The sequence below is a fragment of the Euphorbia lathyris genome, chromosome 8 (genome assembly GCF_963576675.1).
Source record: "Euphorbia lathyris chromosome 8, ddEupLath1.1, whole genome shotgun sequence".
NCBI lineage: Eukaryota > Viridiplantae > Streptophyta > Magnoliopsida > Malpighiales > Euphorbiaceae > Euphorbia > Euphorbia lathyris.
In genome coordinates, this window is record NC_088917.1 from 48,541,419 (window position 1) to 48,613,507 (window position 72,089).

At 38.2% G+C, this 72,089-nt stretch overlaps 1 protein-coding gene and 1 pseudogene across 1 annotated transcript; both read left to right on the plus strand.

Annotated features, from left to right (window-relative positions):
- The first annotated feature begins 27,049 nt into the window (after positions 1 to 27,049).
- LOC136201973 (uncharacterized) lies at positions 27,050 to 30,570 on the plus strand. Its single transcript, XM_065992373.1, has 4 exons — positions 27,050 to 28,255; positions 28,917 to 29,138; positions 29,384 to 29,475; positions 29,674 to 30,570. Exons 1-4 carry the CDS (start codon positions 27,143 to 27,145, stop codon positions 30,350 to 30,352), a joined length of 2,106 nt encoding a protein of 701 aa, XP_065848445.1. The 5' UTR covers positions 27,050 to 27,142; the 3' UTR covers positions 30,353 to 30,570.
- A 1,877-nt stretch (positions 30,571 to 32,447) lies between these two features.
- On the plus strand, positions 32,448 to 35,852 carry LOC136203939 (uncharacterized; annotated as a pseudogene).
- The last annotated feature ends 36,237 nt before the right edge of the window (positions 35,853 to 72,089 follow it).

Here is a 72,089-nt window from a genome sequence, read left to right on the forward strand (position 1 = left end):
CGGGACTAGCAAAAGATTAAGTGTGGAGATTTGATAAGCCCAAAATATACCTAAAATATCATTAATATTTACATCAGTTTTGCTATGAAATCGTGCTATTTATATCTATTTAGAGTACTCTTACATCCGAATATGTTTCTTTCATGCAAGGTACCTAAATATTTGGTAAAATCCAAATAGGAAAACGGATCAAAAACGAAGGAAAAACCCTAAGTTACGAGCCAAAAAGATGAAGAATTCAGCGCACCGATACGAGAAAGATAGGAACGGGGTCAGAACTGGGAGGAACATCCCGAATCTCGGCAGAGATTCTGGTGTCGCGACCGAGATTCCCAAATCTCGATCGCGACACGCCTTTTCAGGAACTTCGCCTGTTTGTTCCGAAGGATAAAAATTGCTCCCCTCATCTCGGCAGAGATTCTGAGATCTCGGTTGGATCAGTAGGAATGTCAGCACCATTTTCACATGTTTAAAATCAGAGAAACACGTCTGTTTGGGTGGATAGAAATGTCTCTTCACAACGGACACGACCCTTAAACACGACTCTTCAACATCTATAAATAAAGAGTTGATTTCAGAGTTCAGAGAGTTAGATTAATTAAGATTAGAGTGCAGAATTTATGTAGAAACTCTGACTCAGAAATGAGTTAGAGATTAGATTTCATTTTTGTAAAAGCAATCTGATGTACACAAATTGTTCTTAGATTTCTTACAAACACAGTAGCAATTAAGTTTAGATTAAGAACTGTTCGAAGACAAGTTTACATTTCGGTAGAAGACACATCATCTCTATTCTGAAGATTCAGCGAGAAGATCAAGCAGCGGATGCAACCTCGGAGCCTGACAAACTCTAATGAGGTTTGAGGAAAGGATTGACGACTCGGAACTCGAATGTCGTTTCGAATGCTTTCATGTTTCATGTTCTCTGTAAACTTGTATCAATTCACAAATCACATAATAAAAGTTTATGCATTTTGATATATCTTTATGTAGTTACTTTGGTAATTGCTCCGAAGTAAGATTCTGGTGTTTTTATGAAAACGTATTTAATTCACATAGTTATAAGGAAACTTTGTTGAACACTTGAGCAAGTTCTTATTTATGGATGATATGATCGTTGGGCCGGCTTATCGGAAATAAGTATCAATTTGATTAAGGTAGAAATCTACTCAACATCAGGGGGATTTCTACGGTTCAAAGCCTTTTAATTGAAGGAATTTACATTTTATTACACAATTATAATTTTTACAAAGTTTAAAGTTAACATCTTTGCTTAATGCAAATGAGTTCAACACTTTTCTTACTTTAAACGCTAAATGTTTCTGTCTTGTAATCTAATCTCAAGACGGAATTGATTTCTAAATTTCTAACATATAATTCTAATTTGATTTTTATTAACTTAATTCAATCACAATCCAATTCAATTAAACGATTTTCTATATTATAAACCTAAAACGTGAATCAAACTGAATTAAAATAAGTTTTTGTTAAAAAGCGTTCCTTGTGGGTTCGATATCTTTTTATTACTATAAGCGAAACCGTGCACTTGGAAATCGCTCAACACTAACTTAGCCTGCTGAGTTGCTATATTAAGTGCTGTGTTCAGGAATAGACTTTCAAGTGCTATCTTCTGAATCAATATCAGAAACAACTTTAGTTGCTGATCAACTGAAGCTGCCTCTAACCGCACACATTGTTTTTGTGCTATTGAACTTTGTGAGAAAGTGTTTTTTTTATAAGTTTAAATAAATATAAAATTTTAAATAGTTCCTTTAACACCCCCAGGAACTTATTCTCACAACACAAGAGACCAACACAAATGAAAAATGAAATTTTCACAAAAGAGAGATACTTTGAAAAATAATGAAGCCTCGTATTCATAAAAAAATAACGAAGCCTCGTCTTCATAAAAATAATGAAGCCCCGTGTTCATAAAAATAATGAAGCCTTGTCTTCATAAAAAAATATTAAACCCTCGTCTTCATAAAAAAATAATGAAGCCTCGTCTTCATAAAAAATAATGAAGCATCGTCTTAAAAAAACAATGAAGCCTCATCTTCATAAAAAATAATAAAGCCTCGTCTTCATAAAAATAATGAAGCCTCTGTTGGTCCATTGTGAGTTAGAGTTTAGGTCCAAAGGGGGGTGGGGTGAATGGAACTATTGGTTAAATTTAACCCTTAATAAATTTCTCATAAATTAATTCAATAGCACAAGACGGGCATGTTCTGAATCAGAGGCAATCTTTGTTTACTGCGTTAAACAGATAAACGAAGCTTGTTTCTTCTTCCGAACTTTCTTAAACAGATGGCTACTCAACTGGAATAGCTTCTATTTGACTTAATATTATGAGATCTATTGCATACAACAGTAGGAAGCACTACTTAGATATTTTAACACAAGCAAGCAATATACCCGAAATAAAGTAAATGATTAGAGTAAAGGATTAGATATTTTAACCTTTATCGTAGATATAAAAGTTATGTAAAGTACCATTCTTTACACTCCACACTCAGCTATCTATCTACCTCTCAACATATTCACTTATACTGAAGTGAATAGAAAAGCTTCTAATCTTTTTATCTATTGATAAAGCTGTTCTAACTTAGAACACAATTGTAAATCTATTAGCTATTACACGAATGAAAAACTATGAATCTGTATAAGCTTTTTGCTTTTGGTTTTGGAACTTTAAAGATGATTCCCTCTAGATTTCAGCATTGATGATCAAGTACAAATGAAGCATTTGATGGGGATTTTATAGTGACACTTGAGGAGGGATCTTTTTGAAATTCAAAAAGATCGTTGGAGGGAAACCGTTTATCAAAAATTGGCATTTGATCGTATGTTCTCCTTTACCAAAGCATATATGTGAACCTTATGTTTACTAAATATCCTTAGTATTAGAGCGTATATTTTGGGAACATGCCTTTATATTTGATTTGTTTTATTATCAATTACAATGAAATTATTAAAATTTGATTTGATATGATTTGTAGTTTCTGATACGCGATGTATCACAGTTATTACTTCTATTTTAGAAATCTGATAATTCGTTCAATCAGTTATGATTTTCTGATTTATATATGTATACTATATGTTTTCAAACTGGTACAAGTGCTCAGTATATCTGTATCTGTTACCTGGCCTCTCACCGATCTTCATAACATTAGGACTTTGCATCTGTCTTCGAGTCATGATATCAGTTGTCAGTTTTGTCGTCAGTTGTGTCAACATTAGAATCATACATAAGATCGGTGAATGCAATTATCTGTTATCCATATCTGTTATTGGTAGCACGCTTACCATTTATCTGGCCCTGGTGGTGTGCAGTATCACCACTCTGTTACACTGTACCATGTGTTTTAAAGCTTTTGCCTTGTTTTCTGATTATTCTAATATTTGATATTTTGAAAGGCTTTAGTATTATGTTTGACAATTGACTGTCAGCATTTTGAATTGATTATCTTATATTGACCTTTTAGTTTAACTGATTTTGAAATACTATATTTTGAACTATACTTGTCATGATTTAAGAGTATTAGCCTGCCAGCCTGTTCCTTTTCTGTTGTGTGCTATAGCTACTGCTCACTAAGATTTTCGCTCGTATGGAGGAAAATCTCATACCACGTTGAATATTTCTTTTTTAGATTAAGGTCCCCATTCATGAGGTAACCCTTGGATTGATGTTGAAGGAGCCTGCTTAATAATTTAGTTTTATTTTATCTGCAGAAGACTTTGGCTTATTGAAGTTTAGACTTACGCAGTTGATTCCTTTAAGAATTATTGATGTAATTAAGACGAGATTGATGTTCTGTTAGTTAATTTTGGAATTTCCATTAGTTCAGAATTAAGGCTAGCATAGATTAAAGTTAACTTAATTTATTCGCCGGTCACGGGTTGGGTCGTGATAAAGGTGAGAATCCAATACATGCAGACGCGTTTTAAAGCCGTGAGGCCCAATGTGTTGGATTTGGGACATAGTGGACAATATCTACATGGTATTGGACCAGGGTGTTACAATTGGTATCCGAGTCAACTCTCCACGTACGATGTGTGGTTCGGGGATGAACTAGGCGGAATCTGGTGGGCCTATAATGACCCGGTCCGGAGTGGGTGGCACCGGGGTAGAAGGCCTGAGCAAGGAGCGGCCCTAAAGGATGGTGATGGGGATAGGAATGAAGTGAATTCCATATCAGAAGTGGAGAGGGAGTGATTGGGGCTTATTAGTAAGATGAGAATCCAATACATGTAGACGCGTTTTAAAGCCGTGAGGCCCAATATGCTGGATTTGGGCCAGAGCGGACACTATCTACATGGTATTGGACCAAGATTCCCCTCATCCCTAGTAGGGAAGAATTAGTTCATGATCATTGGGGAAATAAGACTTGAAATAACGTGAAGCTCATTGAAAGTAGGAGATGAAGAAATGAAAGATGAACAAACTTTTGATTAACTATGAAATCAACTTACAAAACTAAAAGGAAAAGACTTTGAAACTAGAAATTGTACTTAAGAACTACAAAAATGAACTAAAACAAGAGTAATTGACAATTGCCCAAAGCTTGGCTACAATAAAAATGGAGATTGTGTAAAAAAGTGTACATTCTCTTCCAACATCTCATCTATTTATAGGCTAAATCTTGCTCCAAACAAGATGATGATATGAAATTGATGATTAGTAGCCTCCAAAATACTGAATTGGTCATTAAATGTCCTTGAGAAGTTCAATTGAAGAAAGGTATGGGCTTGCATAGACAAGAGGAGCCGTCCATTGCAACTTGTTGAAATTTGCAGGTCTTACCAATACCTGCCCCTAGACAAATCTTCTTGGGCGAAATTTGGGAGGTCTCGTGGAGACGTGCCCCTGGAACTCTTGTTCCAGCTCTGCTTCTAGCCTGTTGCAATGCTTTGTGCGAATCTGTTGCAATATGTTCAAATTGTCCAAGAACTGCAGTTTTGTCGTCTCTTAGCGGAATGCATCCCTGTTCTCGCCCTGTAACTCACTAGGATAAATTATCAATCTCGTGAGGGTATGTGAGGGTGTAAAAATTTCCTTAAGAAGTTAAATTGAAGAAGGGTATGGACTTGCATAGAAAAGAGGAGCCATCCATTACAACTTGCTGAAATTTGCAGGTGTCGCCGAGATGTGCCCCTAGACAAGTCTTCTTGGGCGAAATTTGGGAGGTCTCATTAAGACCTGCCCCTGTAACTCTTGTTCCAGCTCTGCTTCTAGCCAATTGCAACGCTTTGTGTGAATTTGTTGCAATTCATTCAAATTGTCCAAGACCTGCCGTTTTGTCGTCTCTTCTTGGAATGCATCCCTGTTCTCACCCTATACCCACTAGGATAAATTTTCAATCTCGTGAGGGTGTGTGAGGGTGTAAAAATAAACTAAAAACTCGTGAATTAAATTAAAACTACGTGATAGTGTGTGGAATTGAGAATTGAAGTGAATTTTAACAGAATTAATACTAAAGTAATAAAAGGACACACAAAATGGACGAAATTAAGACTCAATTTTACTCTGAAAATGGACGGCAACAGCATCCCCAAACTTTAAGCTTTTGCTTGTCCTCTAGCAAATTAAATCCGAAAACAAAGCTAGAAGACCAAGTATTCAAATAGATTAACAAAGGGACATGATTCATTTCAAGCAACAACATGGAAGATCCTAATTTCGAACCATCTGAATCATGATAAACACCTTAAATAACTAAACGATTTTTGAATTTATACTTTGGCCATTAGTGAGACATGTTTCCAACAGTCGATGCATAATGAACTCATTAAAACACCTCACAAGGGATTCGCTCTTTACGCTCAAGTGTTTGGGGTAAGGTGTTTTCTCTCAATTTTTTGACACAAGTAGTAACTACCGTGGACTTGCACAGTCATCCAACCTCTACCACTATACTTCCTTACTATGATTTTATTAAAAGGGCTTAATTGGGTTGTAATGAAGGGTTAAGGACGGGTGTGATTGTGGTGGAAGTGAGGTTTCAAGAATCTTATTAAGTTTCTAACATATTAAGGCGCAATTCGGTACTTAATTGTATTTGTTTTTTTTTTGTTTTTTTTTCTTCCCCTTTTTTCTCTTCTTCTTTTGTATAAGCGTGTTTTAGAAATGTAAGAATTGCATTAGGGGGTTGATATGTATGAGCCAAATGATGTAGATGTTTTTGCTTTGGTGTTTTTTTAATCTATTTAGACTCATAGTACCTATAAGGAAGTTGGTTAGAAAGTCGTAGATTCCGGGATTTTTGGGTAGAACGTGATGGTATTGGTTTGTGTTATGGTGGCGAAAGAAAGGCAAGGCTCAACGGGGTGAACAAGGGAAACTGATTTTGGGTAGGTTAATGGTTTATATGGTGGTGAAATGAAAGAAGGTCTTAATCATATCAATTTCCTAGTTCGGTGCGTATGGTTTTGGTTAGTATTTGATTCAAACCCTATAGTTAAAAACAAGTGTGGATCCCACATCAAAAAAAATAGTTGAGCTATTTAATGTGCCCGTGGCTCAAAGTATCTTTCCATGGATGTGTTTGTGTGCTACAAGTTCAAGCGTTTCAACTATGGGTAAATGTCTAAAAGTGAGTATTTATCCAAAAAGAGTTATTCAAGTTTTTATTCATGACTCGACAATTCAATTTTAGAATTTAGACTTGTCAAATGAAGGTTTATCCTATCACAAGTTAATGTTATTCGAGACTTGGTTCTAAAGTTTGTTTCAAGATTTAATTGATACTTTAAGACATTATTACTTAGGTTAGGGTTGTGTTGCCAAAACATTGAAAACTGAAAGTAAAAATCACAAACAAACTAGAAACAACTACACACATTTTATTGTTTTGTTGTTTCCTCCATTTCCTATCCTTTACCCCCCCTCCCTACGAAGTTTAAGCTAAAATTCCAAAAAACGCAAAATGGGAGTAAAAAGAGGAAAAGATAGGAAATACCATCTTAGTCGGGGAGGCCAGAAGAAAACCAAATTGAAAATAAAAGAAACTAAATAGGTCAAAATATAGATATATGTGAGAATATGGACGGATGTTGGTGAATGCGGTGTAAAAAATGGATTAAAAACGACCCGAAAGCAAAATGAAATACCAAGAATATCACTTTAGACCAGAGTGGGTGCCTCCCATGAGCGCTCACATTTTAACGTCTTGTAGCTACACGTATCACTTGCACTTACCAAGATGACTAAGATCCGGGTGTAGGCAGATCTATGAGTTTTACCGTGATTGTTTTGAGATTCAAGATGCCCTCCTCGAAGTTCTTGATTCATTGTCCATTCACCTTGAACGGATCACCTTCCTCCTTGATTTCAACGACGTCCGATGGGAAGACATCGGTAACAATGAACGAACCGTACCACTTACTCTTTAGCTTCCGTGGAAAAAGCCGCATTCGTGAATTTTACAAAAGAACTTTGTCTCCAATTTGAAATGTCCTTCGAAGGATATGTTTGTCATGCCATTTCTTAGTTCGTTCTTTGTAGATTTTGGTATTTTCATTGGCGGTTAGCCGAAACTCGTCAAGTTCATTCAATTGCATCAACCTATGATCACTTGTAGAAGCAACATCAAAATTCAAAAATTTTAAAGCCCAATATGTCTTATGTTCGAGTTCTACAGGAAGATGACAAGCTTTTCCAAAAACTAATCTATACAAGGACATACCAATAGGGGGTCTTAAAAGTCGTACGATATGCCAATAGGGCATCGTCGAGTTTGGTGGAGCAATCCTTTCATGAGGCATTAATGGTCTTTTCTAGAATGCTTTTAATTTCTCGATTAGAACTCTCAACTTGGCCGCTAGCTTGGGGATGCTACGGGGTGGTTATCTTGTGAGTCACCCTATATTTAGTCAACAAGTTTTCAAAATTTTTATTACAGAAATGGGTACCACCATCACTAATGTTAGCTTGGGGAGTGCCGAAACGGGTGGATATGTTTTTTTTTGAGGAACTGTGTAACTACCCGAGCATCATTAGTGGCTGATGCAATGGCTTCAACTCATTTAGAGACAAAATCGACGACAACCAAGATAAATTGATTTCCAAACGATCCGGGGAAAAAACCCTATGAATTCGATTCCCCATACATCGAAGATTTCACAAACTAAAATGTTATTCAATGGCATTTCGTTTCGTCGAGCAATGTTTCCCATCTTTTGACAAGCTTCACAAGTTTTAACAAGGGCATAAGCATCTTTGAAAATAGTAGGCCAATAAAATTCGCATTGAAGGACTTTAGCGGCCGTTCTATTTGGACCGTGATGGCCTCCAGGTTCACGTGTGTGGCATAAGTGTAAGATAGGAGTTACATCTTCTTCGGGAACACAACGACAGATTAAACTATCACCATAAATCTTAAACAAGTAAGGATTCTCCCACAGATAGTGTTTAGCGTCGGAAAAGAACTTAAGCTTTTATTGATATGTCAAACAGTGTGGAATGATATAACCTGCGAGGAAATTGGCAAAATCCGCATACCATGGTAGAGTGGTAACGGGAAAGAGGTACTCATCGGGAAACTTCTCCTTGATATCTTCCTTCTTAACATTTTCCTTGGACTCGAACTCTAACCATGAAAGATGGTCCGCCACAATATTGGCGACTCCCTTTGTATCTCTGATTTCTAGATCAAACTCTCGGAGGAGTAGGATCCATCAGATTAATCTCAGTTTAGCATCCTGTTTAGACAACAAATACCTCAAGGCAGAATGATCAGTGTACACAATTACTTTTGACAAAATTAGATATGAGTGAAACTTATCAAAAGCAAACGCTATCGCTAATAGTTCTTTTTCTGTGGTGGTATAATGTTGCTGAGTTGAGTTTAATGTCCGGCTAGCATAATAAATGGGATGAAAAAACTTATTGTTTCACTGCCCTAGACATGCTCCTACTGCTATATCACTTGCATCGCACATGAGTTCAAAAGGTAAAGTCCAATCCGGACTTACAATAATGGGTGCGTGCGATAATTTTTCTTTCAAGAGATTATAGACATCTAACCATTCTTTAGAAAAGTCAAAGGTGACATCTTTCATCAAAAGTTGCGTTAAAGGTTTAGCGATTTTTGAGAAGTCTTTGATAAAACGACGATAGAACATGACGTGACCTAAAAAGCTTCTTATGGCTTTCATCGAATTAGGTGGGGGCAATCGTGAGATTACATCCACCTTGGCTGGGTCGACTGCTGTACGATCATGCGATATTTTGTGTCCTAAAACAATAGGCTCGTTTACCATAAAATGACATTTTCCCCAATTAAGCACTAAATCTGTGTCCTTGCCCCGTTGCAAAACCTTTTCCAAGTTGTATAGGCAATTTTTGAACGACTAGCCGAAGATTGAGAAATCGTCCATGAAGATTTCCATATAGTTTTCGACTATATCATCAAAGATTGTCATCATACACCTCTAAAAAGTTACGGGTGCATTACATAATCCAAAAGGCATGCATCGATAAGCAAAAGTGTCGTAAGGGCAAGTAAATGTGGTTTTTTCTTGGTCGTTCGGGTCAACTGTTATTTGCATATATCCTGAAAAACCATCCAAATTATGAAGGAAAATAGGCAAACATTTGGCAGCGGAAATATAAATTTTTTACCTATTTCCTTTTCCCAAGATCCGTTAATCATTATTTCATATAAGGAGGGATTGAACATAAATACCTTTATGACGATCAATCTACCGTTGCAAACAAAGTGCCCACAACTTCAAAAGAGATGGAAACTGTCTACCAATCTTTCCCTACCCGAACAGACCTTCCAGACCTCCGAACGACAATCCCAATGGTGGAAACGTGGAAGAATATGTCTAGAAGCTCCTGTCCAAAAATCGTGACGATCCGACGGTTCAATCTCCGGGAATCCGCGAAATCGTGAACTGACTTGATGTAGGAGGAGCAAAACGAATTTCTCCTTTTGTATGTCTTTTCTACATTCATGAACATAACAAAACATATAAGTAAACGATTAGAACTCAACCAAGTAATAGCAATCAAGATAGATTGCCTCTAATTAATCAACATAAGGCCAAGGAGAAAAAGGAAAGAGATGAAATCAATTGATTCGGAAGCAAGCGGTGGAATTCTGTCCTCTACTGTAGGGCCGAAATTCTCAGTCTGCAGGGGAGACTAGGGTCGCCGAAATTTACAGCTAAAGGGGGTTTATATAGCATCTTCCATCTAAACCCTAGTCAGATAGAATTAGGTTACTGAATAAGAATTTAATTCGAAATAAAACTCTTATTGTTATTATATGTATTTATATCTAAATATAAAGATAATAATTGTTTATTAATAGGATAATAATAGAAGCAATTTAATCTCATTAAACCTCTTAACTTATTTATCCTATAATGAATTTAATTCATAATCATAATCCAATTATAATTGTTTAAAAATAAATTAATTCCTTTATGTGACATAGCACATAAAATCGCCCCCTTGTTACCGGGCCTTAGTGGACTTAGTTGGACTTCCGTCAATTAATTAACATCTGTTTCTCTTTTGGGTTCCAAGTCTTATGTGTGATCCATTAGGTTCTTATTGCTTCTAGCCATATACAACTATTAAATTAATTTCTCAAAATTATATTTAATCTTTGTATAACGGAATGAGTACGCGAACTGTGATTGGCAGATCCGAAACATTCCCACAGAGCTATAAGAAGACATGTTGATTCTGTCGTTGACCTTTTCGTATTAGTTACAGTATAATTCAATCCTTCATCAACTACATCCTTGAACAGAATCTTATGACTATGGGTAATGTCAAGTCATATATAGCGAGACGTTCGTTTTACTTATACAGGCCGAGTTAACTCCAATTAGATAGGTTAAGTGAAATCCACATTTCAAGTCTTAAGCTATCACCTTGCAAGGATTTAGAGTTAAGTCTTCCACAAGCGATCCTTGGACGTATCTCCCATTTATCAGGAGTGACAAATGCTCAATCTAATGTATAACTATCCTGCAATTACTTCCTGTGATACCCAACGTCTGCCGTACACACCCCAGAGTCATCCCTGTTATGGATCGTGTTACAACAGGATCAAAGCATCACATTCCATAATCCAGAATAACTAATTAACATTCCTTTGAGTCTTAGGATTACTTATACCTATTAATACCAATGAGATGAACATGTGACAAGGATAAATCTACCCATCCTATTATCTCAAGTCGGGTCCCCAATCCTAATGAACCCATTTCATTGGATCCATGTAACTGTCCAGATATCTGCATATCTGAAGCTTGTGAGATCAGCTCTCTGTCTTGACAGAAAACATTGTTACATGCAAGTCTCAACAGTGTTATGTCAATCCCTATTCAAAACATATCACTTGACTTGGGGTGGTTTTAAGTTTATTAGTTTATTATAATGTTTCGTCTCACTTCATGCTTGTATGAACACTTTATAATCACTTTAAATAAACTTAGGGATTTCCTTTTATTAGACTTATTTAGTTCTTTAAAACAGGTTGTCTTTATACGGTTATGAAACCATATCTTATTAAAACAAATGACATAAAGAACAATTCATTTACATTAGGTTTATATCCTATCACCTTGCAAGGATTTAGAGTTAAGTCTTCCACAAGCGATCCTTGGACGTATCTCCCATTTATCAGGAGTGACAAATTCTCAATCCAATGTATAACTATCCTGCAATTACTTCCTGTGATACCCAACATCTGCCGTACACACCCCAGAGTCATCCCTGTTATGGATCGTGTTACAACAGGATCAAAGCATCACATTCCATAATCCAAAATCACTAATTAACATTCCTTTGAGTCTTAGGATTACTTATACCTATTAATACCAATGAGATGAACATGTGACAAGGATAAATCTACCCATCCTGTTATTTCAAGTTGGGTCCCCAATCCTAATGAACTCCTTTCATTAGATCCATGTAACTGTCCAGATATCTTCATATCTGAAGCTTGTGAGATCAGCTCTCTGTCTCGACAGAAAACATTGTTACATGCAAGTCTCAACAGTGTTATGTCAATCCTTATTCAAAACATATCACTTGACTTGGGGTGGTTTTAAGTTTATTAGTTTATTATAGTGTTTCGTCTCACTTCATGCTTGTATGAACACTTTATAATCACTTTAAATAAACTTAGGGATTTCCTTTTATTAGACTTATTTAGTTCTTTAAAAGAGGTTGCCTTTATACAGTTATGAAACCATATCTTATTAAAACAAATGACATAAAGAACAATTCATTTACATTAGGTTTATATCCTGGAACAATTGTCTATAGGACACTAAACCCCAACAAATAGCCTCTTGTATCTAAACCCTAGTTAGATAGAATTAGGTTACTTCTTTAGAGTTTTATTTTAAATAAATACTCCATAAATACTATCTGCAGTTATTAGATAACTTCTTTAAAATTTTATTCTAAATAAATATTCCATAAATACTATCTATAGTTATATCTAAATATAAAGATAACATTAAGTTGTTTGATAGAATAATATTTAGAAGCAATTTAACCACTTTAAACCTTCTAACTTAATTATCCCATAATTAATTTAACCACAATTATAATCTAATCATAATTGTCTAAAATGAATTAATTCCCACATGTATATAATACATGTATTTCGCCCCCTTCATTATTTGGGCCTTAATGGACTATATTGGGCTTCCATCTATTAATTACTATCCATTCCTCTTTTTGGTTCTAAGTCTTATGTGTGACCCATTAGGTTCTTATTGCTACTAGCCGTATACAACCATTAAATTAATTTCCCAAAATTACATTTAATCTTTGAATAACGGAATGAGTGCGTGGACTGTGAATAGCAGAACCGTAAACATTCCCCTAGAGCTATAAGAAGACAGATTGATTCCGTCGTTGACCTTTCCGTATTAGTTACAGTATAATTCGATCCTTTGTCAACTACATCCTTGAACTGAATCTTATGACTATGTATTATGTCAAGTCACATATAGCGAGACGTTCGTTTTACTTGTACAGGCCGACGTTCGTTTTACTTGAAAACCATATCTTATTAAAACAAATAATATAAAAAAACAATTCATTTACAGCTGGTTTATATCCTAGAACAATTGACTATGGGACACTAAACCCCAACACCTACAGCCAGGTCGCTGGCATCACACATTAACTCAAAGGGAAGGGACCAATCCAGACTTACCATGACAGAAGCTTCAATTAATTTCTTTTTCAACAATTTAAAAGCATGCATACACTCGTCAATGAAATTAAAATCAGCATCCTTAAGTAATAATTGGGTGAGGGGTTTGGTGATTTTTGAAAAATATTTTATGAAACGTTTGTAAAACCCCGCATGTCCTAAAAAGATCCTATCCAATTTTACATTGGTGGGTGGAGGCAATTTTTCTATCACCTCAATTTTTGTCGGATCGACCTTAATCCCTTTTCCGAACACCTTGTGTCCTAACACTATACAATTTTGGACCATAAACTGACACTTTTCCCAATTAAGTGCCAAATTTGCGTCTTCGCAATGTTCTAAGACACGATCTAGGTTTTTAAGACATTGGTCGAAGGTGGGTCCTACAACATTAAAATCATCCATGAAGATTTCCATGAACTCTTCGACCATGTCAGAAAAAATAGCCATCATGCAACATTGGAATCTAGCAGGGGCATTGCAAAGTCCGAAGGGCATCCGTCTATATGCAAAAGTTCTGTAGGGACAAGTGAATGCGGTTTTCTCTTGGTCCAAAGGGTCCACAGGAATTTGCATATAACCGGACAGCCCATCTAGAGTGCAGAAAAATTCATGCCCTACTAAACGTTCCAACATTTGATCAATAAACGGTAAAGTGAAGTGGTCTTTACGAGTGGCATCGTTCAATTTCCTTTAATCTATGCATACACGCCAACCTGTAACCTTTCTAGCTGGAATTAATTCTCCTTTTTCGTTTTCCATTACCGTAGTTCCCCCCTTTTTGGGCATACATTGTACCGGACTCACCCATTGGCTATCAGAGATTGGAAAGATAATACATGAGTCGAGGAGTTTTATAACCTCGGCTTTTACTACCTCCTTCATGTTCGGGTTGAGTCGGCGTTGAGGTTGAGCAGATGGCTTGATCTCATCCTCAAGGAAGATCCTATGTGTGCATATCTTGGGGTCAATGCCTTTGATGTCGTGGATAGTCCATCCAAAGGCTCCTTTGTGTTTCTTCAGTACCTCTATCAGTCTTTCCTCCTGCTCAGTTGTCAGCAAAGAGGAAATAATAACGGGTAAATCTTTGGGAGGTTGAAGAAAAACATATTTCAGATTATTGGGCAAGGGTTTGAGCTCCAGTTTTGGAGGTTCCTCCAGCGAGGTTTTAGGCCTAGGGTTGATCTCACGATCAAGGTCCTCTTTTCTACCCTTTGCCCAGTAATAGATTTCAGATGGAGGATCCTCTATTGGTTTATCTAAGTCTACATCCTCCTCACTACCTGAATCTAATTCTACAAAGGTATCATTCATGCAACAGTTAGCTTCCTCAATACACTCTTCCACTAATATGTCTACAAAATTATAGCTCTTAGAGTGTTCTTAAGGAAATTTCATTGAATCATAAACATTAAATGTTACCTCTTTGTCTTGCACCCTTAGGACTAATTTACCTCCATGGACGTTTATCAGTGTCCTACCGATTGCAAGGAATGGTCTCCCAAGGAGAATAGGGACGGAGTCATCTTCTTCCATGTCGAGGACCACGAAGTCGACGGGGAAGATCAGTTTGTCCACCTTCACCAACACATCCTCGACTATACCTCTAGGTCGAGCAATCGACCTATCTGCCAACTGCAATGTCATGTTTGTTGGTTTAGGCTTTCCAAGTCCCAATTTCCTGAAAATAGATAGAGGCATTAAATTAATACTTGCTCCTAAATCGCATAATGCCATATCTATGTTCATGTTGCCTATCCTACAAGGGATGGTAAAGCTTCCCTGATCTTTTAGTTGGGGGTAACATGTGAGTGATTATGGCCGAGTATTGCTCTGTCAAGGCCACTATTTCGTTCTCCCCAAACTTCTTTTTCTTATGCAATAAGTCTTTAAGAAATTTTGCATAATTTGGCATTTCCTCTAATGCTTCCATTAACGGAATGTTAATTTCTAGCCTACTGAGGATTTCTAAAAGTCTAGCAAATTTCTTATCTAGGTTAGCCTTTTTCTGTTTCTGTGGGAAATGCAGTTTTGGAACATAAGGCCTAACCAATTTTTCTACAGCTACTTCAGGAGCTGAGTTTTCAGACACAAGACCGGGGTTGCTTACCACTTCCGGTTCCTTACTTACCTGAGGTGGTGGTTGTGCTTGTGATTGGGGTGGTATGGGTGTGTCCACTTCCTTACCACTTCTCAAGGTGATGGCTTGAACCGTTTCCTCTTGTGAGGTGATCGCCTCTTGGTACTCCCTTTCTTCCCGTCTAATTGTGGTGATTTGTTCGCTCAGGGCCCTACAGACCAACTCGTTGGCTGCAAGTCGGGTAGATACATCCTCTAAGAGAACCATTATTTCCTCTGAATGCCCTGTTTGCCTGCCATGAAAATCAGAGTTAGATGGAAAGTAAGGGAGATTATCCGTGGGTGCCGTGTATGTTCCTGACGGATACTGTGTGTTTTCCCAATTATAGTGGTTGTAAGTTGTGGGTTCAGAATTATACCTTTGACGATTGTCCACATAACTTACATTCTCACCTCTAGGCATATAGTGGTTGAAATGGCATATCTCACCGTGGTGATTCTGGCCACATCGTGTATAAAATTGTATCCTTGTTGGGTTGTTATGGCTAAGAGAAGCCACAAGGAAATCCATCTTTTTATTTAGGTCAGTCATGGACGGTTCTGGAACTCTGTTATCCATGATAGTGCTGAAAAGAATAAAATTTAATGTAAGAGGTACAAATTTCACAATACTATAGATTTTACAATTGTATAAAGAATTGTATATGAACAAGTATAAAAGAGTATAAAACAAAGGATATTAATAGAATGAATGCCTAAACTAACAAATTTGACCTTTGGTTCGATATTGCAGAGAAAATAAATCCCCTCCCCAGCAACGACGCCAAAAACTTGATGCGCCTCGTGGAGGCTCACTAAGGGATAAGTGTACCCCGTCGTTATCAAGTAATAAAATTTGGACAAGTCCAGATATCTAATCCACATGATTTATTCCTGCAAGTATGAAGCTACTCGGTCTTTAGTGTTATCTAGGCTTTGAGGGGTTTGAGATTGAGTTTTGATTAAGTTAACCTACTCCTAATTAAATTACTCTACTCCTAGATGATCTTTCACTAAAGTAATTACCCGAAGGGATATGGAATGGTATGATAATGATTGATATAGGATGTTCAGACAACCAATTAAAAACCTAATCTAAGTCACTTATGTCCGAGACGATTAACCTTACTTATCCTTCTGAGGTTCCTAGTTCGTGATTCCCTTATAAGGCCGAAACTAGCCTAGGATTCAATTAGCCTAGGATTCATAGACTGTATCAGGAGCTAAACAAGTTATGAAAAGAGTAAGAAAATCCCTTTTAAGGAACCTGTCTACCACTGCAGGCATCTTCCTAGGACTTAAGGAGGAACCTTGAACAATCCTCGGTGAGCGGAGCTTCGAAGGTTCTTCAATGGAGGTTGAAGGAGATGGAGGAGGTGGAGAGGATTCTTTAAGGGGGAAAGCTAGGGTTTTTGCAATAATGAAAGATATCTAATTTACATAATGAAAGTCCTATTTATAGTTGCGGTTCGGGCCGTAAATCAGACCTAATTCATTTCCTTTTGCAGGTGGGAAGAGCGGGGTCGAATCATGTCTTCATGGGGCCGGGAATCAGTCAAAAGACTAATTCCCGAGGGGCCAGCTCGCCAAGCTGGCCCCAGCTCGCCAAGCTGGCCCCAGCTCGGCGAGTTGGCCTAAAAAGGACAGTTTCAATGAGCAAAACATGCCCAAATGCCCCGTGTGACTGTCATGTGACCTCGAGACGCGATTTTTGCACGAATTTGTTCCAGTTTTGACTTGCACACGTACGTAAACTCCAAACAACATTAGTTTCGAGGCTAAATTGACCCACCAATCGCTTGTTTTGAGTGAACACTCCGTTTGGTGCGACTTTTGGTGGATCAATTAGCCATAATAGATAACTGAAAGTTAACATACATGCTAGTTTGGCGATATTTGCCCAAAAATGATCAGAAAACAAACTTAAACCACAAAAGTAAATAAAACATATACAAAATCTAACTAACACACACAAATGCATATAAATGCGAGAATTGCTCGTTTATTGGCGAAAAAGTAAATTAAAACCGTCCTAAAACTATACCTAAAGATAGGGGGTTTTGACCCCTATCGGGGGTGTGGGGGGTGGGGAGGGGGGTGAATGGAACTATTGGGTAAATTTAACCCTTAATAAATTTCTCACAAATTAATTAGATAGCATAAGACACAGGCAGATTCTGAATCAGAGGCAATCTTTATTTACTGTGTTAAACAGATAAACAAGGCTTGTTTCTGCTTCTGAACTTTCTTAAATAGATGGCTACTCAACTGGAAGAGCTTCTATTGACTTAATATTATACGATCTATTGCATACAACAGTAGGAAGTGCTACTTAGATATTTTAACACAAGCAAGCAATATATCAATTAACACTTAAGGTCAGCTTCCAACTCAGCACTCTGATTACTCAGTGTCAACTTTACAATTTATATCCTGAGTAATTTAAGCAAGCAACACATACATATATATATATATATATATATATTGAGAGAAGGAGTTAGAAATTACTCAACAGACTTATCCTGGTTCGGCCTCACCACCTACGTCCAGTCCCTAGAATCTTTCCAGGCTTTTTGAATTCAATACTGAGCTCTTTAAAGGTAGAGCACAAACCGTTTATAAGCAGTTGAGTATGCAAGAGTACCTTCCTCTATTCGTCTACTCAACCCTACTAAGTGCTATAACCAAACACTCAGATTTTCTCTACCGCTGAGTACTAAAACCTAGTACTCAGCACCACTCTCTCAATCTTTACAAATGATACAGATTTGTTCTTTCTAGATGAAGAACACTTTAGATGAATAGAAATTCAATCTAGACTTTTACACAGAAATAGGATTTGGGTGTAAGTATTTGTTTTTTCTTGTTTGTATGTGCTTGTATGTATGCTTTTCTCTTTTGTACTTCGGCAAAGGATCCAAGTGATGAACTTGTACTTTTATAGTGAACTCTGAGGCTTCAATCATTTGAATTCGGATGTATCCATTGAATTCAAACAGTCTTTTTGCATCATTCACTGGTCATCATACAGTTTTACAGGCCAATCCTGTCGTCTGAATTTAGCAGGCGTCAGGCTTATCTTCTTCCACCAGGTTCGTCTTCTAGCGCCAGTTTCATCTTTTAGCCAGAGTCCAGTTGACCCATGCGTCTCGAAACTGTCTTCTTGCGTAATTCCAAAGCTTCTGAATTTGTGCAAATCTCTGTCGGATCTTGTCTTTTATTTAACGGATCATTGGCACTGTCCTAATGAACACTCAGTTTGACTTAATAGACGTTGCCTTTGATCTTTATCTTTGGCGAGACTAAGTCATGTTCTACTCAGCTTCTTCGGTCAGCTTCGTCTTCAAGTGTTTGTTCTGAAGAAGACTTTTCTTCTATTATGCCGAGTCGTGTTCTACTCAGCTTCTGTAGCACATGCTGACTTCGTCCTGTCTTACTTTTTATTTATGTTCTTATTTATAATTATACTCAATATTGAACAACCACATTAGTACAATCAAATCAAAGCACTTAAATTTAATTGTCTTAATCATGGATTAACTTAAATAATTTTGTCAAATCAAAATCATGTGGAAAGGTGTTTCAACATTCACCGCTTAGATAACGTGTAGAACCGAGTAGTTTAATACTTGTAGATATAAATCCCGTGGATTCAATACCTGGTCTTAACCGGATTATTACTTGATACGACGGGGTACACTTGCCTCTACGTAGTAGCGTCTAGTAGAGTTAAAGCACTTAGAAAGATCATATCCATAACCAAAGCACACACACGTTACATCTTACTTCTTTTACCGCACTACTAGATATCTCATCACAGTTGTTAAATGTTTCATTTGAAGTAAGGTGCTGTTTGATAAAATTGAAAATTAAGTGCTGAAAAAATAAGTGCTGAATTTTAAGTGATGAATATTATAAGTGTTGAAAGTATTAATGATGTAATTGTTTGATAAATACTAAAAATAAGTGCTGAAAATAAAAAAATATTAGTTATAATGTTTAACTTAAAATGTTAAGTTAAATATTTTGATTTATCAAAATAAGTGATTTTTAACTTAATTGACTAATTTAAGTGGTGGAGAAATAATCATTGTCAAACACACTTAGGTGTGGCAACGGTGCGGGGCGGGGACGGTATTGCATTTCCCATACCCTCCCCAATTGTTACGGTGACGATTTCGGGAAATCCTCATTAAATGATTCAGAGATTTTTTCATCCCCGACCCCTTCCCATACGGATCCCCACGGGTAACGAGGATTCCCCATACCCAATAAAGTAATAATTATATTATACAAAAATCTAATTATATATTTTTTAAAAAAGAACTAAAAAAATAACCATATTTCTATAACCAGAATTATTCCATTATTCAAGAACAACAAAACTACTGTGAAAACTAAATAACTCAATTATTCAATTATTCATAGAACAACAACAAAACTAGAATTATTCAATTATTCACATTGATTGATCTATTATCACAAAAGAACTCATTCAACAGCAAAACTAAAGAAATTCGCAAACTTCACATTTTTCCTATTATGACTCAAAAAACTCAATTATTCATGGAACAACAAAACTAGAATTACTGGTAATCATAAATCATAAATCCATCATTTAGTTACCATTAGTTAGGTGTCTCATATGAGTTAGAAGAATATTTAACCATAACAATTACAAATCACAAACACAAATCTAACCATAAAATTTAACCATAACAATTTTGTAAAGTTCAATATTGCCCCTGCCTGTATATATTCTTTTTATTTAGGGCTTGTACTAATTTATTTTGATATATTGGTATAAAAATAATAGTTAGAAATTAAAATTAACAATTTTATTCGGGATCTCCACGAGAATTTTTCGGGGATCCCCACGGGAATTTATCTAGTAATGGGACGGGGATCCCCACGGGGCGGATATAGCAATCCCCATCCTCATCCCCATTTAGGTTTCGGACAAAAAAATTTCCCGTCTCTATCCTCATTCCCAATTTTTACAGTTATTCCTCATCCCCATCGGTTCGGTTACTCGCAGTTTTCAGATAATCTCCTCCCCATTGCCGCCTCTAAACACTTGAATTAAATAAATGCTTAATATTTAATTTAAGTGATAAATATTGTTATCAAACAAGACTTGAGTGTTGGTGACCAATATCGATTGAAACAAATGCTCAATTTCTGTGGTGGCCCAATTTGATTCTGGAACTTGAGAGAAGTGGAGCTAGGGCGATGGAGCGGCACTGTTCTTTGCGATGACGGCGATTTGTTTTTTTGCTGAAGGCTCATAGGATCTCTGTCTTCTCCACCATAGGAAAGCTGGTTGACTACTCTTCTATTTCATGTTTCCGAAGTTCCACCGTTCTATTTTCTAACTTGGAAAGTGTGATTGGGAGATGCGATGAGAGGGGTGATTGTTTGGGTTATTGGCGCCGACCTAATTTTTCGATTCAAGCAGGAGACTCGCATCGCTGTCATCTGATCACTGTTGCCATTTGCCTGTCGACGTGCTTTGCCTGTGGTTCCGTTTTCAGGAGGAGGCGATTTCCCTGGTGAGTTTTTTCTATACACTACTATTGCATGTTGTGTTGTTCTGTTCTGGTTATTGGAATTATTTTGTGAAATTTCTATCTCTGCTGTTCTTGCTGGTTTTCTCTTTACGTGTTGGTTATTGAAATTGTTATGTGAGATGCGCTGATTCCTTCGTGGGTTTCTGCTGCTATTTGGTTAATTGTTCTTAGTTGATTGATTTGTTTTCAATAGATGTGCAATCAGAAGATTATTTAGGGATTGGAGTTCTCTTCAATCCAAAGCTTAGGTATGCTTCTAGTCCTGTGCTTCCTACTCTTTCTAATGTTTCCAAACCATCGTTCTCTGCGGTTCTTACTTCGAATTTACCGATTGCTCCTTCCTCGTCTGCTAAAATCTCTGATATCGGGGGATTAAAGTCGATTCGGATTTCACAAGCTGCGCATGAAAGGCGTTTGGCGCTTTGTGCGCATTCTTTGATTGGTAGGCTCATCCTTTCAAAGGGGGATTCTCCATGGAAGGTTGCGGATCTAAAGACATGTCTCTCGAAGTTTTGGGGACTTGATGTGCAATGGAGACTTATTGCAATAGGTAGAGGTTATTTTCAGGTTGTTTTGCCTACAAGGGAAGCGCATGATTTGGTGGTTGATCGAGGGGTTATTAATGTTCAGCCGGGTACTTTCCATTTACAACCATGGGTTCCGGATTTTGATCCGTTTGCGATGAAATCAACCAATGCACAGGTTTGGGTTTGTCTTTACTCACTCCCGTGGGAATATTGGGATTCACAGATTCTTGCGGATATTGCTAAAGGAATTGGCGGGCTTATCAGATTTGATAGGGCTACCTTGGAAGGGGATTTTGGTCACTTTGCAAGAATGCTTTTGGATGTGGATATGGCCGGTGACTTGCCGACTCAATTGGGGATTGAAAGGGCGGGTAAGAATTTTTAGATTGATGTGGTGTATGAAAAATTGCCAAGTTTTTGTAAGGTTTGCTCCAATATCGAGCATATGGCATATGAATGTAAAAAGAACAAAAAACCGGTGGAGCATCGACCTGTTGTGCATTCTCGAAGGAACTCTCCTTCATCTGTGAAGGATAGGAATCAAGGAAATTGTGTGCTTGCTCCAGTTTCTAATGCAATTGCCACAGTTGTTACTACTTTGCGTTCCTCTGAAGTTGTTGAGGATGCAATTGCCTCTGTTGAAGCTGTTATTCCTGGTTTGGTGGATCAAGGAAATAGTTTATTTGCAGGAAGTCCTACGGGTGTTATTGACTCAACTGAGGTGATTGAGCGGGCTGATTCCCCGGGTAATGCGAATATCTTGCCATCTAAATCTTTGTTATGGGCAGACTTAGTAGAATTGGATGGGGAACCATGGCATACTGTTTGTGCGTCTCAGCCTGGTAAGGAGGTGTGTACGGTTTCAGAGACTTCTTCCACTCGGGCTAAACGGTTAGCAAGCCACCTGCTCGGTTTAAATGAAAGTGATTTATTGGAATTGTAGGGGCCTCCTCGACCCTAATACTCAGAGGTACGTTAGGGATTTATGTAATTGTCACAAGCCTGATTTTTTGTGTTTAGCTGAACCTATGGTGGATTTTGTTTCTATTAGTCCAAGGTTTTGGACCAGTATTGGTATGGTTTTGGTTTCTACTAACCTTCGGGATATGCCTTCTTTATGGATTTTCCGGAGTGTCAGCTTATCTTTTTCGGTTTCTGTTCTTCGCCAACATGAGCAATTTGTAGTTGTGAGTTTGGATTTTCAGGGTACTCAGCAATACATTTGCTTTGTTTATGGAAGTATTTGGGCTAATCGCCGTGCTGGGTTTTTTTCGACTGTCAATGCTTTAAAGTCTGAGGTTGGGGGACAATGGATTTCGATTGGGGATTTTAATACTGTGCTTGGGGATCATGAAAAGACTGGTAGGCCTCCGAATTTGAGGTCATGTCGTGAATTTAGAAGTTTTTTGGATGTGGGAGATTGGTTGGATGTCCCGACCTCTGGTTGTTTTTACACTTGGTGCAATGGGAGGCAAGGTGTTGCGCGGGTAAGTAGTCGCTTGGATAGGGCGATTATTTCTTCAGATTTTGCGGATGCATGGGATTATAGTTGTGTGGGTCTTATGAAACATCATTCTGATCATCATCCATTGTTGTTTTCTTACGCGATTGCACCCCGTGTTTTTGCTAGGTTTTGGTTCCAGAAGATGTGGATTGGTCATCCGGATCTTCGTTCAGTTATTAGTAATTATTGGGCTGGCTTATCTCCTCCATTGGCTCCTATGCCTCTGATTTGCTATAAGCTTCGGGGGCTCAGGTAGGTTTTACGTTGTTAGAATAGAGATGTATTTGGAAATTTTAACGTTAATATTGATTTTGCTCGCACGGATTTGGATAATATTCAGCATGAGATTGAGTTGTCTGGGTGGTCGTCTGATCTTCATTCTTGTGAGCTGGAAGCTCATTCGCGTTTGGATATGCACTTACTTCAGAAGGAGGTTTTCTTGAGGGAGAAGAGTCGTGTGAGGTGGCTTGTGGAAGGGGATCGCAACACTGGTTACTATCACAGGGTTGTTTCTATTCGCAAAGCTAATACTGGGATTTCGGCTTTGAATATTGATGGTGGGATTACCACATATCCTATGGTAATTTCTAATCATGTTATTGAATATTTTGCCTCTTTGTTTGCTGCTTCGTCTCAAGCTCCCGTGGACTTATCTTTTGTTTCTGAGGTGGTGCCAAGGGTGGTGTCTGATTTGGAGAATGATTCACTAACTGCTTGTCCGGAGGATTCCCTGATTAGACATACCGTGTTTAGTATGGATCCTTCTAGTTCTCCTGGTCCGGATGGTTTTACGGGTCAGTTTTTTCAGTCATTTTGGGATATTATGGGTAAGGATGTGTGCAACATGGTTCGGTGGTTTTTTCAAAATGGGGTAATTACAACTGGAATTAACTCTAGTCTGATGGCACTCATCCCAAAAGGGGCCGTGGCTTCTTCAATTGAGCAGTATAGGCCGATTGTTATGCGTAATTTTGTTTTCAAGATTATTTCCAAAATTTTAGCTGACAGGTTGGCTGTGATTGCTGGGAGAATTGTTTCGGATAATCAGTTTGGTTTTATTCAAGCTCGGCAAATTCACCAATGTATTGCTTTGGCTTCTGAGGGTGTTAATTCGCTTAATAAGAGGTGTTTGGGGGGGGGGGGGGGTGGGGGAATATGGGTTTGAAAGTGGATATTCGGAAAGCATTTGATACTTTGGATTGGAATTTCTTATTGGAGGTTCTTCAAGCTTTTGGGTTTTCTCTGACATTTCGAGACTGGATACTTAATATTCTCTCGTCCGCTCGTATTTCAATTCTGTCTGCTTCGGGCAGTAACATGTATTTTGCTTGTTCTAGGGGTGTGCGCCAGGGAGATCCGCTTTCACCTATTCTTTTTGGCTTGCTTCGGACAGACGTCGTTTACGGCTTGCTGGTTTGATCGGTGTTAAAATTGGTTATCTTCCTTTTAAATATCTTGGTGTTCCTATTTTTCGTGGTGCTCCGCGTGCTCGGTACTTGGCGGGAATGGCTGATAAGGTATTGAATTGTTTTTCTCGTTGGGCTGGTAAATCTCTTTCCATGGCGGGGAGGCTTGCTTTGGTTAATTCTGTTGTTACGAGTTCTATGGTGCATTCGCTGATTGTTTACAAGTGGCCAGTTAGTTTGTTGTTGAGGATTAGTAAGGGTATGCGGAATTTTATTTGGACTGGGTCTTCTTCTGAAAAGAAGTTAGTTTCGGTCCCTTGGCAATCTTGTTTCAAGCCTTTAAAGGAGGGGGGTCTTGGGCTTAAGCATTTGAAAACCTTGAATCTTGCACTTTTAGGTAAGATGGCTTGGGGTTTGATCTCTTCTAATACGCTTTTCTTTAAGACTCTTAGGTCACGTTTTTTGGGGGGTTCTGGCTTGCTTCGTTCTCGGGTTCTTCCGTCCACGGTTTGGGCTTCTATTAGGTCTGCATATAGGGTCCTTCGTGATCATTCTTTTTGGATTTCGGGTAATTCGTCTGATTTGTTCTTTTGGACTTCGGAATGGATTCTTCCTCCACTTGTGGATCGTTTAGGCATCTCACTGCCATCGAACCTTTCAGCTAAAGTTTCTGATTTCTTTTCTAATGAGGTTTGGCATGACCTTCCTGGCCTCCCAGATGCTCTTACTCACCAAATTAATAATATTCGGGGCAACGGTCAGTCTGATGATATTTGTTTTTGGCGGCCTGCTAGCAGTGGCGTGTTTTCTGCTAGGCTCTTTTACCTTTGGCTTCGTCCTCCTTCTACAGTGAATTCGATTTTTTCGGGGATTTGGCGGCCTTTTACACAGCCTTCTCATTCAATGGTGTGTTGGCGTGCATTTTTGGGTTATCTTCCGACGCAAGATGCTCTCCGAGCTAGGGGTTTGCAAATTGTTTCTCGTTGTCCGCTGTGCTGTTGTAATTGTGAGTCTTTGGATCATTTATTGTTCATTGTTCGTTTGCTAAGCAGGTTTGGGCCAACGTTTCTTTACTTTTTGGTCGTCGGCTGGATCTAACGCTTTCTTTGTCAGGTTTTATTCAGCATGCTTTTGCTCATCGCTTTAGCTCTCAAATAAGATGTTTGTGGTATTGTGCAATTGTAAATGCAGTTTGGGTGATTTGGAAAACCAGGAATGATTGTATTTTTGGTGAGCAGTTTCTTAATATTCATTTGTGTTTGCGCTCACTTTGGGCGGCTATTAGAGGTGCAGATTCTCTTGGTTTTGGCACCATTTGGAATTCAGTGGTGGAGAGGAATATTTTGTTGAGTTTAGGTCTGCAGCCTAGGTACAGTCGTGCTCCTCAGATTTTTGCGGTTCGTTGGCAACCGCCGCCGCTGTTGTGGGTTAAGGCAAACATTGATGCTTCCGTTATGGCTGGCTTGGCGGGTTGTGGTGGGGTATTTAGGGATCACACGGGTGGTTCGGGTGGTTCTTTGGGGTCTTATGCTTTTCCGCTGGATTGTACGTTAGTGCACATGGCTGAACTCCAGGCGGTTTTATTTGCAATTTCTTATGCTTTTTCGCGTGGGTGGCGCAAGCTTTGGGTTGAGAGTGATTCTTCTTATGTTGTGCATCTATTTCGTTCTCGATTGATGGTTCCGTGGACTATGAGAGTGGATTGGCAGAACTGTTTGGAGCATATGTTACAGATGGAAGTAGTTTTTTCTCATGTGTTTAGAGAAGGTAATCAAGTTGCAGATAAGCTGGCTGATTTTGGTAGAGTTAGTTCGGATTTTTGTTGGTGGGATGGAATTCCGGATTTTTGTTTTTTTCTCATTCTCGATAATGCTTTAGGTAGTGATTCTTTCCGTTTTGTTTAGTTGTTGTTTTCTGGATACTCTGTTGTTAATTTTTTTGTTTTGCTTTTAATAATCACCCAGCCTTTATTCAAAAAAAAAAAAAACAAGACTTGAGTGTTGGAGATTGTAGTTATTTGATTCATGGTTTGAACAAGTTGAACTTGAAAAAAAAAACAAGTTGAACTCTTATATTGATGTGATGAAGTTTGACAAAAATTAATAAAAATACCCTTCCGAATATTTTATTAAATTTGTCACCTCATCAATTTTCGACGATATTAATATTTTGATCTTTTTTTACTAAAGAACCAACCTCAAAATACATGTTTAAAAATCCATTAAAACACAAAGTTTGTTTTTATACTTTTCTCTTAAAACTTTTAAAACTTAAGAGCATCTCCAACAGCCTTTTAGTGGCTCCTCAAATCACTAAGAGCATCTCCATTCTCTCTATTAATAGAGAGTCTCTCTCCACCTCTTAGTGCCTCCTAACTTCATTTTTTATTAATAATTTATTATTGATGTGTCTCTCTCCTCACACTATTGGTAATGTAACAATAAAAAATAATCTTAATAATAAAATAATAAATAAGGAGTGAATATAAGAAGCATTGTTGGAGATCATATATCTTAGCCACTCTTAAATCACTAAGAGTCAATTATTTATATTATTTTTAGAAAGCTCACTAAAAGTCTCTTAAAAATGCTCTAAAGATAGCAACAAAATAGAGGACAACCAACGTACTAAGGAAAAAAAAAAAAAACCGTAAAACGTGGCTGTGGAGTCATCATCTACTAATTTCAATGTGTCCCCACTGTAATTCAAACAACACATTAGCGGCTATTTGAATTTGAATCAGTAACGGCCATTATCAGCATCTCTTTCTCCTCCATTTTCTTCCCCTTCTCCACTCTCTCTTCCCCAAACAAACTCATCCATGGCTTCTCCTACTCCAGGAATCCTCCTCAAGCTTCTCCAGTCCATGAACTCCACAGTTCGCGTCACCGGCGATCACCGCTCAGCTCTTCTTCAAGTCATCGGCATTGTGCCCGCCCTCGCTGGATCTGATCTCTGGACTAACCATGGGTTCTACGTTCAGCTCTCTGATTCTCTCAATTCCACCTATATTTCCCTTTCTGAACGTGATACTGACCTCATCCTTTCCAACCGTCTCCAGCTCGGCCAGTTCGTTTATGTCGATCGCTTCGAATTTGATTCTCCTGTTCCTAGGGTCTGCGGTATCCGTCCGATTGCTGGCCGTCATCCTTTTGTGGGAACTCCTGAACCGTTAATTGCTCGTATTTCCGCGTCAAAGAAAGAATTTGTCATTCAACCGGTGGCTGAGTCGGAGTACTCGGTGGATCCGATTGCGGTGTACTTAGCCAATAAAAAATGCGAGGACATGACGCGAATTGAAGTTAACGAACTGAAGAGTGGTAAGAAAGTTGAAAAGAGCAGTAGAATCGCAAGGCAACCTCTCGCTCCTCGAGATAACGTAACGGCTACAAATGTCGCAAATTCTGATGAAAATAAGGTTTTAGACAAGGTGCCTCAGAGGTTTTCTTCACCTGCTGGACCAAAGAGATGTGTGTCTACAGGAAAGAAACACGTGGCTGTGGTGGAGAGGGATCCCTCACCTGCTGCAAAAGGAAAGAGATCAGCATCTCCTGTTCCTTCCAAATGTGTTGTTCCAAGCTTGACAGCCGCCCGTGAGGAAAACAGAAAAGTGGCAAGAGAACCTGCAATTATAGTTCCATCGAGGTATAGGCAGCCATCACCGAGTAGGAAACAGGCTTCTCCAAATCCACGAAGGGCTTCACTCTCTCCTGGAAGGAGACTATCAGGAGTGAAGGTATCGCCTGTTGTAGCAGATTCTGCTGGCAAGAAAAAGATAGCAACTATTGTTGCTGGAATTTCGAAAGCTTCTGAAGCTCTTGCTGGGTCTGCAAAGAGTAGTAGGAAAAGTTGGGATGAGACACCATCTGTGGAACACAAAGAGAAGAGTGATATGAAGAAGAAACCAGATATGAAATCAATTCTGCGGACTCAGGTCTATTTCTGTTCAGTAATCTTATGTTTCTAAGTAAGCTTGCATAGAATAGAATTCCTTCTGAAAATATTCATTCTCAATTTTTTCTAACTTGTTTGTTTGATTACTTGTCCACCCTATAATATTGTTTTGAATTATGAATGTATGATTCTCACGTGTATTCCTATCTATTATTGTGCTTCATTTACTTTTCCTGAGCCTTGAAAGTATGAAACTTCAGACTTCATGTATTTGTGTCCTAGAATTGGAACCTTGGATTTAGCACCAATTAGCAGTTTAGAACTAATGTTTAACTTCATGTTTTTATTACTTGGATTTAGTACCAAATGACAATGTTGTTTAAGTTTGCTTTTTATGACTTTCGTATACTTGATCCTAAGCAAATTTTGAGTGTGAAGCTATTTCTTTAATTAACTTCCAGTTAATGTTGGTCTAGTTTAAAAAGAAAACGATTGAATTTGATTATACTCTTCTCTACTGACCCTTAACATTCAGGTCCTTTAAACTATATCTGAAAAAGTAGGATAAAAAAAATGAAAAATTAGTTCCATTTCGGATCTATTTTTTATTTTTCACTTATCTGATCTACTGTACGCTTGCTTTTTAGAGTTATTATATTTCTGCTAATATTTCATACTTCAAAATCTGATATTTGTTCTAGGCTGCCCTGTCTAGGCGTCTGAGTGATGCAAATAGTAGACAACCTAGTCAGGATGATGATTCTTCAAGCAACGCATCAACGAATTGCAGCACAGCAGAAAGTTGCCTGGACAAAGACAAGCCAACTTGTGCCGCTCTGGGTTTCACTCTACATGAGAAGAAATGGACTGATGGGAGTATTCCGCTGGATACAGTCTCTGCAGACCTTGCAAAGCTTGGAAAGGTGAAAAGGGAATTTTGTTATGGCTTACAAATTCTTCCAGTAATCAAATAGAAAGCATGTAAACAGAAAAATGAAAAGAGTAGAAATCAATTAACTTCAATTTATAGTTATTATGCATACTTATGCAATGGCCTCTGACCAAATACATTTGAGGCGAAAATTTTGCGTGACCTCTTTAAAAGAAGATATTTGTGTTAGAAAATGGGAGACAAATCACTAATGTCTCACTTGTTGACTAAATGCAGGAAGCAATCCAAAGAAGAGGTATCGCTTCTACAGCTGCAGCTGAAGCATTGGAGGAGGCCATTGCTACTGAGTCTGTTGTGAGAAGTTTAAGGTATTGTAATGTACATTTCTATCTTCCATTTTGTTTGCACGTGGCTGCACAAAGAAACTAATCCTTTGTTGCCGATTTTCATAGGCATAACATAATAAACATGTTGCATTTTACTTGCTAATTTAATCACTAAAATGAACTTTCCTAAGGTTGTCTGCCTTGTGTCTTATGAGTATTTGATGCCTCTGTCAATTACAGTGTCTTTTCAGAACTTGTTTCCTCATCAAAGACCGGGAATCCCTTGCCAAGCATAGAGCAGTTTTTCTCAATTTATGACGATGTTGTGAAATATACTGCGGTTGCTGAATCAGTTGCTGCTAGCCACTCTTCTGATCAAGCTGCATTCCCAACTGAGCAATCAAAATCAGCTTCATTGTGGGTTGAAGCCGCTTTAGCTACTGATCTTGAGATAGTGTCTCTGCTGAAGAGCAAGAACAGTGATCCCCCAGCCACATTGCCAAGAAGTTCATCCAAACGACAATCTATAAAAGCTAGTTCAACAGCACACCATGATCCTATGGTTGGAGTTTGGACAAGGGGCCATGGAATGAAGGAAACAGTAGAGCTTGCAACAAAAATGCAGTCTGAAATGCAAAAATGGTTTGTGAGATTTGTAGAAGAGTCTCTAGATGCGAGTTTTCAGGCACTGGGAGGGCGTAGTAGAGACGGAGGCAAGAAATTGCCCCTCAGCTCCAGCTCAATTGCAGCTATTCTATCAAAGTTGAAGAGAGTAAATGATTGGTTGGAGCAAGTGGTGTCAAAGGAGGATGACGTTCTTATGAAAAAGATAGAGAAGCTGAAGGGAAAGATCTATGGATTTGTGATTCAGCATGTTGGAACCACCTTTGACAACTCTTCACAGGTCGCTTCATCTTGATACACACACATATGCTCTCATCTTTTTTTCATTCACTTTATTTTGGGAAATTCTCGCATGTTTAACTTAGTTTAAACAAGGTGGTATACTTTGTGAAAACGATTTGTTTTCCCTTTGTATGGTCTCACACTCACTTATTGTTGCCAATTCATTATTTTGCTTTAGCATTCTTACAATTCATGAATCCCTACTCTATTTTTCTACCTCTTTGATTTTGACTTTTGAGAGAATATTATCATATGAGATATAGAAGAAAATCATAAATTATGTGAAAGCACATTCTTTTAAGCTACTTACCATTTTTACTATTTATTTTTATTATAATTGTGAACTTGCAAATGGTGGAGGTGATAGCAATTGAGAAATCAGAAAATGATCTTGTTATTGAGTATAGCTAGTTATTATTTTCAAACGAAAGAAATAGAACACAGAAGAAAACGAAAAAAGAAAATCCAAAAAGCAAAAGTAATAAAGAAATATCCTAGGAAAGGAAGCTCCATCATTAGCTTGGGAAGAGAGTAAGGCCAAAAGGAAAGGTATGTTATGTTTGTGTTTCTCCCGATAAACATGTTGAAGAGAAAACTTAACTCTTGGAACCGAAACGCTGTAAATCTCTAACGGGGCGTTTGGTATTCTATTGGGATAAGGATAAGGATAAAGGTTAGGATAGAGACAAGGATAAATGGTTGGGATAAGGATAAAAATATGATAGTCGAGAATTATTATTCAATGTTTTGTACGTGGGATAGGGATAGGGATAACATAATACATTTTACTATTTTAATCTTATTTTAACTACATAACATTAATTTGAAGGATAAGATGGACTTTTCCATCCTATTAAAACCGCAGGAGCTTATCCCACCTCCTTATACCGATTTGAGGGATAAGAGTCTTATCTTTCATCTATCTCACTCTTCTATTTCCCAAACAAATACGGGATAACTTATCTCGTATTTTTTATCCCTATCCCACCTCTTATATCCCTTCTAACAAACACCCGTAAGAGCATCTCCAACAGAGGGTGTCCAAAAAAGTGCCGCTGATGTGACATTGAGTTTGACAATTTTTAAAGAGTGTCTACTATTAGAGTGATGGTGGGTGTCAGAAAATGAAACTTAGCTACTCATAAAAACAATTCAACAATATAAATGAAAATATGTAAAACCTAGTTCTCCTCTCTAGGGAATGTCAAGCCTCTATTTACAGGGAAACCCTAAGATGAAAGACTAAAACATCCTTAAAAGATAAAGAAAGAAACTAAATCTCTAATTAATTAATGATTTAATTACAGATAATAGAAAATAGGGAAAAGTACAAAAATAAACCTTGTGGTTTGGGCCATTTTCAATCATATACTATGTGGTTTAAAAGTTTACAAACTGATACCTTGAGGTTGATTCCGTTAGCAAATAGGGGTAAAAAAACCTAACGGTGTTAAAAAAGCTGAGGTGGCAGTCAAAGTCAAAACATCTGAAGGGTAATTTTGTACATTCATTTATTTTATGTTATAATTTATTAATATTTTTAAAATTCACCCACTAACCAACTGACATCTCACTACTCCTCTCTCTCTCCTGTACATCTTCATCGTCTTCTCCGTTCCAATGGCTCCATTTCTACACTCCCTGTGGCGGTGACTCCATTTCCAAATCTCTCCACTTCAACACCACCACATCCTCCTCCGCCGCCACCCCCGACCACCACCACCACTTTTCCTAGATTCTCCATTTATTTACCTTTACTCTACCATTTCTTAAGAGCTTTTCCAGACCAAACTTTTAAGAAAAGGAATCTGGTAAGACGTCCACCGACGTCCGCCATGAAAGGCTTGCCGTCAATAAGGCTTTACGGTCTTTGAGAGTTCTAGAGGCTCTCTTCCAACGATTCATTCCCCCCTCTGCTCTGAATGTGTTTGTTTAATTTCCCCAACGAAATTTTGCAATGGAAGAACTCGAAAAGACCAACCTTCAAAAACTCCTGTAACTGTCTTTTTTTGCTGCACCTGTTACATTCTTCTTATACTCAATTGCATTCAATCTGTTATTTCCCTAATTTGCCTTTTCTTCTTCTTAATTCCAAGAAGTTGCAGCAAATGGAAACTTGTTTAAGTTTTTTCCACGCCACCACATCCTCCGGCGATAATTCCACAGTCGGTAATTCAAATTCATCAGAGTCAATCTACTATATTTCCGTTAAAAAAACGCTTTCCTCATCTAAACTCGCATAGAAGTAGATGGAAGCGGCGTGGTTACCATAGCTCATGCATTTCTTTCAATCTCAGGAACAAGAAGAAGATGGTTTTCAACCAGTTAAACCGAGAAGAACCAGAAATCAAAACGATTTCTCCTTTCTTTTCTACGCTACGATCTTTCTTCTCTTATGAAATATCTAGTTTGATCGAGAGAGCGGTCCGGCAGGCTAGCGATCAGAAAGAAGAAATCCATTCATCAATGGCGCAGCAGGTGGCATAGGTTAAGATCTTACCAAGTACAGCACAGCAGGGTCAGGGTCGCGAGAAGATGGCGAACGAAGACCAAAGAAGGGAAGGGAAATAGAAGGAATAGGAAAGAAAGGAAGGAAATAGACAAATTTACCCTTTGACTTTTTTGACCCAAATTGACAAATCACACTTTTTTTTAACGGTGTTACACTTTTTACCCCTATTTGCTAACGGAATCAACCTCAAGGTACTAGTTTGTAAACTTTTAAACCACATAGTATATGATTGAAAATGGTCCAAACCACAAGGTTTATTTTTGTACTTTTCCCTAGAAAATATTCAAATCCTAACTAAAATAAAATACAATCAAATAAGATAATGTCTCAAAATCAAATCTGAATATATCTTCTTTTCTCTTCCAAATTCGTCCAGCCATGTGCCCACGTCTTAATTGAAGTTGGTTGATGTTTCTCAATTACAGCTGAGACAGGACGTGCCCACGCCTTAACTGAAACCGGTCTCTGATTTGCAAATACTCCAAAAGGCCACTAATTTTCAGATTTTTCACCAAACATCTAAACTTTCTCTCAAAATAAAAGGGTTAATACACATATTTGCCCTTATATTATCACGGAAAAACAGATATGTACTTATATCAAATAAACCCACAAAAATATCTCTAAATTTTTCACAAACCTACCATTATACCCTAATGTAACAGTTCCGTGAAAACACTTTGACTCATCCATGATCCAGCACTTCCAATCCCATATCTAATGCAATGCTTGAACCCAACATCCAAGGTGGCAGCACCATCTTAGAAAGTAAAACATATGTGGAAAGACAAGAGTTTCCTCTTCACTGTGTGACTGATTTCGAAGCTTTATCGAACTCTTTAACGGTGAGATTAGAATTAGAAGCTTGAACGAAGACGGCTTCTTAGCCTCGGCAGACGATTTCTAAGGGACTAAGATTCGAGCCAATGCAGATTTGATTTTAGAGGCTAGGATATCTCAGCTCAACTCTTTCTCTCTCTATATATTCTTCACTTTCTCTCTCTAAAATTCTGCTTAAGCTTTACCCAAAATAATCAAAATCCTCTAGGTAAGCTGGCGGAATGTCCGCTGTATTGTGGATAAGATGACCCATAATCAAAATTCTCTGGGTAAACTGGCCTATAATCAATCTTTTTTCTTCCCAGGAGTTATAGCATCACTTTTCAATGTACATGACCACTGGTTTTAGGCTTTCCAATCATTAGAAATAAAATTTTCCTACAAACCAATTAAAGAATGGTATGACAAAATTGCTGCTTAACTTTTTCATCCTTAAGTGCCAAAGAAACATTAGATCTTGGAGATGCTTGAACTGTGAAACGGGAAAAGCTGCGAGTCGAGAGGTGATAGAGAGAGAAGCCGAGTTGGAGTTGACTGAGCTGGTTTTATAACTATGGCTTCCTTTATTAATTAGGGATATGTCCTTATATCAAATTAAAGAGCACGCCGTTTATGCCACATCAGAGATTTGTTAGATTAGGGTATAATTGCAGGTTTGTGAAAAATTCAGAGATAGTTTTATAGATTTATTTGATACAAGGGTATATTTGTTTTTCCGTGATAATACAAGGGTAAATATGTGTATTAACCCCAAAATAAAATATGAGATAAAAACATCAATTGAACACCAAATATTTTCAAATTACATAGAATAAGATAGAAAATAACAAGACTAAAATGGTCTTGTCAGGGTGCCAAAAAAGTTACTAAAGGGTTGTCAATTTTTGACAACCTTGGTTGTCAAACATTTTTTAATATAAAAAAATTGACTTACTTGAATACTATTGGTTCGCATTTTTGATGACTTTCTCTTTCATTTCACTATTGGTTTACAATATTTATAAGGGAAAAGTACAAAAATAAACCTTGTGGTTACACATGTTTTTGAACAACACTCGTGTGGTTTAAAAGTTTGCAAAATGGTATCTTGAGGTTCATTCCATTAGCAAACACATACCAAATTGACTAACGTTGTTAAAAGTTAAAGGGAAAAGAGTTAATTTAGTCCTTATATTTATTTATTTTATAAATTAACTCCCCTTATTATCTAATTATCACAAACAAATTTCAAAATAAAAAATAAAAATCAATTATATCATCTTCTCCATCTCTTTAATTTCTTATTTTTTTCTTTTTATCTCTCTTCTCTCTTAATTTTTCTCTCTCTAGAATCAATTGAACCACCGAATAAACATCCAATTATTCCACCCTTAGACATTAACTGATGTGTTTGTGTTGTTTCGTCCATGTAAATACGTACTTCATTCTTTCTTTTTTAATGAAATTTCCCAGTTATGTTCCAGAAATTTCTCACAAGTGTTGAATTCTTGGAAATTCAGCAGATGATCCCCTTACAAGTAAAACGCCTCAGAGCACCGTCACCTGCATTTATCAGGCTCATATTTCTGGATGTTGGTGTAATGTAACTGTCTTATGGTGCAAAATCTCATGAATCACTCTCTTAATCTAATCTTCAATAATCCCGAAGGCGGTAGCATTTTTTATAGTTGCAAGATAGACCTTAAGCCCTGGCTTTTCTAGAGCAAAAAAGGCAGCAAATCTTTCGATCTCAAAGGCTGTCAAGTCGATATCCATTGGGATATCAGATCTGCCAGATTTTCTGGTAGCCCTGAACCGTGCAGTGATTATTACGTTGCTTTAGTTTCTGAAGGAGAGGTTATGTTATTGTTGGGAGATCATAAGAAGAAGGCTTATAAAAGGACTAGAGCAAGACCTGCTCTTATTGATCCTATCTTGTTTCACAAAAAGGAAAACGTATTTGCAAAAAAAATCCTTTGCTAGGAGAGCTAGATTCGACGAGAGGAAAGAAGAGCACGATATTATCGTCAAAAGCTCGACGACAAGGCCTAAAGACCCCGAAATGTGGATTAGCATAGATGGACTTATAGTGATTCATGCTAAGAATTTGCAGTGGAAATTCAACACTTGTGAGAAATTTACCAAACACAACTGGGAAATTTTATTAAAAAAGAAAGAATGAAGTACGTATTTACATGGATGAAAATTAAAAAACAAAAGCAACAACAAAAACGCATCAGTTAATGTCTAAAGGTGGAATAACGGGGTGTTTTTTTGATGGTTCAATTGATTTTAGAGAGAAAAAAATTAAGAGAGAAGAGAGAGAAAAAGAAAAAAAAGATAAGAAAGTAAAGAAATGGAGAAGATGATATAATTGATTTTTATTTTTTATTTTTGGATTTGTTTGTGATAATTAGATAATAAGGGGAGTTCACTTATAAAATAAATAAATAGAAGAACCAAATTAACTCTTTTTCCTTTGACTTTTAACACCGTTAGTCAATTTGGTATGTGTTTGCTAACGGAATAAACCTCAAGATACTATTTTACAAACTTTTAAACCACATGGGTGTTGTTCGAAAATAGGTGTAAGCACAAGATTTATTTTTGTACTTTTCCCTATTTATAATTAAATAAAGGCTTAAAGCACTTTTTGGCCCCTGACCTATCCAAAATTTATGCATTTGGCCCCTGACCTATTATTTGGTCATATTTGGCCCCTGACATATCAAATTAGATAAAATTCAACCCATATTGAATGGAAAATTAACTTTGTTGGAAAATTAACAGCAGTCACCAATACAAAAACGACACATGACACATAAATAAACTTAATTTTCAACTGGAGATGGCAACAGTAACTATTTTACACAGTAAAAAAATCCTAAAAACTTTTTCTAGTGTTCCGATAGAGTGAAAATTAATTTTATTTATGTGTCATGTGTCATTTTTGTATTGGTTACTGTCGTTAATTTTCCAACAGAGTTAATTTTTCCTTCAATATGGGTTGGATTTTATCTAATTTGATAGGTTAGGGGCCAAATATGACCAAATAATAGGTCAGGGGCTAAATGCAGAAATTTTGGATAGATCAGGGGCCAAAAAGTGCTTTAAGCCTTAAATAAATTATATATTAAGTAATGATTTGTGGAGTCATTATGGCAACTTTTAAAGTTGTTTATTATTGGAGCATTTTTAAATATAAGTTGTCAAGAGTGACGTGGATTACTAAATTAATAAAATATTATATTTTAGTATGATGTGTTAATTTTTGACACTCTTTGAAGCAACCTCTTTTGGAGATGCTCTAAGGATGCACTCGACAAGCTTATTCGCATTGTCAAATCACGAGACAAAATCGGCCATCCAACAATGAGACCTCCAGGAGCGAAGGTTTGGAGCACCACACAAGCTTCTCTACCTTATAAATGTAATTGAGTTGCGTCAAAAACATCTCAACCATGTTTAAAGCTCTCGGCCTCAAATAAGACAACACGAAGGCCATTATATTATCATAAGTCATAAGGTTCTTCCACTTTCCATTGACATAAAAGTCAGCAGGTCGTAGTCTGGTCTGTAATCCAGGTCCCTTTTGAAAGCAGCCATTCAACACCATTGTCATTTGGTCTGGTCCAACCAAAACTCGATATTATTGGCCCAAGAATCAAGCAGAACAAAGATGATAATAATTCTTCACTCGTCAAGCTCTTTCCACGTTTGCCAAGCCAACTTTATAAGAGATGGACTTTCTTCTTATTCGCAGATCACCCATCTAACTCAATATTAACCCCTTTAGGGAGACCATCATGAGGCTCGCCCATTCTCCCTACAAAATACAAGGAATTCACAATTTGTTACTAATTGCATCTATGATGTCTTTCAATAAAGCTTTCTTTTAACTCGGTGCACCCCGATGTATTTACCAAAGGAAGACTCGAGAGGAATATTCCACAACCAAAGATAAGTGTAACCCTTAATATCCAAAGCATTCACCATAAATTTCAATATAACTTCCAACACAAAATAATAAAGTCTCCTTCTAATTTATTAAGCTCTATCAAAATTATTATAATCAAATAACTAAATACCAATTCAATTTAATCAATAAAATCATTATTCACTTAAACCTAAATAACACAATTTAATCCTAAAATATAATAATAATTCCTAATGAAGTCTTCATATAAAATGTTAATGGGAATGAGACGTTTGTGTTACTGAAGGATCCAATAAAACTAGCAAACAAGAAACTTACGATCCTAGACTAAAAAAGGTGACAAATGTGTGACCTGCCTACTCAATAAACACACACATACATATAATTTCATACATAATAGATTAAGCCAATCAATCAATAATACAAAAATATGTAATATCCAATACACAACTCACTTTAGTGCAGATAGTTCAGTAATCCTAAGATTCATTATTAAAGGCCCAACTAAATCTAAGTGAAATATGCCCAATGCTCTCATGGTTAAAAATTAATCAATATGGTATAATGATATCACCCTTGTTTCAGGGCACATAAACTTAAATCCATGTTTTAGGATATGTTTTAAGCTTAAATTAGAGAAAAAATGACACCCTATCATCTCTCATGCAAGACATGTGTTTGTGATCACAATATTAACAAACTTCTAGACCATTGTGTATACCTAGCCCAACTAGTTATTTATATTTTAGGCTTAAATACATCATTTGCCCCCTGAACTTGTCCAAAAAGCTTGATTGGTCCCCTGAACTTTCAAAGTGTCCCGATAGCCTCCTGAACTTGCATAAAATGTTCAGTTAGCCCCCTGAACTTGCATTAAATGTAATCAACTGATCACTCGGTTGCAAAAAAATAAGTTAAATACGGAAGATATATTGCACGAGTCTTAAAAAAAGAAAAACGACCCAAATCGGAGTATACGGTGCTTAGAATAGAGAAGACAAGTTGTATAGTTGAGCAAACAATAACTTCATTTTTAATCTATTTTTGAATTATGTAATAACATTCTAAGATGCGTAGAATATATCTTCCGTATTTAACTTACTTTTTTGCGACCGATTGATCAATTGATTACATTTTACGCAAGTTCAGGGGGCTAACTGAACATTTTATGTAAGTTCAGGGAGCTGTCAAGACATTTTGAAAGTTCAGGGGGCCAATCAAGCTTTTTGGACAAGTTCAGGGGACAAATGATATATTAAGCCTATATTTTATCATAACTCAAACATATTCTAACACAAATTCATAATTCACAATCATCTTATTCTCATCATAAGTCAAGTCTCACCAACATTATAATCATCTCATTCATATTATCCAGACCTTTCACAAGGCACACACACGTTAGAATCTTTTGAACATGATCATCATTCGGAACAAAATGAGAGGCCCATAGAAGGATGGAAAGACAATGATAAAAAAATAATGTAAGGACCCCGTGCTACAACATCTTCATAATCATCCTGATTCGTGAATTTCACAATATGATAATCATTCTCCATATCAATGACATCCATAGTACTTTTTGTGGCCCATAAGGTGGCGATTCTTTGAGTCAAATACTGATGATATATTCTCTTGCCAAGCATAATTATTAGAGCTCAAATCGTTTGTTTGTCGAGAGTAGATAGTCTAATAGTAGCGCATTTAGGATCATCATCTCCATCTGAATCAAAGAACATTGTAGACATGGTCAATGGACTCATCCCAGTTAATGTGTTGTTCCATGATACATTGCGCTTTGCTGGTTATGAGGGAGAAGAACAACCCTCTAGTAATCTGTCTCACCTTGTTGCTTCCATCCTTAGAAAGATGATAATGAAGAATGTAAAAAAAAATAAAGTAAACAATTTATTAGTATCTATGCTTTTACATAGAGGTGGTAAAATGGCAGACAATCCAATTATATGATACAAAATCGATACAAAAAAGTGGTAAATACGTGAGCTGCCTACAAGAAGATTATTAATGTTTCATTTTGATCTAATGATGCAAACCCACGAGGAACAATGCCTCGAAAACCCAATAACTAGATTTGAACTCAAGGAAAACTAACGAATCAGAGTCGGATAGAAAAGAATACTTACAATACTAGGTTGTAAAAACCCGATCCCAGTCTCTAACAGTTAAATATTTAATATCGAACAGTTCAATGTAGTGCCTCAAAGAACACAAGAGAAATCCTCACTTGAAAACTTAAGAAAAAAATACTACATTTGATTTAAAAATATTCATTGATTGATCCAAACTTATGAAAATTGGAAATATTTAAAGACTAAAACTAAATCATGTTGGACATACTTTGTCCTTACATAGCTAAAATAAACATAATAAATATAAAGGCAAAAAAAGTAACTAAGCCAAGTCAAAATTATTACATAGAAAGTCAAAGTAAACCATCCTCATAATTCTTCATGTAGTCTCATGCCAAAGAAAAATTGTGCAATTCTTTAAATTGTAAATAATTTCCAACCACCCAAAACTTATTGTCCAACTTAATTAGATCTCCTTAAAATCCAAATTCAATTCCTTCATAATCCAAATTCAAAATGAATTGGCTCTAATTGATCCGTTTTCAATTTGATCTTCGTGTAACTTGAAAGTGATTAAATTATTTCATTTTGAATTTCGCACGATTCGTATGATTATCGAATAAAGGACTAAAATTCGTAAATATAATCTCGTTCTTGGCATGGATCTGATTCTCATCATTCCTCTCTTCAAGACGATTCATCCTCGAATCGCAATGTTGTTCGTGGATAGACATGAACACCTGCAATTTAGAATCTAGAACACTAAACAAGCAAATGCCAAGTTTGTTAGTGCAAGTATGTATCTTTTCAACACCCATGAAATCAACAAAATTTGTCTTTTCAACTCCACACAGTTGTTCATCAATTTTCACCTCATCTTCTCTTGCAACAAGAATCTCAGAAACATAACATTGGTCAGATGCAGATACATATTGAATCTTAATCTTGTGTACATCATTCTCAACTTGAGATCTTGCTTCAACTTCTTTGTTCGGTGGCATTTCATCTTTCTTTGTTAGTTCTTCAATTTCAAGAGCACCATCCTCATCATTGCATGTAGTGCTCTCAGACTCTTCCTTCACTCTACTTGACTCATCAACAACTTTTCTAGTCTTTTCACCATTTATTTCTTCACTTACATATGTAAGTTTATCACTATTACCAATAATCTCACCTCTCTTTGGTTGTCACAAATTGATCCCACCAAATTAACGTATAACCTGAAAATCTTGTAATAGCTTTTCGTACCTTCTTCTTTTCTGAAAAATTGTTATAGTCGAAAATCATTTCCATTTTCTTCTCCCACGTCAAATAAGCTTTGGGATCGTCTCTTCCACCAAATGATGATATTTTGAATTTTACATTCCCAAGACCTATGTCTTCTCTACCATAGGCACCCTGATTTCTATTCGATCTTTCACTATCATCATAATGATACATTACATCGCATTGGTTTGTTTCTAGAGCAACTCGTTGATTTTCTTCCATGATGTCCATACGTTCCATCAATCGGTTTAGCATAGTTAACACTTGATTTATCACCATATTAACCACTATAAAAAAAAATTCAAATGAATCAAATAGAACAATAACAAAAAGTTAAGCAAATCTCACAATTTACTCAGTGTTTCATTCAAATTCCGACTATTCTTTATGAGTAGGTTCCTCACTTTGTGTCTTTTATCACTCAATTTCTCCTATAGGTGTTCTTCAAAGAACTAAGTAGAACAAATTTAATTTTAAAACCCCAATAATTAAAACCCGAGATTTAATCCTACAACCTAAAAAGTTAAAACTATAAACAACAATCTGAATGCAGATAATAAAGTGATGCCAAGGTTAATATAAATGATAAGAAATAATTTAATATGAGAGATATTAGAAAGAAACTTGAACCACAATTTTTTTTTGAAAAATGTACTTGCCAGACAGTAGATTATTTATGCGTTTAGATTTTTTTTTTTTAATTAAAACGATTCGTAGGACCTCTCCTTAATAGAGAAGAACAATCTATTACAAATTGATTTAATTTTGCCACAATTTCAATTTTTTTATCACAATGATAATGGAGGAAAAAAAAAAGATAATGGTATTATCTACGTATTTCAACGACAGAAATAATCTAATTCAATTTTTTTTAAGTTTCACAAATTAAAATTTGAAAAAAATAAAAGGATGCACATAAAAAAACCAACGGATTCACACTTTTTTTTAATCACCAACGTTTCACACTCAGGCCATGTTCTTTTTTACTTAATTTCAGTATAAGTAAGTTCAGTTTAGTTCAGTTCAGTTCAACGACATTAAGTTCAGTTTAGTTCAGTTAAGTTAAGTTAAGTTAAATTCAGTTAACTTAATTTCAGTTATTATCATTATTTATTATAATTATAATTATTTATATATAATTATTACTATTTATATATAATTTATAATTTAGTATTATTTATATATAGTTCATCATTATTTATAAATAATGTATTATTATTTATTGTAATTGATATATAATTTATAATTTAATATAATTTATATATAATTCATCATTATTTATTATAATTATAATTATTTATATATAATGTATTATTATTTATTATTATTTTTATATAATTCATCATTATTTATTATAATTATAATTACTTATATCTAATTTATAATTTATAATTTTTTATTATAATTATAATGTTTTATATATAGAAGTAAAATCATTAATTAGGTGAAAAAAACTCGTGTGGACATCGAAGGTTGAAGCTCTGCTAGGGTTTGGAAGCCGTCGCTCCTCTCCTTGCCGCCTCTGCCGTCGCTTCCTCTCTCTACCGTCGGTGCGATTCTTCCCATTGCCACTAGATCTTATTCTTTCTTGCAGGGATTTCGCGGTTCGGGTTTTGCTCAGCCGCCGCCGCTCTTCCGCTGCCGTCGTCTCACTGCCGCCGCCGTGCCTCGTCATATCCTTAATAGGTGAACATGTTTCGTAGATCTGGGCCGGTTCCGTCGCTGCGTTTAGGTTTCGTAGATCTGGGCCGGTTCCGTCACTGCGTTTTCGCCGCCTCCGCCGTCTGTGTCGATCGCGTCTGCTCGCGGCTTGTCTCCGCCGGCCACCTGACCTGATTTACAATATGGATTTTTAATTGATCTTTGCCATATTTCGATTTCAAGTTTCTTCACCTGAAACACTAACTACGGGACAAACATTTTGAATGCACCTTATTTTAATATCCAAATTGAAATAATAATAGTGTTGGATTATTTGGATTATTTGGGTTTATCTGCAACTTATTTTAATATCCAAAATGAAATAATAATTATTAGTGTTGGATTAATTTAATTGATTTTCTAAAGGGTTTGACGATAAGGAGGTTTTTCCGCTACTAGGGTTTTGGCTCTCCGCCGCCGCCCTTTTGCGCCGCTGCCGTTTTTGGTTGCTTGGTCGGCTCTCGCTGATCTGATGGAGATGGATTGTTCCATTGCTCATCTTTTTTCTAGATCCTCTTTCTTAAAGCATGCAGCGCCTGGATCTCGTGATGCTGGTTCTAGACCCGAGCCTTCTACTGGTCCTAGATCCTATGCGGCTACTCTTGTTGGTGCTGCTCCTTCTGCAGCTATTTCTCCTGATGTTCCTCCTCCCGTAGATCGATCTCTTATTTCTGAAGAAGGCGGCTTTAAAGCCGTCAAAATACAACAGGATATTTACAATGAAAGACTCAATCTTTGTAAGCATTCTATTATCGAGCGCATCACTCTTGGTAAATGGGAATCTCCTTGGAAGCAGCCGGACTTGAAGGCCAAACTTTCAACTATTTGGGGTTGACCTCCTAATTGGAGATTGATTTCTCTGGGTAGAGGTTTTTATCACATCATTCTTGCATCCGCAAAGGCTCTCCAATCTGTTTGGAGTCGTGGTGCCATTGCTCTCAAGCCTGGGATTATGCGTTTCATTCCTTGGAGTCCGGGATTCAATCCGGACTCTCACAAATCCACATCTGCTCAAGTCTGGGTCCGATTCTACAATCTTCCTTGGGAATTCTGGGATAAGCGGATCATGGCAAGCATTGCAAGGGCGATTGGGGTACCCCTCGTTTTGACAAGAATAATGTGGAGGGTGAAATGGGTCATTATGCTCGTATCTTGATTGATGTGGAGCTTTCTAAGGAAATTCAATACAAACTAAGGGTGGATACTGACACCTCAATGCATTGGATTTCCCTTGAATAAGAAAGACTTCCTAACTTATGCTCCATTTGCCATTCCATCGGTCATTCTGCTGGAGCTTGTAGAAGGAATCTTCATCGTGAAGAACATGTTGTCACAAAGTAAAGAAATGGAAAGCATAAGATGGGATCTCCCGAGCCCCGAGGTAGGTCAGTTACTCAGATTTGGCAATAGAAGCCGGGAGTTCACATTGGTGAATCCTCTAAAGGGGCTCCTGACATTGAAGAGTCTGACAAACCTAATATCTGTGACTTGCAGATGCTACTTCATAATTCTGTCAAGATTAGTGAATCGGTTCTTGATTCTGATTCTGGCACGACCCCCGCCTCTCCTTCTCTTGGCTTTCCATCTTATCAACTTGATAAAGAGCTGGGAGTCTTGAGTTGGCAAACCTCTCACCCCAATCCTCAGGCTTCTGAATTTCCTAATTTGTAAATCATTGAGCATTCAAAAAAACAGTGACTGTTTGCAAGTGGTTAATGATACTGAGGAAAAGACTTGGTCTAAAGGTCATAAAAGAAAGAAGCACAAAGATAACAGCATTCCCATTGAGGTCAGTGGTAAACGGCATAGCAAGCCGCCTGTGCGGTTTCAATGATTCTGTTATTTTGGAATTGTAGGGGCATCGGTAATGATCACACTCAACGAGCCCTGAAGTTTTTGTGCCAACAACATCGTCCTGATTTTTTATGTCTTGCAGAACCTCTTGTTTGTTTTAGTGACATTGATGATCAGTTTTGGAGATCTCTGGGTCTTTCTCTCTTTGCCTGGAATGATAAAGATTCGCCGACTCTTTGGCTTCTCTCTAGGGATGTTTCTTCTCTTTCTCTTCATTCTTCTCATGCCCAACATGTTACTGTTCAACACCAGATGGGTGATAAGTCTTTTCTGCTTTCTTTTGTTTATGGTAGTAACCTGGCTTCAGAAAAAAGGGAGTTGTGGTCTTCTCTTTATAGTTGTGCCTTTCCAAATAATAATTGGTTGGTGTTTGGGGATTTCAATGCTATTACGGGCTCTCATGAGAAGCTTGGTTCCCCTCCTGCTGCTGGATCCTGCAGGGAATTCAGGAATTTTATTGATGATTATGATCTTATTGATATTGATACTTTGGGTCAGAGGTTTACTTGGTCCAATGGTCGGTATGGGGCGGCTCATGTTGAATGTCGATTGGATAGAGCTTTAGTGTCCGAGGGCTTTCTGGATTTTTGGGACTCTGTCTCTTGCACGGCTTTGGCAAGATATAGTTCTGATCATTGCCCGATGCTCCTTTAGTGCAGGATTGGGGAACCAAAGATTGCTAGGTTCAGATTCCATACAATGTGGACCACTAATGATTCTTTAAAAGGGGTAATTGCTAATCACTAGACTACATCTCACATCTCTCTCCCTCCTACTCAACTATTATGCCATAAACTTCGCACCCTTAGGGATTGGAATAAAAACGTGTTTGGCAGAATTGATTCTAATATCCACCTGGCTAAAGTTCATCTTGCTGATATTCAAAAGCAAATTTCAGATCTTGGTGATTCTCCGGAATTGAGTAATGCTGCTTCTGCCACATGTTCCAACCTTGATTTACAGCTTCTTCAGCAGGAGATGATGTACAAAGAGCAAAGCCGTGTTAAGTGGCTTAAAGAGGGGGATCGGAACACTAGTTTTTTTCCAAAGGTCTGCTAAATTTAGAATGACATGGGCCGGCATTCATCATTTGAGGATCGGTGATAAGGGTCCCACTTCTGACACGGTTAGATTATCTGATCATGTAATTGAATATTTCTCTAATCTTTTTCGTAGTTCTAGAGAACATGTTGATCTTTCTTCAATTAATGAGGTAATTCCCAACTTGGTAACTTCTTTGGAAAATGAGGAATTAACTTCTAAACCTTCCATTGAAACTATTAAAGACACAGTCTTTTCCATGGATCCTGACAGTGCCCCTGGACCTGATGGTTTTGGGGGAATTTTTTTATCGATTCTTTTGGGATATTGTAGGGAAGGATGTTTTCAATATGGTTCAGACTTTCTTTGATCATGGTTGCATCCTGTCTGGTTTAAACTCTAGTATTATGGCTCTAATTCCTAAAATTGCTGAAGCTGACAGAATTGAGAATTTTCATCCAATTGTGATGAGTAACTTTGGTTTTAAAATCATCTCAAAAATTCTTGCTGATCGCCTTGCAGTTATTGCAGCAAGGATTGTCTCTCCCAACCAGTATGGCTTCTTTAAAGGTAGAAGCATTCATCAGTGCATTGCCCTAGCTTCTGAGGGAGTTAATATGCTTGACAGAAAACGTTTTGGTGGACACATGGCCTTAAAAATTGATATTCGTAAGACATTTGATACTTTAGATTGGAACTTCCTCTTGGCTGTGTTGGATTCCTTTGGTTTTTCACTCACCTTCAGGGATTGGATCCTAAACATTCTGGCATCTTCTCGTATTTCTGTGATGATTAATGGTTCTCCAAAAGGTTACTTTTCTTATTTTAGAGGGGTTAGACAAGGGGACCCCCTCTCTCCTATTCTGTTTGACATTGCTGATGATTTTTTCTCTCGAATTGGTTTGCTAAGATGGTGAGGGAGGGTACTTATTCCCCCATGTACTATTCTAGAGGAAATTCTTTTCCCTCTCATCTTCTTTTTGCTAATGACATGCTCATTTTTGGAGTGGCATCTTTGAGCAACTTGCATGCTCTCAAGGATTTCTTCCTGCTCTATGGACAAATCTCCGGCCAGCAGGTTAGTTGGGACAAATCTGCTATCTTTTTTGGTTCTCAGGTGAGTCCTCCAAGAAGGGTTCGTCTTGCTCACTGTCTTGGCATCCGTTTGGAGTCTCTCCCTTTCAGTTACTTAGGGGTCCCTCTATTCAAAGGAGCTCCAAGGGCTCGTCATCTCAGCAGTCTTACTGACAAATTTCTCTCTCAATTTAGCAAATGGAAAGGTAGCTCTCTCTCATTTGCAGGGCGTTTAGCTCTAATTAAGTCTGCTATTACTGGTTCTCTGGTTCACTCATTCTTGATCTATAAGTGGCCAGTGGGATTGTTGAATAAGCTTAATAGAAGTGTTAGGAATTTCCTTTGGACGGGTTGTATTGATCAAAGGAAGCTAATCACCGTTCCCTGGCAGACTTGTTGCAAAAGTTTGGAAGCGGGTGGTTTGGGCATTAAGGACTTTAGGATCTTTAACCAGGCTCTCTTGGGTAAGATGTGTTGGGAATCGATTCAAGGTACCAATCTAGCTCTTTCTCTGATGAAGTCTAGATTTATGGCTGTCTCTGGTTTGCCTAAAGCTACCATTGCTCCTTCCTCGATCTGGTCCTCTTGTAAGTTTGTTTATTCTTCAATTTAGGACCAGACCTTTTGGTGGATTGGTCAGTCTTCATCGCTTAATTTCTGGACATATAAGTGGATCGTACCATCGGTGGCGGACAGATTGGGTCTTGATCATCAGGATAAGCGTTCTCACTATAATTCTGTTGATGATTTTTTGGTAAATTCAGAGTGGCTTGACTTAGGCACTCTACCTTTGGTTGTTCAAAACAGTATTCGATCTATTCACCGGGGTAGAGATGATATTGACTTCTGCGCTTGGCAGCCCTCTACGAAGGGTATTTTCTCTGCCAAAGAGTACTATTCGGTTCTCAGTCCTAGTTCCTCCTCGGTGGACTGGTATAAATTTGTTTGGAATGCTCACACTCCCTCTTCTCGTTCCTTCACTTTTTGGAGAGTTTTGCATGGACGGGTTCCAACTCATGACCTCCTGCAACGTCTTGGATTCTCCATTGCCTCTCGTTGTGCTCTATGTGGTAGGGATGCTGAGTCCATTAACCACTTATTCATTAGCTGTTCTTTTGTAGGTTCTCTTTGGAGGGCCCTTGAGATTCATTTTGACTGCCCTTTGCCCCGTCAGTCTCAATTCATCCACTTTTTCAACACTCTTCGTAGCATTCATTTTAGCTCACAGGTGTTGATGATCTGGCGTGTTGCTGTTGTCACTTGCATCTGGTTAATCTGACATTGCAGGAATGAAGCAATCTTTAAGGAAGTTTCTCCTTCTATTCAGCACTCGAAGATCACCCTCTTTCGAATGATTCGAAAGTCCTTGACCACTTCTAAAGGTTTTTGCTCTTCTTAGAGAGATGCTGTTATCTTATCCTGCCTTCTGGCTTTTCCTAGGCCGCCTCCTACTCCCAACATTATTCCGGTCCATTGGCTTAAACCTCCTCCGGGCTGGGTTAAAGTCAATGTGGACGGCTCTGCTTTTGGCACTCCTGGCGAGGCTGGAGCGAGAGGCATTTTTCGCAACTATCGTGGATTTCCCAAAGGTTGTTTTGCTTTTTCTACCCCTCATTCTTTTGCTTATATGGCTGAATTGAGAGTCGCCATTTTCGCAATTGAACTTCCTTGGGAGAAAAAATGGCATCAGCTTTGGGTTGAGTCAGACTCCATGTACGTAGTTAATCTGCTTCGACATCGTTCCATGGATGTTCCTTGGAGTATTCGACAAGAGTGGCTGCATTGTCTCAGTATTTGCTCTAGGATGAACATTCTTTTTACACACATCTTTAGGGAAGGAAATAGAGTTGCTAATGCACTGGCAAAGTTTGGAGTCTCTTCCTCAGTGATCAATTGGTGGCCTTCAGCTCATGCTTTTTGCCACAGGTTTATCAATGATGACATTTGTAATATTTCTCACTTGCGTTTTTCTTGACCTTTCCTAAACTTTTCTCCTTCCCCATTCTTCTTGTTTGTCCCATTCTTCTTGTTTGTTCTCATTCCTCTTCTCTTGTTCAAACACTCACATTTTCTTTTATTAATATATTGCGGGTTTGACAGTTCTTGGGTTTTGGGTGCTCACCCCTCCCAAGTTTTGTCTCGTCCCAATTTCTATCAAAAAAATATAATGTTTTATATATAATATATAATATATCATTTATCATTATATATATAATTTATTATAATTATAATTATTTGGTGCAGTTAAGTTAAGTTAAGTTCAGTTCAAAACTCCAGATTATGATATAAATTCAAATTCTAATGTTTGACGGTACGATTGTTCGTGGTCAGTTAACCAGTCCATTAAGATTAATTTGATAAGTTAACCATTTGATCGGTTTTTTTAAAAATACTAACTATACACTAGTCCACTAAACTCGATTAACTAATTATTTCGGTCGGTTAACCTTTTAATTTCGGTTTCTAACCATTAGTAAATAAAAATAAAAATAAAAATAATATAAGAATTCTAAATTTTATTGTGAGTGGTGGGTCAATGACGAGTTAAAGAGATTAACAGCAGAGATGGAGATGTGTGTGCATTATGTGTATGTGGTTTTACATAATACACTAATTAGTCCCTGACTTTTTTAAAATAATTATATGATCTCTCAGTTTTGATTCCCTTAAATTGTTTAGTCTCTATATCAAATCTCTGTCTAGAAATATGTTAAAGAAACAATGAAACGGATAAAAATAAATTTCTAAAAGGTCAAATTGCCCCTAATAAAACTTCTAGCTACAAAGTTTTGGAAAAACAAGTAATAAGATCTTGTCCTTGTTTCTATATCCAGAAACCTAAAAGAAAGAAAAAAATCGCATAAACTGAAATTAGAAAGACAGTAACAAATAAACTGAGAGTTATTTATATATTTCCATTTCATTTAATGTTAATATTTGATAGAAGGACTAAACCATTAAAAGTGAAAAAATTTGGAGACCTTATAATTAAATACAGTGGACTGATTAATGGGTTATGTAAAACTATAGAGACTAAATAATTGTTACCCATATAAATAAATGAATTTTTATATTTTTAATATTTAATTAACATTCGGTCGATTTCGGTTAACCGCGGTTTTTTATTCCAAAAACCGCACACTAGTCGATCGGTTTCGGTTAACCTTATTTTCGATTAGTTTTCGGTTTGGTTTTTCGATTTTTTGGTTTTTCGGATTTTTGTGTGGATCCCTATTTGACGGAACAAAAAAAATAAAACAAAACAAAACAAAGAAAAAAAAACTAGAGCGAACCCACGAGGAACAATGCCTCGAAAACCTGACAACTAGATTTGAACCCAAGGAAAGCTAACAAATCAGGGTTGGACAGAAAAAAAAACCCTTACAAAACTAGGTTGTAAAGGCCTGATCCCAGTCTCCAACAGTTAAAGATTTAATCCCGAACTATTCAATGTAATGCCTCAAAGAACACAAGAGAAATCATCACTTGAAAACTCAACAAAGAAAATACTACATTTGATTTAAAAATATTCATTGGTTGATCCAAACTTATGAAAATTTGGAAATATTTAAGGACTAAAACTACATCATATGTTGGACATATTTTGCCCTTACATAGCTAAAATAAACATAATAAATATAAGGACAAAAAAGTAACTAAACCAAGTCAAAATTATTACATAGAAAGTCAATATAAACTATCCCCATAATTCTTCATGTAGTCCCCTGCCAAAAGAAAAATTGTGTAATGCTTTAATTTGCAAATAATTTCCAGTCATCCAAAACTTATTATCCAACTTAATTAGATCTCCTTAAAATTCAAATTCATTCCATCAGAATCCAAATTCAAAATGAATCGACTCTAATTGATCCGTTTTCAATTTGATCTTTATGTAACTCGAACGTGATTAAATTATTTCATTTTGAACTTCGCACGCTTCATAGGATTATTGAATAAATGACTAAAATTCATAAATATAATATCGTTCTTGGCATGGATGTGATTCTCATCATCTATGTCTATTACAAACTAATTAATTCCATTCATCAACAACATTAATGACTAAGCAATAAATCATTTATAAACAAAATTATCAAATAACAAATTTTATTAAATATCATTGAATATATAAAAAAAATAACATAAATTATTCGAAAACAACAAGGAACAAACGTTAAAATTTTCAATATTAATACCCAACCAACTAAACTAAACAAATAAGGTTCATTAAAAAAAATATTATCCTAAATATTTTCTTTTTGACCGGGATAGACCTTTTGACTTTCATGTAAAGTCCACTCAAGATTTGAGTAAACTTTATTTTATACCAAAGGATAGAAATAAATTTCCCGGATCTCAGTTTCATGCAAGAACGAGCTTCAGGAGTTGCTACACTAAAAATGTTTAATATTCTAAAAATGTTAATACAACTTGTCCATAATATTTTATTACTTGCTATCCAACTTTCAGTTATTAAATGTCTTAATGTTGGGGATGAAAAGAACTTCTTCAAATTGATCAAGAGTAGGTTGTGAGATCGAGCGCGAGACGTGTGTGGCACGCGTCACCTTCTCAACAATCTTTTGTTCCTAAATTCCATCTATTTTGATATGTTTCGAGGTCTTCGATCACATTAGTTAGGTATGCTGAAACACAATTTTCCAAGAGTTTTTTATTCTGACAAAAATTAATTTAATCAGAACTCCAAAATTAAATTAAATATGAAATCTTAAGTCTAAATTGATTTTGCATTTTAACATTTTTGTTAAGTGATTTAATAAACTTAACTGCAAGCAAAAGAAATGAGCTTGATATAGAGAGAAGCCCAACAGCATTATCCAGAGGCCCTAACATTCCAGAAGCCGACAAACAAAATGGATGAACAGCTGGCAAAGTACGTGTATTCCCAAGGCCTGACAAGAAATACAATGCTAAAGAGGCCATGTCCCCTCAACGTACCTCTGTCACAACCGCAGATGAAAAGGTTGCAGAAAACCACGACTCAAGATAGAAGAGCCTTTGTACAAACTGCAGAATGTTTCGTGTAAAGGACAAAGAACGTCAGAATTTGATATGACATGCTCCGTTTAATCAGAACGGCTATTTCAAATTCAAATGGATGTCTTGCTAGCTTCTCCTATAAAGACCATGTCAAATGCTCCATTTGAAGTTGACGAAATTCACAAGCTATCAAAAGAGATCAAAATCTTCAAAAGAGCTAGAGAAATATTCAAATACACAAGTCATTGTTTATATTTGTGTTCGTCCAAAAAAATATTATTTAGATCTTCATTATGTTCTTTAAAAAGAACTTCTTTTGTTCATAATAGTATTCCAGAAGCTCTGTTGTTTGTTTCAGTCATAAGCAAGCAATAGAAGTATAGATAGTTGAGAGATTGTAGAGGAAGATACTTTACAGAGGCTCTATCTATTTGTATAAAGGTTTGTGCTCTACCCGTGAAAGAGTGCTTTAGTGGATTAAAGCTCAAAAGAATGTATTCTAGGGACTGGACATATGCTAGAGGCCGAACCAGTATAAATCTGCTAAGTAACTATTTTCTAACCTCTGACCTATTGCTTCTGATTATTTATGCTCTATATCTGATCTCTTATAATTGCAAAATTGCTTCCGGCATATCTCTATTCCTTAAGCATTAGATATCCTAAACATAAGCTTTGTCCAACTAAAAAGGCTAACTCAAAGATAATAATTAAAATCAGAACTGCTCTCTTAAACAGCCTCCTCTGTTTATTGTGAACTAGCCTATGATGTTAATTATTTTTTCCTCTGTGTTTAATAAAGTTGTGCAGCACAAGTGAGAAAATTATTAAAGCCTAAAATTATCTAATAGTTCTATTCACCTCATTTGGAACTAATATTACATCACAAGGGACCAACAAGGTATGCTTTTTAAAACGACGAGCAGAAAATTAGGTTTGTGGATCACATACATTTCGTCAACATACTCCACATTTTTAGATTTCAATCCATTTTTTACACATAAACAGTCAAAAAAGTATATTTAAATGCATAATAAAGTAACTATAATATATATATAGACATGTTCATGGATTGGGCTGGGCTGGGCTGGGCCGGGTTGGGCTCAGGTCGGGCTTAGTAATACTATCACTTGTCCAGGCCCAACTAAGCCCGTAACTTTCAAAGTACAGGGTCGGGTCGGGCTGGGCTCGAGCCAAAAATATAAATCCCAAACCCAGCCCAGCCCAGCCCACCCACAATGTTTCAAAATCTATAAAAAAAAATTGATAAAATTGATTTTTTTTTCCTATTCTACTAATAAACCAAGATATATGTATCCAAGATATATGCAGTATTCTAGAAAAGTGAAACAAAAAACTCTAGTATTTATAATCTTCTTTATTTAATATTTTTAAATCTCGTAACAATACTACTAACAATACATAAATGGTACTGTTGCTTTTTTTTGTTTTATAAACTACAAATGGTAAAGTTAAAATTTTGGAATATAAAGTTTATTAAATTATAAAATTTATTAAACTATGATTATTATTAAAAATTCAGATCGGATCGGGCTGGGTCTGGGTGTTGAGTTAAATCCCAAGCCCAAGCCACTCTATATTCGGACCCAATCGGGCTTGGACCGGGCTGGATCTATTACGAAATATATATATCCAAGCCCAGTCTTCGAAGAACGGGTTTGGACGGGTTGGGCGGGCCGGTGGGCTTTTGAAAAAGTCTATATATTAATCATAGGTAAGTCAAGAATATAGTTTTGAACAAAAAACGCAAATCAAAACTGATAGAGTACGAGATTTGTGGCTCTGATACCAATGAAGGAATTATATTATAGAATTACACAGGTTCAAATACGGTTTATCGGATTACCTATTGTAGCTCAGATTACCGTTGAGTAGAAGCAGAAGAAATGAACTGCGATCTTGTGTTTCTGGTCATACAACTCCTACGCTAAAGATAATTCAAGAGGAGAAGCGATTGTTCAACGAACTAAGTGCAAAGCCTCAGCACCTGGCGACCCGACAGCTGAGCCGTCCGTATTCACTTTCAACCACCCTACCGGTGGTGGAATCCAACAAACAAGCCTGAAGTTAGGCGCAGGCGGAGGGTGGGCATGATCTGCACTGCTGTAAAACCCGGTGAGGAGGAAGTTGGCCTCACGAATGCAGCTTCTAAGTTTGAACACTGTGTTTTGGATTGAAGGGAGCTCGTTATCAAAAATTGCCTTATTGCGCGCAGACCATATGAGCCACGGGCAAGTAACAATGGCCATATTCCACAATTTAGCCAAAGGTCTTCGATTGCCAACAGATTGTAAATTGGCGAAGAAAGTAGTAAAACGCGATGTAAAGGTAAAAACCATACCGAACAAATTTCCAAGCGCATTCCATAAGGTAGTGGAGAAGGGACAAAGAGTAAAAAGATGATTTAGAGATTCCGAATTGCACTTACAGAGTTCACAGCGTGAGGCTAGATGAAAACCGCGAAGCTGAAGAGCATCTTGTGTCGGAATCCGGCCATGTAAAATTTTCCAACACACAGCCGATCTGCTTAGCGGGATGTGCCATTTCTAAATGTATCGACCCCAGGGGACATTATCAGAAGCCGCAATCTGATTGATATAGAAGTCCTTGACCGTGAAGCTACCCATGCCAGCCGGCGTCCAGGCACAGAAGTCTCTACCATCAAAGCTGCCCTGAATCTCTTGTATGCTAAGCTGAATAGGGAGCGGTAATCTGTCAATATTAATCCAAGAGGACCCCTCCCTGAACTCGTCAACTCTAGTGAACAAAGCGTTTTGCGCTTTGCGTGGGATCTGAAGCCTGTTTGCGATCGTGGGACTGATCCAACTGTTATTCCAGAAATTCAAGCTTGAATTAACACCAATCCACCATTTCGTTTGATTTTTTATCATCGTGAAAGTGAACTTACAAGAAGTCCAGATAGAAGAGCTCACAATATAATTTCTAGGAAGGCCTGAACTAAATAGGAAGCGAGAGCGCAAAAGCTCAATTACAAAAGATGAACCTTGAACGAGTTCCCAATAGAGTTTTCCCAACAAGGCCAAATTACTGATTCTAAAATTTTTGATTCCGAGCCCGCCGCAATCCTGAGGCTTATAGCAAATAGACCAGGACACCCTAACAAGTTTCTTTGAATCCTTACATCCTGTCCAGATCAAATTTCTGATCGCCTTGTGATAACTTGTGGAAAAATCCTTGATCGGAGCACTTCCCTGTGAGGCGCCGTTGGGATCGGTCGGGGACACTCCGATGCCAAAGTCAGTAATATTTCTGAGAATAAACTGTAAGCACAAAAGTGGAGAATCAGTAAGTGTACCTTGATAGCCTAAGGATGTAGGCTATATATAGCTTGGAAGTCGTAACCTTTGGCAACCAGAAAGTCTCCATTAATGCTCCATTAATGGCGGTTATAAGTTACCCTTAAACTGGCGGTTTAGCTAATTGATAGCTCATTAATGGCCTTTATGGCCGAGTCGGCTTTAGCTGTTACAGTGACAAATCAAGTAGATGAGGAGATCCGCCTTATAGGTTTGCCAGCGGATCTCTTTGAGTGGGATCGTGGAGATCCGCCATCCGGATCTCCTTTGGGGATTAATATGCGACGTTCTCTAGGTGAATATCCCTTTTGGTCCTTAGGATAATATCTCAATGTTATCAGAAGCCCCCCCAAAGTTCCCTTAAAGTCCTTTAGGGCTTTTGATCTTCTGGGCGCCGTCATGATTACCTGCATTAATGAACACTCCGTTCGATGCCAATCGTAGAGTGACACGTGTAAGGAGCGCTCTGTTCAAAGAAAGAAAAGACGCCTTCTTCTTCCTTCTCTCTTTCCTTCTCCCTCATTTCATCTTCATTTTCATCTGCATGAAGCTTTTTTTTCCTGGGAATTTCGGAGTTCAAAGCTTTTTGATTTCATGTAAGTTCATCTTTCCTTACTCGATTTGTTCTGAATGTTTAGGAGTTCTTCATCATCTTCTAGATCAACTTCGGAGCTTTTTAATTTGACCCCTTCTCCTGAAATAGTAGTTAATTTTAGTTGGACCACTTCGTCATCGGAGAACTCATCTTCCTCCGAGGCCTTTGTTAGCTCTGAGTTAGCTGGGTTGTGTAACTCGGCGCGTAATCGCTATCAGACTCGTTCAACCAGAAGTCAAGTTCTTTCTACTTCTGTCTCCGGTGCTGCTCCGGCCGTTAAGTCTAGGTGTTTTCCGGGGGCAATGGCCTCTTCTTCAAATCAACCTAAGAAAAAGAACCCTCGAGCGGAGTCAACTCCGTCTCGTATGAGTGCCGCGGATCTAGCGGATCTGGTGAATCGCCTCCCTTGGATCGATAATTACGAGACTCAGTTAGCCGCAGCCCATCAACGAACCTCCTGTCCGCCTAGCGGTTTTCTGACCGTATATTGTAGTCATGTGGAGAGAGGGTTCCGACTTCCTCTCCCAAAGATGATGGCGGACATCCTCTCCTACTTTGATATTACTGCCAGCCAACTACACCCTAACGGTTGGTTGGATATCGCTTTAGACTGCTACCTCGCCTCAAATTTAGGAGTGGTTTATACGGGTCGTGTCTTTAGAGCTTTCCATAAACCCTCAAAACGGAAGTCCGAGTCTTATCTCACTTTCGCCAAATTCGGAGTATATTCGCCATTCAGTGACAAAATGTCCAATGTCCATTGCTGGGATGAGAAATTCTTCTATGTGAAGATAAAAGAGGGCAAATCACTGGGTTTTCCCTCGTTTTGGAATCCCAAGCCTTTACACATGACAGGCGATATGCGAATATTGACCGATAGCGATGAAGTGGTGGCGGAGCTCATGAAGAAGGTCAAGGCGGATGCATGGACATACGCATACGCTTTAGCCTTCATGATGAGTGATATTCCGTTGATTCGCCGAGAGGGGGAGCAGTTCATTTACTCCAAGATTGCGCAATTTGACCAAGGTAACTTTTATTTCTTCTTGAACTTTGATTACTTTATTGTTTTCTTTGGCAGGGGTTTATCTAAGGCCAATCACGCTATTGTAGAGAAGCATAGGAAGTTTCTAGAGGCTGAGGCACGTAGGAAAGATCAAGCGGCGAATCCCCAAAAGGATGACGGGAAGCGTCCCGCTGGAATAGTGGTTGAACCACCACTAAAAAGGAGGAAGCCTATAGTTACTGGAGGCCCCAAGCTTATGGCGGATGCCATGAGGTCCGCCATGCCTGTAGGGGAGATAGAACAGGTAAGTTGCCTTTTATTTTTATCTGTTCATCAAATTTTGGATCTGAGTTTTGATCCTTGAATATTTATGCAGATGGCGAAGCCTGATCTGGGCGGATACTGGTCCGCCAAGTATGGTGCCCAAGGAACTTTGGAGAATGAGTCCGTCATAAATGACTTAGATGAGGCCCTGGGCTAGTTGGGCAAAGTGCAAAGGAATCAGAACTAGATCCCCGGTTCTATTCATGCACAAAAGGGGAAGACGGAGCTCCTCACGGTAAACCCTTTCACTACAAAGGATTTCGTTTCGCTGAAAAAGTTGTTCTTTTATTCTTTTCTTTTGACGAAACCGTTTGTTTTTTACAGATGTATACTCGCATACGTGCCATGGAAGCTGAGCTTCTTCAGAGCGTGGCTGATAAGGCTACCATTGAAAAGTTGGAGAAAGAGGTAGCAGATGCCAATGCGAAGATCGCCTCTGCGAATGCGAACATTGCCTCTGCCACGGCTGCCTTGGTTCTTAGAGACGCGGAGATCAAGAAGTTGAAGGAAAAGATCGCGACAGACGCTAAGAACTATGAGGTGGCGATAGGAGAAGCAGAGTACACGGCTGGTGAGCAAGCTTTCTACTATGGTGAACTACTCATGGCGTACTTCTCTCTAGCGCATCCCGAGGTTGATTTCACAGACCCACAGTTCGCCGTTCCAGACCCAGATGATGTGGCCAAATATAACAAAATGCCTGACGCTAAAGACTACCTCCGTGACTACGTTCGGAGATGGATGAAGGGACCCATGGAAGAAAGCAAACCCCCCACTAATGTTGAACTAGTGGAGCTTGAGGAAGTGCCCCCTAAGGCGGGTGAAGAACCGATCAACGATAACGCCCTTCCTCTTAGTCCCACATCTTCCGTGAAAAAGGAGGTACCCTTGGTAGGCGTATCTGAGGCTGTGGAGAAGGAGGCTTCTTCAGCAAGTGTCGCAAGCGAGAAGAGTGCAAAAGAGGATGCTCCCACTATTACTTAGTCGTTTACTTTTGATTTGTAAAAAATCGTTAAGTACAATTTGTTTAATCCTTTATGGCAGCTATTTATGTTACTGTTACGTTTGCGTAAGTAAATATATAGGCATCTAGGATTTATTCTGGAGTAGGTGGCCAGCCATACTCCATAGTAGGAACCTTTGTGAAGGTTAGAAGCTGTTTTATTCCATCGAAGGAAGTAAAGCTGCCTAGGGCATCAATTTGCTACCTGTCTTTGAGGTGAAGTGATCCGCCCGTAGGACTTGTGAATCCTTATTTGGGAAAGATGTAAGAGAGTGTAAAGACCTTGCGTCCAATGATCGTTTTTAACTCTATCTAAAATGGGGATCATCACAGAGATGGATCCGCCCATGAGATTGATTCTCCTATATCCGAGGAGAAAAAGTAGCTATGAGATAGCAATACTTTTAATGCGGAGAGCGTTGGATGCCCCCCTTCTTTTTAAGACTGGAATATTAATATTGCTGCAAGAAAAACCTTAAAAAGAACATAGAGAATAGAACAATATTTGTTTATTGATAGGAGAAATACTTCATTACAGTAAGCAGGTCTTATATGTGAGCCTCATTAAAACCTTTAATAAGAAAAACCACATGGGAAAAAGCTTACCAAAGGAAAAAGAGTACTCAAGACCGTATGTACACTTTATTTTCTGACAAGATATTTGCGAAGATTTTGGAGGTTCCATGTGCGCGGCAATGTGTTCCCTTCCATGTCTTGAATTTTAAAGGTGGCGAATCCAATCTTGTCCACTATCTGATACGGACCCGTCCAGGTGAGCCCTAACTTGCCCTTTCCCTCTCGAGACTGGAATTTGTCGGCCTTGCGGAGCACGAGATCACCTACATTCAGGTCCACAAGCTTGGCATTTTTGTTATGGTAAGCGGCGATTCGCTGCTTGTAAGCCGCCATACGTACGTAGGCATGTTCTCTTCGATCTTCCACTTGATCAAGACTCTCCTTTAACTTGTCACCGTTGTCCTCCTCACAATAGAATGCCACTCTATCACTTGGAACCTGTATCTCAATTGGGATCACGGCCTCTACCCCATGAGAGAGAGCGAATGGCGTTTCTCCTGTCGCCGTTCTAGGAGTTGTGCGATAGGCCCATAAGACGCTGGTTAGCTGATCCGCCCATTTTTTATCATGCTCCCCTAATCTCTTCTTTATGCCTTTTACGATCGCCCGATTCGTAACTTCAGTCATTCCGTTGGATTGGGGATAGTAAACGGAGGCGAATCTGTTTAGAATGCCCAATTTCTCGCAGAAACTTTTGAACTCGCCGCAGTTAAACTGTGTTCCATTATCGGTGATGATGGTGTGGGGAATGCCATATCTTCCCACGATGTTGTCCTTGACAAATTCCACCATTCGTTCAGTAGTGATGGAGGAAACAGCTTCGGCTTCTACCCACTTAGTGAAGTGATCTACTTCCACTATCACGTACTTCCTCTGCCGGCGGGTAGGAGGGAATGGCCCTACTATGTCAATTCCCCAAAGGGCGAATGGCCGTCCTTCTATGATGCGCCTCTGGAGATTCTTGGCTGTATGTGATTCATTCGCATGAATATGACAATTATGGCAAGTTTCCACCAATTTTTGCGCATCAAGTTCGGCCGTTGGCTAATAAAATCCTGCTAACCTGGATTTCTTCAAGATTGAGGCGGATGCTTCATGGGCCCCACACGATCCCTCGTGCAACTCCTTGAGGACTTGTCGTCCTTCTTCTGGCAGGATGCATTTTAACCAAGGATGGCTAAAAGATTTTCTATAGAGGCCATCATTGATTATGGAGAAATAAGCCGCTTTTCTGACAATCCGACGTGCCTCTTCTTTATCCTCAGGTAGAGTTCCACCTAGCAGATATTGGCGAATGGCCGATCTCCAATCATCTTCTACTGTTGTGAGTAGGGATACTTCCTCTGAGGCGAAGGCTGGAGCTATTTTAACTTCGAAGGGACATTGTGGATCCGTCCAGTTCTCCTCACTAGAGGCCATTTTGGCTAAATGATCCACCTCAGTGTTGGATCCCCGGGGGACATGAATCAGTTCCCATTTAGTTTCTTTAGCCTCGAGGTGATCTAACAATTTTTTGACTTCTGCTACATATTTGGCCAAAACATCATCTTTTACCTCGTAATTCTTGATCACTTGATTGACCATTAGCTTGGAGTCACTATAGATCACAATCCGCTCGGGAGTGATTTCTTTAAGTAGGCGTAATCCCAATACCAGAGCTTCATATTCAGCGGCATTATTAGTTGCATGAAAATTCAATTTTGCTGCGTACCGTAACTTTATGTATTGGGGACCCCTGATCACAACGCCTATGCCAGCTCCATCCGCCGAGGAGGCACCATCGGTGTACATTGTCCACTCTTCCATTTGAGGTTTGGGATGATCTATCCCCTCTTCAGTGAATTCATTCACAAAGTCTGCCAAGACCTGACTCTTTAAAGCTGACCTGCTTTCATATCTCACATCGAATTCACCAAGGCGGATTGCCCATTCCATCAACCTTCCAGAAGTGTCCGGTTTCTGCAACACCTTTCTCATCGGTATATTCGTTCGAACCACCACAGTATGAGCCTGAAAATATGGCCTAAGGCGGATCGCTGTGGTGACAACAGCCAGCGCCATTTTATCAAGCCTAGAATATCTGGTTTCGGCATCTTTTAGAACCTTGCTCACATAATAAATCGGAAACTGCTGGCCATCCTCCTCTCGTATCATGACCGTGCACACAGCTTTATCCGTAACCGATACGTACATGTAGAGGTCCTCACCTTTCATCGGCCGACTCATCATGGGCGGCTCCGTGAGAAACCGTTTGATCCCTTCAAAGGCCTTTTCACAATCCTCGCTCCATTCGAACGCCTTTTGCTTTTTGATGACCTCGTAAAAGGGCTGGCATCTGCGCGCTGAACAAGAGATAAACCTGCCCAAGGCTATGATCCGCCCATTAAGGCGTTGCACTTCTCTGATGTTCCGTGGTGCTTGCATTTCTAGGACAGCCTTAACCTTGTCAGGATTTGGGCTAACTCCTTTTTCGCTGATCATGAACCCTAAGAATTTTCCATACGTCGCACCAAAAGTACACTTCTCTGGGTTCAGCTTAATATTGTGGCGTCGGAGTACGCCCAGTACCTCTTTCACATCATCCGCATGCTTTTCCACGGTTGTGCTTTTAATGATCATGTCATCCACATAGACTGAGTAGTTATCACCCTTGCTTTTCGCGAATATTTTGTTCATAATCCGCTGATAGGCAGCTCCTGCGTTTTTAAGCCCAAAGGGCATGACTTTGAAGCAATAAGTGGCTTGATGAGTCACGAACGAGGTTTTAATTCGATCCGAAGGCTCCATGGGAATTTGATGGTAACTTGACTTCACGTCTGTAAAGGAGTACATTGCATGCCCGGCAGTTCCATCCACGAGTATGTCAATACATGGTAAAGGGTAGTTGTCCTTGGGACAAGCCTTGTTAAGATCTGTAAAGTCGATACACATGCGGTAGGATCCGCCTGCTTTCTTCACCAGAACGACGTTCGCCAACCATTGAGTATAAAGTACCTCCTCAATGGCATCCGCCCGTTGGAGCTTGGTGATCTCTTCTTCTATCACCTTCTGTCTTTCAAGCCCATGATTCCTTCGCTTCTGAGCTACGGGAATTGCATCTTTATCAATGTTAAGCTTGTGAGTGATCACGTCTGGACTGATCCCGGGGAGGATCTCATCCTTCCAAGCAAAGACATCCTCCGCTTCGTGGAGTACCTTGGTGATTGCGTCTTTAATTTCTCCCATGAGTCCCCTGGCCATTCGCACCTGTTTTTCATCCGCCATGAGGTACATTTCTGTCTCGCCCAAGGCCATTGTGACGAGCTCCTCCTCATCCTCCTCCTTAGATTGAGGGCGAATCCTTAGTGAGGCCGAATACGTCTCCTGAGCCACCTTTTGGCTCCCTCTGATCATTACACCTCCCTTGGCTATGGGGATGTAAAGCGTTAAGTGGCGTATGGAGATAAGTGTTGCTGCTTCGGAGATAAAGGGCCATCCAAGGATGATATTGTAGGCTAACTGACCATCCAAGACAGAAAATTTCAGATCACATTTCCAAACCTGATCATCGTCTGCAAGCTCGCAATCCAGAGTGACCTGGCCTTTCATCTGGATGGTGTGTCCTGTCACTCCTAGGATATCTACCACAGTTGGCTCTACTTGGACCGGATCAATCACGAGTTTGGCGAAAGCTCCTCTAGTGATGACATTGCATGAACTTCCAATATCAATCATCACTCTTTTCATCTCCCAGTCTTCCACCATCATAGTGACGACCAATGCATCCGCATGAGGAGAGATTTCAGGACCTACATCAGCAAAGGGGCGATTTAACGATGTCCTGTCAAGAGCGGTGGTCTTTGCCTTCTTCAGCATTGGTTGATATCCAAGTCCGCCTGCTATGACATTAATGGTACCCTTTCCTTTCTTCTTTGGGTCCTCTCTGGATCTATCGCCATCTCCCTTCTTACCATCATTTTGGATGAACCGATCCAATTTGCCTCTTTCAATAAGACGCTCGATTTCTCTAGCCAACTCCCAACACGCATCGGTGTCATGGCCATTTTTCCTGTGATATTTACAATAATTTTTAGGATTTTTACCAGTATTGGTGTACTCCCCCCTTTTGGTTCGGGGTATGAAATGCTCCGTTTGTGTTGACTGTTCTCGATCCACATAAGTACTTCACTTTTAGAAGCATTGAGAGGCGTGAAAGAGGTGACAAATGCCGATTTGTTCTTAGAACCTTTTCGCCGACCTCTAGAGGAGGAATCCTGGTGCTTGTCCTTTTCTCTATCTCGATGGCGAGAATCGCCTCTGTCCCTTCTATGCGGAGATAGAGATTCGCGGTGAATGTCATCCACCTCCATAAAGTCCTTGCAGCGCTCTATTAGTTCTGCCATACTGGTAGGCTTCTTGCGAATTAGATCCTCATGTAAACTTTTACAAGTGGTATTTTTTACCAGAGATTCCACTGCCATGGAGATATCTACATCCACAATTTGTATACACAATTTGTTGAAGGAGTTTATATAATCTCGAAGGGATTCATTCGCCTTCTGCTTTAATTCAAAGAGCTTCCTGGATTTGACCACTAGAGGGATACAGCCAGCGAATTTAGCACAAAACTCTCTGCTTAGTTGGTCCTAACTATCAATCGAGCCAGGAGGCAATGATTGGAACCAGCCATAAGCGGGACCTCCTAACGTGGTGACGAACATTTTGCATAGTACTGGCTCGGTTGCACGATTGAGGCGAAGCAATATTCGATATTTTCTGACATGTGCCTCCGGGTTGTCAGCACCTGTGTATATAGCGAGATTAGGTATTTTAAAATGCCTATCCGTCTCCTCTGCTTCAATCCAAGCCATGAAGGGCGAATCACGATTGGCGAATGGGTTATGCCTGGCATTCTCCTCATTCATGCGAAGCACCGCTGCTCGAACTCTGTCATCAAAATTCTCCGGATCCGCCCTTGGGCGACCCTTCCGTGGAGATCTGCTTGGAGAAGATGACGAACTGGATCCCGAAGACGGATCCGAGGGTGATTGTCCGTCACGTCCGCCTCCGCCTCCATGCCCGCCTCCACCTCCACCTCCACCTCCTTCGCCTAGGGGAGCCTGACCGTTATCTCCTCCAGCGCCTCCTAAAGGAATATGCTCATTATTTCCCTGGTGTGGTGGTGGTGGTGGCAGCCCACTTGGATGTGGTGTGACTACTAGCCTTTTACTCTGCCTAGGTCCAGTAGATGGGGGTGACCTGCCTCTACGGGAAGATCTCGGTTTTCAGGGCGAAGGTGATTCAGACCGCCTACTTTTCTCCTTTCTACGCTTCTTATGCTTCCGTCCTTCTGATCCACCCATGGAGAGGTTTGTCTGCGGTCGCCTTGGGATATCTGACCTGCCCAGATCAATCCTCTGGCTAGTGGATCCGCCCACCAGAGTTTGAGTGGTTCTTTGACTCCCTCCTGCGCCAGCAGGAAATAACTCTCGATTGATCGGTCATTCTCCTAACGCCGTCGTGGTGGTTACCATGGATTTCGTATTATGGGCTTGGAGAAACGAAGAATTGTGGGCGTTTGGTCCCAGATTCATCTAAGGCCAAGAGATATCGTAGATGAAGGTGCTAGGCTCCAAACCGGAGGAATGATCATGAACGACCTTAGGCGATCGCCCGTTTCAGAGCCAAATCTTTCCCTTATAGCTTCTGCACACATGTTGATGAATGCGTCCGGAGGCATACTACTTTCAGCGTGCGGTGGAGGAGCATTGGAATCAGTGCGACCAGCACCGGTTATTAGTGGTGTCTCAACCCCCGAGGAGGGGTTATGATCTCCATTTGTCATATTTCTTTTAATCATGAGTGAAAACCCTTTATTAGTTTAAGGATTCCACGTTCACCGCACCAATTGATAACTTGTGGAAAAATCCTTGATCGGAGCACTTCCCTGTGAGGCGCCGTTGAGATCGGCCGGGGACACTCCGATGCCAAAGTCAGTAATATTTCTGAGAATAAACTGTAAGCACAAAAGTGGAGAATCAGTAAGTGTACCTTGATAGCCTAAGGATGTAGGCTATATATAGCTTGGAAGTCGTAACCTTTGGCAACCAGAAAGTCTCCATTAATGCTCCATTAATGGCGGTTATAAGTTATCCTTAAACTGGCGGTTTAGCTAATTGATAGCTCATTAACGACCTTTATGGCCGAGTCGGCTTTAGCTGTTACAGTGACGAATCAAGTAGATGAGGAGATCCGCCTTATAGGTTCGCCAGCGGATCTCTTTGAGTGGGATCGTGGAGATCCGCCATCCGGATCTCCTTTGGGGATTAATACGCGGCGTTCTCTAGGTGAATATCCTTTTTGGTCCTTAGGATAATATCTCAATGTTATCACCTTGTTGAGCTTATTAAGAAGAGACACTAGCCATTTATAAATCATGAAGGAATGCACAAGAGCGCCTGTCAGCGCAGAATTGACCAAAGTGGTTCGACCAGCAAACGACAAGGCTTTTCCTTTCCATCTGGAGAATTTTGATAAGAACCGATCAGCTAAGGCCATTAAGTGACGACATCGAGGTGCACCCTGAAATAAGGGGATGCCTAGGTATGTGAAAGGTAGAGTACCAGAATGAATTCCCAGGATACTTGCTAATTCCTGAACCCGACGTCTAGGGATCCTATTTCCGACATAAAGAGCTGACTTCTCCCAACTCACACGCTGCCCAGATACTGCCCCGTAAAGATTAAACATATCCCGAATAGCAATCATATTGTGCTTAGTAGCTTTGCAAAGAGTAACATGTCATCTCCATAAAGCAAATGAGAGGGGAATGAAGTTTACTGTGTGTAATGCATGGGTGTGAAGCGGCCTTCCCTTTCCAATTTTGCAATCCACTAGCTGAAAAAGTCTTCAGCAATGCCAAAAAGTATAGGGGAAAGGGGATCCCCTGTCGCACCCCCCTTAAGCACCCAAAATAACCATGGCTTAAACCCTCAATAAGCATAAAGATGCGTGAAGAGGCAAGAATATTCAAAATCTAGTCCCTGAACTGTAAGGAGAAACCAAAAGCTTCCACTACTGCAAGAAGAAAGTTCCAATCCAGAGTATCAAAAGCTTTGCAAATGTCAATTTTAAGCGCCATATTACCTCCAAAACACTTTTTTCTCAAAATGTTAACTCCCTCTGAAGCCGTGGCAATACACTGCTAAATGTTTATGCCCTTGACGAAGCCAAATTGATTGTCAGATACAATTTTGGCGGCAACAGTAGCTAGACGGTCAGCAAGAATTTTGGAGCTGAAATTGCTCATTACAATAGGCCTGAATTGAGTGATTTGGTTTGCGCTTTCCGATTTGGGTAGTAAAGCCATAAGATTGGAGTTCATACCTGGGAAGATGTTGTTGGTCCCTTGTAATTAGTTCCAGGGGGGTTAGGAACTAATGTAACTTTTTCGCTTAATTATGCTGACTTAATCAATTCTTTAAATTACTTAACTCAGTTTTGGTCAGCACGGCCGAGAGAGATGTAAGACAGCTTTAGTCAGAAGCTGACTAGAACCGTTTTACTTGCGAGTTGGGAATTAACACTTAGTTCAGCTTCCAACTCAACACTCTGATTACTCAGTGTCAGCTTATACAATTTATATCCTGAGTAATTTAAGCAAGCAACACATACATATATATTGAGAGAAATGGTTAGAAATTACTCAGCAGACTTATCCTGGTTCGGCCTCACCGCCTACGTCTAGTCCCCAGAATCCTTTTGGGCTTTTTCAATCCAATACTGAGCTCTTTAAAGGTAGAGCACAAACCGTTTACAAGCAATTGAGTATGCAAGAGTACCTTCCTCTATTCGTCTACTCAACCCCACTAAGCGCTATAACCGAACACTTAGATTTTTCTCTACCACTGAGTACTAAAACCGAGTACTCAGCACCACTCTCTCAATCTTTACAATTGATACAAATTTGTTCTTTCTAGATGAAGAAGACTTTATATGAATACAAATTCAATCTAGACTTTTACACAGAGATAGGAATTTGGTGTAAGATTTTCTTTTCTTGTTTGAATGTGCTTTGTATGTATGCTCTTTTCTTTTTGTACTTCGCCAAAGGATCCAAGAGTTGGACTTGTCCTTTTATAGTGAAATTTGATGGCTTAATCATTTGAATTTGGATCTATCCGTTGAAATCCAAACGGTCTTCTTGCATCATTCACTGGTCAGCATACAGTTTTGCAGGCCAATCCTGTCGTCTGAATTTAGCAGGCGTCAGACTTGTCTTCTTCCTCCAGATTCGTCTTCTAGTGCCAGTTTCGTCCTTTACCCAGATGCCAGTTGACCCATTTATCTCGAAAAGGTCTTTGGGCGTAATTCCAAAGCTTCTGTATTGGCACAGACAGTTGTCGGATCTTGTCTTTTAGCAAACGGATCATTCGCGCTGTCCTGACGAGCACTCAGCTTGACTTTATTGACATTGCCTTTATTCTTTATTTCTTCGAAGACTGAGTAACGTTTCACTCAGCGTCTTTGGTCAGCTTCGTCTGCAAGCGTTTGTTCTCTGGAAGACTTATCTTCTTTAATGCTGAGTTGTGTTCTACTCAGCTTGTGTTGTGTCTCATGCTGACTTCGTCATGTCTTACTTTTTATTTCTATACTCATTTATAATTATACTCAACATTGAACAAACACATTAGTACAATTAAATCAAAGCACATAAATTTAATTGTCTTAATCATGGATTAACTTAAATAATTTTGTCAAATCAAAATCATGTGGAAAGGTGTTTCAACAAACTCCCCCATTGTGATGTTGGTGTTGAGCGATTTCCGCAAGTGCACGGTATACGCTTGTAGTAATAAAAGATATCGATCCCACAGGGAACGTTTTTTTAACAAAAACTTATTTTGAATTGGTTAAATATACTTTTAAGATTTATAATATGGAAAATCGTTAAATTGAATTTGGTTTTGAAATTGCTAGAATGAGAATTAGAATAGAGTATAAAAATGTTAGAAAATACTTCTGATTTAGGAATGAATTTACAAAACAGGAACGTTAAGTTCTTTTTAGAAAAGTAAACAAATGTATTCGTTTGCATTAAGCAAAGAAAACAACTTTAAACTTTGTATAAATTATAACGATGAAATAAATGACGGAACCTCTAATTTTTAGGCTTTGAACTGTAGTCAATCCTCCTACGGTCGGGTTAGATCGCTACCTTAACCAAATTACGAAAAGGAGAATTCTCGACCGAGAATTCCAAATTCTCGGCAGAGAATCGCCTAAATCTTCAAATTCGAACTAATTACCTAAAATCAAATTTAAAATCATGAAATAAACATAATTTATGCATCTAAATCATTATATAAAGTCATCTAATCATAAAAATGGCATGTGTAAAACAAAAATTTAATAATTAATTAAGAATAAAAAAATGTAAATGAACAAAAATTTAAAAGAAAATAAAACAAAATAAGTTGTGTTAGAAAAGCTAAACGAATTATACTTCAGATAATCTTGTTACGAACTCAATTCCTATATTCGAAACATTTTCGTAATAAATTTTGCATCGATTACCATTAACTTTGAAACGAACTCCGTTAGGTCCTTCAAGTTCTAAAGAACCATAATCGAATGTTTTGACGACTAAATATGGTCCTATCCATCTGGACTTAAGTTTTCCTGGAAATAAACGGAGTCGTGAATTAAATAACAGCACCTTATCCCCAATATTAAAGTTTTTGACTTTAATCTTGGCATCGTGCCATTTTTTCATTTTTTCTTTATATATCTTCGCATTTCGTAAGATAGATGACGTAACTCATCTAACTCATTTAAATTGAGCAAACGTTTTTTACCTGCTTGGTGCAAATCAAAGTTAAGTTCCCTAATAGCCCAATAGGCTTTATGCTCTAATTCGACTGGTAAATGACATGCTTTCCCATACACTAATCGGTATGGCATCATTCCTATTGGTGTTTTAAATGCAGTACGGTATGCCCATAACGCATTGTTGAGTTTACAAGACCACTCTTTTCTTGAAGATGAAATTGTTTTCTCTAGAATCCATTTGAGTTCTCTATTTGATATCTCCACCTGACCATTTGACTGTGGATGGTATGGCGTTGACACTCGGTGGCGTACTCCATACTTCCTCATAAGTATATCAAAACTTCGGTTAATAAAACGGGTACCGCCATCACTAACAATGACTCTAGGACAACCAAATCTACAAAATATATCGTCAAGAAAATTAATAACAATTTTAGAATCATTTGTCGGGGTCGCAATTGCTTCAACCCACTTCGAAACATAATCTACGGCGACTAATATGTAAGTTTTACCCAAAAAAGGGGGAAAAGGTCCCATGAAATCTATTCCCCACATGTCGAAGACTTCAACTTCTAACATGGTTGTGAGGGGCATCTCATCTTTCCTTCCTAAATTTCCTGTTCTTTGGCACTTGTCACAACGAGTAATAAATGAATGGACGTCTTTAAACATCGTAGGCCAAAAGAAACCACATTCAAATATTCTAGCTACTGTCTTACTAACCCCATTATGTCCTCCATAAGAGCTAGAATGGCATTCTGACATTATGGATTCATATTCATTTTCACTAACGCATCTCCTAATTATCCCGTCACCACAAGTTCTGAACAAAAAAGGATCTTCCCAAAAATATTGTTTAATGTCAAAGAAGAATTTCTTCTTTTGTTGGAAAGTTAATCCTTCCGGAACAATATTGGCTGTAAGATAATTTGCAAAATCCGCGTACCATGGTGACATGACACTTTTTATTTGATAGAGATATTCATTGGGGAAATCATCTCGTATACCGATAGTTTCACCTATATGACCGTTTTCATCTTCGAGTCTTGATAGATGATCGGCGACAAGGTTTTCTACTCCCTTTTTGTCTTTAATTTCTATATCAAATTCTTGTAGCAATAAAACCCATCTAATTAGACGTGGTTTTGCATATTTTTAGCAAATAAATACCTTAAAGCTATGTGATCAGTATAAATAATAACTTTCGAACCTAACAAGTATGACCTAAACTTATCACAAGCAAAAACTACAGCTAACATTTCCTTCTCGGTCGTAGTGTAATTCAATTGTGCACCAGATAGTGTGTGACTTGCATAATAAATGACATGAAGTTTCTTATCCTTTCTTTGACCTAAAACACATCCGACGGCCAAGTCACTTGCATCACACATAATTTCAAAGGGTAAATCCCAATCGGCTTTAGCAATAATAGGTGCACTGACTAAAGCTGTTTTCAATGTTTCGAAAGCTTTAACGCAATCTTTATTAAAATCAAAGGTCGAATCTTTCATGAGTAAATTAGTAAGTGGTTTGGAAATTACAGAAAAATTCTTAATAAATCTCCTGTAAAAGCCTGCATGTCCTAAAAATGACCTTACTCCTTTAACAGTAGTTGGAGGGGGTAATTTTTCTACTACTGAAGTTTTTGCTCTATCCACTTCTAATCCCTTTTCAGATATTTTGTGACCTAAAACAATTCCCTCGTCAACCATGAAATGACATTTTTCCCAGTTTAATACTAAATTTGTTTCTTCACACCTAGACAAAACTTTATCCAAATTTTGTAAGCATGAATCGAAAGAATCTCCATAAACGGAAAAATAATCCATAAAAACTTCCATGATATCTTTAATGAAATCATTAAAAATTGCAGTCATACAACGTTGAAATGTTGCAGGTGCGTTACATAGACCAAAAGGCATCCTCCTATATGCAAATGTTCCGTAAGGACATGTGAAGGTTGTTTTATCTTGGTCATCCGGGTAAATATATATTTGAAAGAATCTGGAGTAACTGTCTAGAAAACAGTAGAAAGTATGACCAGCTATCCTTTCGATCATTTGATCAATGAAAGGTAGAGGAAAATGGTCTTTCCTAGTTGCTTTGTTTAGGTTCTTATAGTCTATACAAACCCTCCAACCGGTGGTGGTTCGTGTAGGTATTAATTCTCCTTCATCATTCCTTACAACTGTTATGCCTCCCTTTTTAGGTACACAATGGATTGGACTAACCAATTCACTATCCGAAATAGGATAAATGATTCCATTGTCTAGAAGTTTAGTAATCTCATTTTTGACTACTTCTTTCATATTCAGATTGAGGCGTCTTTGTCTATCCGCTTTAGGCGGCTTATCTTCTTCTAAGTGAATTCTGTGCATTACAATGCTCGGATTAATACCTTTTAAGTCTGAAATTTGCCAACCCATACTTCATATCCTATTTCTAACAACTTCTTTCAATTTATCTTCTTGAACCTGTGTTAATTTGTTAGAGATAATTATAGGTAGAGAATCGCCTTCGCCTAAAAAAGCGTACCTCAAATGACTGGGTAATTCTTTAAGTTCTAATTTAGGTGGAACTATAATTGAAGGCAGAACTGGTCCATCTTCTCGAATCAAAGGCTCCGGGTCCTTATCTTCTAATTCTTCACTCATTATAGGTTCTATTATTTCTTCTTTTTGAACAATGTCATTTACACATTCTTCAACTAAATCAAGTTTCATACAAGTGAAATCCTCCATAGGATATTTCATTGCTTGGTTCATATCAAACTCGATCTTATCGTCTTCTATTCTTAAAACTACTTTCCCTTCCGACACATCAACTAGAGCACGTCCCGTGTTCATAAACAGTCTACCAAAAATTAGCGGACAATTAACGTCATATGCAAAATCTAATATCACGAAATCGGTAGGAAAAATAAATTTGTCAACTTTAACTAAAACATCCTCGATTATACCATATGGTCTTTTAGTGGTTTGATCCGCTAATTGCAAAACCATATTGGTACGTTTGATATCTTCTTCTAAGCCTAACTTATTAAAAATTGATAATGGCATCAAGTTTATGCTTGCTCCTAAATCACAAAGACAACTTGGGAATTCAATATCTCCCAATTTACACGGAATGGTAAAACATCCGGGATCTTTGAGTTTAGTGGGCAAATTACTTGACACAATTGAACTGCAATCTTCGGTTAGTGAAATGGATAAAATTCCTTCCCAACTGATTTTCTTTGAAATTAAATCTTTTAGGAATTTACCATAATTGGGAATTTGCGTAATCGCATCCATAAACGTCAAATTAATATGCAAAATTTTAAGTTTGTCTAAAAACGTTAAAAGTTGTTTGTCATAGTCCTTATTACGGACTTTGTATGGAAAATGTGGTTTGGGTACAAAAGTTTTTGTACTAGAGTCAATTTGTGCATCTTTTTGGTTTAATGTATCTTCTTTGGATTTTGGTAAATCAGTTCCTGGTAAAGTTGAATTTCCGGGCATTTCCGGACCTAAGTAATTTTTCCCTGAACGAAGAGTGATAGCTATAACATGCTCTTTCGGATTTTCTTCCATATGGTTGGGAAGACTTCCCTCTTTGCGGGATGGAATTCATTTAGCGAGTTGACCAATTTGAACCTCCAAATTGTGGATGCTAGATGATTGGTTTTTAATAAGCTGATCGAATTTATTCTTGATCCGTTTAAAACCATCGTCGTGATTACTTATTTTTCCGCTCATAGCATCAATAAATTTGTCGATTTTAGAAGATAAAGTGCTAATCGTATCTCTTGATTGACTTTGATA

Bases quoted from the DNA above. Each gene is read 5' to 3' on its own strand.
- LOC136201973 (XM_065992373.1), top strand. From the start codon at position 27,143: ATGGCTTCTCCTACTCCAGGAATCCTCCTCAAGCTTCTCCAGTCCATG. The intron at 28,256-28,916 runs GTCTATTTCTGT...TATTTGTTCTAG, and splicing joins AATCAATTCTGCGGACTCAG to GCTGCCCTGTCTAGGCGTCT. The intron at 29,476-29,673 runs GTATTGTAATGT...TGTCAATTACAG, and splicing joins TCTGTTGTGAGAAGTTTAAG to TGTCTTTTCAGAACTTGTTT.